Below are 60,948 nucleotides of genomic sequence, written 5' to 3'. Positions count from 1 at the left end.
TGGTGGTATTTCTTTTGCCCTGCCTTACATTAATCACCTTCTCAAGGTACTGGAAAAGCCTCAGCTTCCTATATCTCAACCCTGTTGAGATATACAAGTCTATCCAAGAAACAGAGCCACTGAGTTACGAAAGACATTTTGAAGGTTGGAAATAGAAGATTCTGTCTTGAAGACACAGCTTCACATGACCACAGCTGTCACAGGTGTCATAGGTGTAGTATATGGGAATATAATCAGCACTCTGGTAAGTTTTGTAAAATCTTCTTACACTTACATTTATCTCTATTTCCTTGCCTGGTTTGTTAAGGCTGAGATCAACTGTTCTCTCTTTTAAATTGATGGAGTAATTTTATTCCTAGCAGTAAAACTTCTTTCCAAATACAAACCAGAGAAGTTTAGTGTTTCTGTGGTATGCATATTAGCAGTAGTTTATTATTAATAATGTAAATATCTGCTCTCAATCATAGAGCGCTTTTAGGATTTTTGATGTTCTTCAGTTGTTTGTAATGGACATAGATTTAGGGTTATCTTTCTGAATAATAAAAGAAAATAGTCACCTTAGCCTTTTTGTCTTGCTACACAAATAAAAAAAAATGTGCAAAGGCTTGTAAGTCTTGTCGGCAAAATTCTGTGAGTGAGTTTATTTTGGAAAATATATGCTTCCTGGTGAATAGTGATTTGCTGAAAAAGACAGATTCAGGCAAGTCAAAAGTATTGGAAAATTTGATTCAGCAAATTCTATTTGGCCAAAGGAATGAAGTAATCTGTGAATGGTTCTATGTATGTTTTGTGTTATATGTATGTGTGTTATATGTATGTTTTGTATACATGTAGATTTGTCTATAAATAAGTACTTTTGGAAATGCTTGTCAATTTCTTTTTGTAATTGCCAAGTTATTTAGGCTGTGTCTGTTGGCACAATATAACTTATTCTTTGCTGCACTGTATTCAGATATAAGAGACAGGTAAAGCAGATTTTAAATCTGTTCATCAGTAGGTTACTATCAGCTTACAAGGCCATGCCCAGGTGCCTGGTTATGCTTACAGGCTGGGAATGCCCTTGGGGTTGGAGCATTCCTCTGAGACTGAGGCAAGTGCCAAAACTTTTTACATATTACAAAGAAATTTGGCCTTTGAAGATAATCATCCCTGAACTAAGGAAAATAGGAGGAAGGATTAGATACAAAGGAAGACATCGATTTATTCCTCCTACTCAGTTCTGCATATGTTCCTATGCTGTTTGAGAATTTAAACATTGCTTTTTAATCCCTTATTAAAAATAAATTAGTATGTGTGAGCTCAAATATTGGATAGTATATAAACCACCCTGCTTTACACAAGATATGCATGTGTTTTTATATATACACATTGTCTTAAGTTTTTTAAGAGTGGGGGTGAATAAGTATGAAAACAGAAGTAAATCCATTCAGATCTAGGTGTGAGACTACTTTTATGTAGGGGAATAATAATTCACTGCTTGAGGAGATGAAAATAAATAGATGATTTCCCAGCCTACTTGCATCTTTTAGAGATGTACTTTGGTCAATTAAACTAGAAGAGAAGCCAATGACAGTTGCTACAAAGAACAAAAGGGAGGCTTTTTGAATCAGAAAGTTCTCCCAGAAAATGATAATGTAACCAGCATCAGCAGATTTATTTGTATAAATAAATATTTATATATTGAGAGCAAGGAAAAGTGATGAAGAAAACAAGGAATATTTAGCCTGTGATGAGTGTAGCTAATACTGCTAAAGAAGGTGAATCTTTTGAATGTTAGGTCAGTTACCATTACTTTCAGCTCCTGTTTGGAGCACAGAGAGGGCTGCACATGTTGTTGCACATTGTTCTAAAGCAGTGTGATGATATAAACAAATTTTTTTTAATGTAGTCCAATTAATGCTGTTAGGAAGGGGAGAATTCAGAGAGAGAGCCCTTTTGTCATCCTAAATTCAGTGATCTTGGTCAGAGAAAACACGATATCAAGGAGTCTCTCTACGTCCAAGTCTTGCAAAAGAGTGCAAATTAGTGTTGTGATAACCACAGAGCTAGTGGGACATGCTATGACAGGCATCTCCAAAAGTTTTCTAGCAGTAAGAATGAAGAGTTGAAGGCTACAAAGAGTGCTCTGAAGGTGCCTTTGCACATGGTTGCTTGGAATTAAACTGGGCAGGACAGCTTCTGAACCCAGTTGGCTTTGAAAGACGGTGAGAAGTGGAAGGGCTGAACTTTGGTTCTTGCTATGAAGAACCACATCAAATAATTCAAGGCCGGCATTCAGGGCCATGGAAGGTAACAAGTATAGGTAATGAGTATAGGTAAATAGAGACAGATATTCAAGTATTTATGTGTAGTTGTACATTCAGGCCTGTGTTTCAGATGTGGGATCACTTTCTGAGCTGGTCCATCACCAGAGGTCAGTGCAAACATTCTCTTAGAAGAGATTGTGTCCATTATCACCTTATTTGGAGTAGACACCCACAATTTAGGAAAATATCCATAATATCACCAAAGATTATTAAAAAAAAATCTTCCTGAAAATTGATTCAGTATTAATTGGTGATAGAATGAGATGTTATACAGGCTCACCGTTATAAATTAGGAGATCAGAATAAACATACGTTATATTATTGTGGACAAAATTCTGTTTGTAGAAGGATGAATTGGATGTGCACTTTTCAAAATTTTGAACCTCAAAATATTCCAGCAAGTCCTTGTGTCCTTAAAAAAAGAGAAAAATAATCAATCAAGAAAAAAAAAACCCCAAAGCCCAAATCAACAACCCAATATGGACGTTACTCTTTAGTATTTAGCCTTTTGCTTTCAGAACTCGTCCTTTGCAGGCTGTTTCAACATAATCTAAACAGCTGTGCCTATGAAGACAAGTTGAAAAGAACAAGGCTTCAGAAGTCCTGTAGTATCTGTGGTCTAGAAGAAACGCATTTATTAATATATGGTGAATAGTTCTTCACATGAGCATTTGCTTTGAACAGACTGGAGCGTGCTCTCTAAGTACTGTCAGTGTCAGAAAATGTGTCTTGCTTTGTCCTCTCCTTTCTGTAATGCAGCAAAGACACCTTATAAATGGGGAGCAAAGCGACCCTGCGGATGGCCGTTTATAGTTTTCCCTGTCAATCAAATGCATTTGTGTTGCCCTGCGATAGCACTGAATCCTTCATGGAGCACTCTGTTACTTTACGTCTGTGGCAGCGCGCTAACCCGCTGGGACCGCACAGACTGATGAGGCGGTGGGGAAAACGCGCGCCCGGATTCTCGCAGCGTTTTTACCGCAGCAGCTCCATGACAGCAGCTTGAGCGCCTTTCGCCCGCACCGCGCGGCCGCGGCGCCCGCCCGCCCTCCGCGGGAGCGCTCGGGGCGCGGATGGGGGCGGAGCGCCCGCTCCCGCCCCGCCCCGCTCACCGCCCCCCGGCTCCCTCCCGTTCCCCGCTTCCCTCCCTCGCTCGCTGGGTGCCGCCGGCGCTGGCGGAGCAGCAGGCGGGCGGGATGGCGGCGCGGGTGCTGCTGCTGCTGCTGGCGCTGTCCTGTGCGGTGCTCGCTGCCCGCGGGGCCGCGGCGGAGCCGGCGGCGGGGGCCGCCAGCCGGCGGCGGCGGCTGAGCTCCGAGGAGGGCATCTCCTTCGAGTACCACCGCTACGCCGAGCTGCGGGAGGCGCTGGTGGCCGTGTGGCTGCAGTGCCCCGCCATCAGCAGGATCTACACGGTGGGGCGCAGCGCCGAGGGCCGGGAGCTCCTGGTCATCGAGATCTCGGACCGCCCCGGCGAGCACGAGCCCGGTAAGGGGGGCGCGGCCGGTGCCGCCCGCACCTGTGCGCCCGTAACGGCGGCGGGCGCTGTCCCCGGAGCGCTCGCTGCGGCAGCGGCACCGCTGTGAGCCGCAGCCGGCGCGGAGCGGCTTTGTGCCGCTGCCTTTAGCGCCCGTTGCGGCGAGAAACGCCCGGATTCCCCCAAATGCCCGGCGGCCCTGGCCGCCCTTCCCCGCCCGAACCGCAGCGCCCGCGGAGCGACGGTGGCGGCCAGGCTGTCCCCGGGGATGTGTCACCCACCGCGGCACGCTGCGGGAGCCGGCACGCGTGCCTCGGCATTCGTGGGTGCGCGGACTTAGAGTTTGGGACGCCTCGATCAAAGGGAATGGGACCGATGCCCTGCGCTTGTGCTCCACCTACGACTGTGTCAATTTCATTGTTTCCGCTTTTAGAATCGATAGTGTCCTAATGTCAGTCTGTGACAGGGCTTATCCGTGAGGGCTGCTCGCTACCTTTGGCCCAGCCATCAGCCCTCTGCAGTCATGTCCTCACATTTCCCTCTCTGGGTTACAGCACAGGTCTGGAAGTCCGTGACTTTTAGGCGGAGGTGTGGCTTCTGTGGCTCTCCAGGGATTTGGCCAATACAATTAGTGTTTAATATTCTGCTTTATGGCCTGAATATAACCTTGCTTTGTGTCCTCATGAGACTTAATGTTAGAGCTATAGTTAGAGGTTATAGGATATTGGACATAAGCGGGTTGTAAGAGGAAGGCAGGGTAGTAAAGCATTGTCTTGGAATGAAAAATGTAGGGAATGCAGTGAAATTTGGAAAATTTCTTTGTGATGTGTTGCCATCTTGATAAGAGGGTGTGAGGATCCCGAAGCTAAGAATGAATCTATTGCTGCTGTGTAATTTGTACGCTAGAGTGATAACAGTAATTCTGGGATTTTGCATTGCTGCCGGGGAACAGCGGCTATAGCTCATTTGTGTGGCTGTTGTGTCAAGCCAGCTGAAAGGGACAAAAAGAGCAGCACACCGTGCAGCTGAGATGGGGCTATGCCTCTTCTTGGAGACACACTTCTCTTGGTGTCAGTGATGTGAGAAAGGGCTTGTCATTGAGCCCAAGCTAAAGGGAGTCCAGCAGTATATGAACAACAAACTGCAAAAAAAGAAAAATTCCTATGGATTGCATCTACATACAAGCTGTAGACAGTGTCAAACATTTCCTGGAATGTGCTGGGCGCCTTACTAAGGGAGCCCTATAGACAAAAATGCCACATGTTGCAATGTCCAAATCACATGTCAGGGAATGTGATGAGGCCTGGCAGTCTTTAGTAGTGGATGCTGAAAATGCTGGTTTTGAAGGGGATTATCTAGGGTTTGAACCACAGCAAATTCATTGTTTTATGTCAATCCTCACTTTCATTCTGTGAGGTTCTGAACATTTCTCAAAAAGTGGAGCACTACTCCTCTCTGCAATGGTGCTTGGGAGAATCTTGGGATCTTTTTGGGAAGGGCAGCAAGACAGACCTCATGCATAGTTACCCTTGCACTCCTTAGAAAGAATTGTAAAAGCATTGATACCACCCCTGCTTCTTTATTACAGAACCTAAGCACCTATATGTTGTGCCAATGGTTGAATTAGAGGTGTTTTCTTCTTAAAAATGTGCCCTTTCTTCTACTGTGCAGTAAAAGGCAGCACTGTTTATTTTTCTATGGGAGCTTTTTTAAGCTGTGCAGTAAAAGAAGTGGAGCCTTGTACCAGCCTTGGCAGGAAATGTGAGACTGATTCTGCTCATACCTGAAGGGGGGACCCTGCTTGCTCTCAGCATCCATGCTTGATTCCCAGGGCAACAACCAGAGTAAGGATATTTTGTGTGGCAAAGCTTGCAGGATCAGAATCTGATTTATCATCTATTATTATTAAAAAATCATGGAATGAAAGACATGCATATACATACCGATAGTTACTTTTCGTTTTTCCCAGACAGCCAAAAAGTTCTGAACATAATCTATTCCTGCAGGGCATCCTGAGTGTCACAGGGCTTATTTTTTAAATATAGGGAAGTATGAACAAAATATATGCTGTGGTTCATAGATTTTTAGTCTATAGAGAGCTCATGGTTCTAGAAGGCTGATGAGTTCACAGGGATGATACCTGAATCACCTAGTGAACAGCTGTGAAACAAAAAAAATGTTTGTGTTCACTTAGTGAGCAAGTTGATGACAAAATAGATCAGGAAAGTGTCAGCAGAGCATCAGTAAAGACTCTTTGTACTGAGTAAAGAGGCTTTGTACTGAGTAAATCAAATACTGCATATACATGCAACCATTGCATAATCACATGTATTGCATGGCTGTGTAGCCTTGTGTGAATGCATTAGATCATATGAAGTATATAAATCAACTTCCACTTTTGAGTATCAGCTATTTTTGAAAATTAATTTGTAATATATGTGCAATGTTTGAAAAAAAATGCTGGAGAGAAATAGGAAGACTTCAGAAATGTGCTTTAGACCTCCAAGGCAACTGGAAAAAATCCTCAGTGAATGAAGAAACTGGAACAAATCATAAAGGCCTCGTTTTTTCCTGGGGTAAATACTCATTAGGAGGGTTTTTTTTTAAAGTCCTGATACTGCATTGGAAGTCAGAATGACTTCATGTGAGCCACTCTGGTTTCTTGCACAGTCATACCACTTGTCTTTGCAAATCTTGGGAACCTGAATTAGTCACTTGCAGACCGTGAGCTGAGCCTTCACTGAGCTCCTCCCAGGGACACGATAAATGCCAGGAGCGTGAGGCTGCCTGAAGGTTCTGATGCTGCATTAAACATGAGAGAATGTGCCGCCTTTCTGCAAACTTGAGCACCACACTACCTGTGCTTCAACTGTGCTTCCTGCCAAACAGTGTTTGGACTAATATTTGTAATTTTGTGCATTTTGTGGGGTTTTTTGTTGTTCGGTTTTTTTATAAAATGTTTGTTTGGGTGTTTATTGTGGCAAAAATTTCTTTAGTGTGAAACTGCATTTGTATGGGGGATTAGAGCCTGCAGTCACTGATGGAAAAGAAGCTCTTGAATAAGGAAAAGCACAACCCAGAGATGACGGTGTTTGAACTTGATCAAGTTTTATACCAAGACAGAAAACATCACTTTAAGTCACTGAGGACAAGGCATGAAGGCAGAGAAGACTTGAATGAGTCTGTGTCAATGGTTATGTGAAGAAGGTGTTGCATGAACGTAGACTGGAAGGAATCAAAATATTTTGGAGTAGCTTTGATTGCATGAGAAAATACAGTTTCATCCCTGTGCCCACCAAAAATTGGCCAAGTTGACAGAAGCCTGTGGACAGCAAGGTCAGATAAAATGAGGAGAAAGAAATTGTGAGAAGTTGATGGTGGACCAGGGGAAAACAGAACATTTGATGGTAAAGCACATATTTATTTTTGTTTTTTCTGGGACAATACTTTGCCTTAGTTCACATGCAGGAGAATACCGACTACTCCTGAGAGAGGAAATAGGCTCTTGCTGTGGATGTCTGATGTTCTGTTGAACAGAATGTTAATGATTGTATTGTTCATCCTTTTCCCCACAAGCATCTTTAAAAATACTTCAAATGGAAGGAAACCACTACTAATTTTTAGTAGCGTGAGACAACTGGTTTTCTAGAAAATGACATAGTTTGCAGTTTCAAGCAAGGCATCCTGAAGTGGTGAGGCAGGAGCACACGGTGTGTGAATTGAGCAGTGCAGCTGTGCCTTGGAACGTTCACAGGGCCCTTTGGGTGTGACTTCAGTCAATTTTATGAGGTGCAACTCAGCTACAATAATTCTTAGACCCATCACTTTATCAAAGACTCCACTTGGCAGGGTGAGGAAATGAGCTGGGTTGGTCACTGCTGGCACTGAGCCTAAATAAGCTTCTAGGCTTCCCAAATTGCAGCTCCTGTACTAGCCCCTCCAGAGCCCCCAGATGTGAGGCTCTCAGTTTTCTCACACCCAGGCCATGCAGTGCTAGAACCATTTCCTCCTGCAAAAAAATAATTAGAGGGTGACTAAGAGAGAAGTGAAAATCATGGCTCTATATTGATGAGTGGAGAAATCCAAGATCTGTCTGCTAATACAAACAGGTTTTCATTCTGCCACTGAAGTGCTCCTGTAGTCAGCTGTGGCACCAGCCATGCAAACTGGTGCTTTCAGTGGTAAGAAGTTACAAAAAGTAAAGCTGATGAATTTACATGGAGAAAAATTGTTTCTCATAATGCCTTTGTCACTGTTGCACAAAATCCATTTAAAAATATTTCTTGTTTTATTGTAATCCGAGTGACTCTGCAGCTGTCTAAGACAACCATGAGCAAGTGCTGCTCTTTTTCAAAAAGAGAGCAGGGAGAAGAAGGAGCACACGTGTAGGAGGCTGCTGAGGTTTCAGGCCAGCATGGGCAGGAATCAGCTGTGCCACTGTAGGTGGCAGCCAGAGTGGGGAGACCACTGGATGTCACCTGTGAGTATTATGGGCTGTCCTGCTTCAGAGGAGTGGGTGCAGTGCTGGGGTTGGTGGCAGGGTGTTGCATCCCTGGTGATGTCAGAAAGCACACGGCCTGTCTCTTGGTTATGGAGGTGTCATCAGACACAGCTCTCCTAACCTCGTTAGCTACAGCTAATTGCACTTGATTTTCTAAAGGTCTTTCTTTTCCTTGTGCCCCAAATCTGCACATAAAAGTCTTATGAGCTCTTTGATTGGACCTGTTGATATTTCCCATATTTGAAAAGCAATAATGCAAATTGCGCATGGCAAGAGCTTGCTATTAAATCTCGATATTAGAGAGCAAGCCCAATTTGTGTGCTGGAGGTTTAAGCAAATACCAGTTTTTAGCAAGGGCCACTCATGTAGTGGTCCCTTTTTGAAGGGAGATGTTGCAGGGCTGGTTGCTGGTGAATGTGTGTGCACTTTGCTGATACTCACCCGGCTGCACTGCAGAAAGGCAGGGGCTGTAAATAGGTCGGTGTCAGCAGAGCACTTTGTATCAGGAGCACGGGAGATGCTGTGCGGACCGTGTTGTGCTTTCACCCTTTGTGTCAGCTGTGGTTTAGCTGCTCTCCTGGCTTAGGTTTGCAATCCTCTTTAGAGGTGCGCTGCTGCCTGGGCACCTGCAGCCCCAAACGAGCGACAGCAGGGCAGCTGCTGGTGTCTGTAGGGATGGATAGAAAATGCAGAGTAAAACATGGTTGAACTCATTCCTCGTGTAGCCTTCTGCATTTGGAATTTTTCTTTCCTTTGAGCCTCAGGGAACAGATTTCTTTCAGAGCTTGTGAGGATGTTCTGGCTTTCTCATCAAAAACTGTCAGGGATCTGCTACTGCCTCCCCTGCTGGGAGTGCAGATCTGGGGCGGGCTGTACCTCCTGCGTTCTACAGAAGGCTGGGAAGCTGTAATTACCTTTCCAGCAAAATCCCTTACGGGTTTTTGTGCCGGTTAGGGTATCCCTCTGAAGTCACCCAGCCAGGGTGTGGCCTGGGGTAGTTTCTGGCAGGACGATTTTAGTGCTGCCTGCATTCAGAACGGGATGCTCAGTGTCCTTCGCAGACTGTGCAGGTTGGGCAGGTCTCGGGAGGGCTGTGGAGCAGCACGAAGATGGCTGCATGTGCGTGCTGAGTGAATTCTTCAGACTTTTAGATTCTTCTTCCTTCATTTTGTCTTTCTTAAATAATATTTCCTTAATAGTTCTGATTTCATCCTATCTCAGTCCTCGTGTTCACCCAAAAATAGAGGTGTAGAATACAAAGCGAGAAGCGTCTCACAGAACTGGTGCAAATCAAGGCGAGGCAGACACATTTACAGATCTCATTCGCAGCTCGTTGTTAATGCCATTCACGTTCCCATTGAATCAATGGAAATTCCCAGGGAGTGTGGCTAGGCAGCTGTGCTAGGCAGCCTGCAGTGTTCCCGACACATGCAATGCTCTCACTCCAAATCGCTTCACTGACAGGTATTTAAAGGCTTCCCTTTTTTTAGAACATTTAAGAAAGGGTTAATAGAGGCTGTGTGCTACCTGCGGAAACACAGTGCATCCCAGCTACTGCATCCCAGCAGTTATCTTGTATTTACTGGAATAACACAAATGGCAAACAAACCGGGGTAAAAAGGTCTGTAATCATTAAGAATAAACATGGCTCTACAGAAGGCAGTTGTTCTACTTTTCAGACTTGAAATGAGTCTGAGTATGCAGACTATTCAGGGTTTGTTGATCTGACCCCGACTGTTCTTGACAGACCCACTCCTTTTGAAAGAGTGGATTACTTCAATTTCTTTCAAAGAGAAGAGTTGTCATCACCTCCCACACCTTCAGACTGCCTTATCAGTTCCCAAAGAAAGCAGAAGGGGGGCCTGTTTTGTTATTGTCTCGGCTTAAAATGATGTTTTATTAGGGTGGCAATAATGTAAACTCCAAGATTTTGTGACGTGTATTGTCAAAGCCAGTAAGTTGGAGTCATGTGATTTATCAAAAGTGATCTCGTTATTAAAATATGTTAAAAGTTTTTTCAGGAAAAATTGTTTGTTATTCTGTAATTTAGTAATCAATATCTCACGCCTTTAAATAACTTAGAGGGTGAAAAACAGAAGACAGATGTTCTGATTTCAGAATAAACACAAATTTTTGCTTGTAACAGTGGAGTTGCTGCTAGACACAGCTGATAATTTAGTATTCAAACTTGTTTGGAATTAGTTCTCTGCTCATTACATCTAATTTCCGTTTTCAAAGATGGCATGTGATTTAGAAGCCTACATCCTGGGCATGCATATTCAGGCTGTAATCTCCCTTTTCCTGGTCGGCAGGAACACCTCTTGGCCAGGCTGCAGACCCTCTGAAAGCATCTGTTTTCTCTACTGACTGTCTAACAGGAGCTAACATTGGATAGGATTCTGACTTAGGAATGTGTGCAAGAGCTTATGGTTAAGTTCTGGTGAATCCCAGCCTTCATGTATCATCATCTAATCTACCTTGTTGTGCTTCATGTGCTATTTTTGCAAAACATACAGTGTATGAACCCTGTCTGAGCTTTTTTCAGAAGATTAATTTATTTTTTTAAGTCCTCATATCTATTTTAATTCATGTTCCTCCTAAGAAAAAAAAAAAACCCAAAACATCACGTCACATAATTTTTTGATCTACTCTTAGTCTTTAAACAAAAGTCTCATGCATGTATTACCATGGAGCCTTGCTGTTTTGTTTTCTTGGTTTTTTTTTTCCCTCCAATTGGATAGGGAATTAAACTGTGAGGACTAGTAACTCAATTCTCTTAAAATTTTGTGGAACTAAAAAAAGTGAAAACCACAGCATGTACTTAAAGGCTTCTGGGCTAGGTAATTGAAATGACTGCTAGGGTTACAAGGAACAGAGTAAAGGCTGTAAACATCATTTTGGAGTGAGATGCACATCAAAAGCCAGCATTCAGTGATTTCAGTGGGAATGAGGTGTTATATATTATTATTTTCTAGTGTGCTGGGGCTAAATGAAGACATCAAGGGTCTATGTAGTAAAAAGGTTGGGAAAAAAATCCTTATCAGTAAAACGGAGTAGGCTTTGATCTGCTGTGGGACAGAAAATGGAGCTCTTTTGTCTGCCATACATCTGCTTGTATGATCTCAGGATAAGGGTGAAAGCTGGTGGTGTTCTGGGAGCTCTGCAGAACAACAGTGCTGAAACCGAGCTAGTCCCATTTTCACGTGCTGGGCTTTTGGGTTTGGGAACAGAAGTTCTGCCACACTGTGAAGAAATGACTGTGTGTGCCAAGGTGCAGTAGCTGCCCATGGCAGTGAAGTTGTTGGCTCTCTTGCTGCTTTCAGGGGCACTGCTGGGGGAAAGGACACTGGACTAAAAGTGAGGTGTTGGTCCATGGTGCCCTTCCCTTTGAAATGGAGGTTTCCTGCAGGGTGCCAACTCTCTGCTAGCTGAATTGGCACTGGTCACATCTTCCTGTCTCAGCAGCAGGTATTGTCAAAGAGCTGTGAGGTTTGGGTCAATATGAAGCCATATGTTAGAGATGTTTCTATGTACTCTGTACATAGGGCCAGGTAAGAGAGGATCTTGAGTCATGAACCTGTGGCTGGCAGTTCAAAGGCAGTAAACATTTATTTTTAATTAATGTCCAAAGAGACATTTATAACTGCATAAGCTGGTAGCTGCATCCTGGTAGTTGTTCATACTGAATTGTGAGGGGAACCTCACATCCTTGTTTGCTTGCAAGTGAAGTCCCATGGAGACAGGTGTTCTTTGCATGGAGCTGCACGTGGCCTTGGAGTGTGAGCTGCCTGATTTATGATCCAAGATACTGTTCTGGCTGCAGAGCCTGCCCAAAGCAAGAACAACCTGATATAAAATTTCGGTAGCCAAACTGAATTTAATTTTTATATCTTTTATTTTAAAGCAAGCAAGCAGTGCTGGGTGGCTGGGGAGTCACTGCTCCACTCACGGCACACACCACTACAAGTTCACCAGAGCATATTTACTGTTTCTAAGCCTACAAAGCATTTTCCAGTGTGCTTGTGTTAGTCCAAATCAGCAAATATCAACAAGCTGGGATCAGCAATTTCATAATCTTTCCAGGTGGCCGTTGGCTTCCTGTCCCTCTTGTGGTCATCTGGAGGGAGGCCTTTCACTGGTGTCTGCTGTATCTTGTACAAGTTCATCAAGGTTTTTATTACACATAAGCATTTTATTACGCATTAGTTGCTTTGTTGCAATATCCTTTAGCTTTACCTCAACTTCCTCTATTTTATTCTAAGCATCAGTTGGTTTTGCCATCTCATCTCTCTTACTTTACTATACTTCTATTTTTTTTTATTCGAATCTTTATTTGGCAGTTTGGTCAAAAAGTTTCAGAACTGTTATTTGTAGTTATCCCAGGGAACATATCCACTTTCAACACAGCAGATGCAAGCATTTGCTGATGCCATTGCTGATTGACATGAATCACAAAAGCATTTTTCACACAACCTGAATGCCATTTTGAGTACTTATGCTTAGGGATGCACTTGCCTTAAAGCCAAATGAAAGGAGTTGTTTGATCAGGGGAGACTGTCAGCCTGGCCAAAGTTTATTGAGCTCTTCTCTTGGCATCCTTGCTAGGCTAATGATCTGCTAGGTGTCTAGAAAGTATGGCACAGACATTTGCCATATTAGCTCTCCAAACAAAAGAGAAGTCACATAGTACATTGCTATGAGAAATGCAGCTAAGAGTTCAAAGATACAAAGAAAATGGAAGGAGAATGAGACATGTCAAAGGTTAAAACTTTCTGCATAGTTGTGTTTCCTGTACCATCACATTAGAGATATGTGGATAATACATGTGTGAATTACCAGATGCTCATCTCCTGACTTTTTTTGGCTGCAAAACATTAATCTGAATTCAAAATGAAACATTTTTCCTGTGCTAAACCAAATACTTTGCTGTTTTGGCAGCATTTTGGCTTGTTGCACAGAAACACGATTCTAGAACTATAAGCAAAATTGGGGTGCGTCTAAGGCATAAATAGACACTTTTTACCCACCTGAAAAATGGTGCTTCAAAGGAAGCCTTGTGACTATGGTAAGCTGACTCTCCATGTCAGATCTGCCCCTGGTAAGAATAGACCATACTTAAATTTTTCCTCCTACCCAGCTGCTGACCATCCATAAATCAAACTGAAGTCAGTGGGAGCTATTCATCTGAATTTAAGCAGGAGGCTTACAAATCCTGATAACAGTGAATCCTAAATGTTTAAGCCAACTTGCATGTGTATTCTAAAAAAAGAAAGCTAAATGTGACTCTAATTCTGTAATAGGCTGCACTTACGGAATGAGGGATCCAAGTTTATGCTGCTCTTGATGAAATGTCTTCCTTCTCTTTGGTGACATCAGTACATAGAGGGATGGAGAGGAAAAAAAGCTGTGTGGTTGGGAGCTGGGCTTTCACATGCTTAAATTTTAAACATTGTAAGACGACGTTTCACAGAGAGGAAAATCTGTTTTGTGGTAAAGGATGGCTGGCTGCCTTCCTGGCTCTGCTGGGATTTTTTTGTGGTTTTGGGTAAGAGCACCCTCTCCCTGTGACTCAGGTTCTCCTCTCCATGCCTGTGTTCTCAGCCTCCATGCTGGGTTTACGTGTGGCTGTGCAGGGTACCAGGTGTAGAGGTACTTGAGAGCTAGCATGTGGCTCAGCGTTTGATCTGCCTTGAACAGGCAGTTCCTACCTGCTTCCTGTCAGACTTTTCCTAGTAGCAAGTAGCCCCAATATTTGTGTTGACTTAGCTGTGCTAATGGACATATGGTGAGGAGTCTCTCCAAGAGCTTCTCTCCCTGTTTTCCTGCTGCAGATATACAGTTTTTTGTTTGGTTTAAAAATCTGCCTTCATAGCAGATAAATATAAAGAAGGAAACAAATCCTTTTCTTCTGGTGCTGATAGGGAGAGTCACAACAGAGACATCAATATTTGCAGGGTTTCCACGTGTTGCAGATATGGCAAAAAATCCATAGTCAAAATAAATACTGCTAACCTTCAGTGGAAATCTTTCAGAACAAATCTTTAGTGGAAAAGCCTATAAATAAACAGAAACAGAGGAACATCTGTTCCTGATACTCCATGAAGCAGCTGATAAAAATAAAATCTATTATAACAGTAGCCAATACAAGATGAAAAAGTACCTGACAATGGCACACCTCCTGAATAGAGAAGTTTAGGAGCCAAGAAGCTCATCTGACTTGAAAATTGAAGAATTGTCTGAAATAGATGTTGCCATGGAGACAGATAGGATTAGCAGCCTGAGACTGATTTCATTGGTCTGCTGCTAGCACAAGTTGCTTGTTTGAGTAGCATTAATATGTTGTCTCATGCTGCTTTATATGCTGAGACCATCTGGCATTAGTGGTATTTAAAGGTGCAGTCCTGTTACGGAAGGAGTTGGCCAACATAGCTTGATTTATGTTTGTAAGACAAGCTAAAAGAGTTACAGGGACTTTGAAAAGCTGTCTTGTGCACAAAAATATTCTGAAAAATCACAGCTTGTGCAGAGATGAAGTGGGGCTTTGGGAAGCAGCATGAGGAATTTCAGAAGTCTGCTTTATACTCAGTCAGCACATATTTGAAATATTCTCTGCACGAATACACACTTCTGCATGTTTCTTCAGGTGTGAGTGTGAAGGCAGCCACATGTTTTCAAAAATAAGCCTTTTCACTGCAAAGCTGCTCAGGAACTACAACTCCACCACCTTGAACCAACACAAGATCATATTGTGTATTGAGGAAAAATATGTTGTAATGTTGCAGTGTTAAATGAAGAAATTAAGGTCCAACCAAACAAGAGTTCCTTTAGTTTACTTCAGAGTCCATGATTTCAAGAAAAGCATATCTTCTTTTAGTTTGACTGTATACCTTAAAAACGTATTTTTTAGCAAAGGATTTGGTAAGAAAGGCAGTTTGTAGAGACTAAGATAAACCTTCTCTTTGATCTATTTATATCAATGAGTCTTCATCTGCTTTCCTTAATACCACTCTGGAGTGGGAGTTATCTTCCAAAGGAGCTTATATGTCACTGCAGACATTCCTCAGATGCTTATAAATTTTCACTATTTTTTCTTCTATAAATATTATCTTGGTACTTAATTATTTTCAGGACTTTTTCCCCAGACAGAGATGAATGGTTAGAATGACCAAATAAGAGCCAGAAGATATTGCTGTCTGAGTTCAAGTTCCAATGTGGAGGTTTTTCTGGAGGCTGGGCATGGTAAGGAAAGTGGCTAGAAGGAAAACTAACTGGAGGCTTTGTTCTCCTGGATAGACTTAAAACTGGATGGAATTTGAAGTCAAGTCTCAATAATTATCCCTAAGCTTGATAGGCGTTTTTACATTTACATTACATTTTTAGAGCTTACTGATGTTCTGAAAGTACTGATGGGGAAAGCATTTCTAGCAGTGCTCTGCAGCAGTGTAACATTTGTCCTCAGGTATTGACGTGATTGATATTTCTTGGATATTGGTGTGAAGTGTGTAGTACAGTAATAAAATGAAACAAGGACATGGGGGTCTGTTCCACAAATCTTTAGGTTTTAAGCTTTTATTCTGGAGCTCTGACTTTGGTGCCAAAACAAATTCTTTATATAATTTTGCTTCAAGTGCAGGACCCAAGAAATACATAGCTGTGAATGTCCTCACTCCTTCAAATAGCTTTAGAATGATTATGTTTGGTGCTTAATGTTTTTACAGCTTAGTTCTGTTTTAACAAAATGAATATAGGGCACAGGAAGAAAGCCAAATAACTTGTATTCCCAGCCTGCTCCCAACCCCCAATTCCTAGTTTGCAAATCAGTTTGCTCCCTGTTTTGTTTGCTTGTTTCTAATGCTGCCGTTCAGTTCTGTGTGAAACAAAGCTTGGGTGCAGTTTTGGGTGTCAGTGCCCCCCAAGACCCCCCTCATGGTGATACAGATGTTGCTGCCACAGAGCTGTTTGCTGCTGTTACCCCTGAGCAGCCTTCCAGCATTACCTTGTCATGTCTTGTAGCCTCCCGTGCATCTTCCTGCTCTCACGACACATCGCACTTCCATGGTGTGCAAAAGAATTAAAATCACCCTGAGAGGCTGTGATGGTATCCCTGCATGGTTGTGGGCCCTTTGGTTTAGATAAATCCACAAGTATTTCCTAAAGGCCCTGTGGGGCCAGGAGTATCCTCCTCCTTCTGTGGGGGAGGATCAGGAGGGATCCTGGCCTGAGGAGATGGGGTGCAACCACCTACACTGCTTGGTCTTCTGGGTGCTTGTTGATTTTCAGTTTTATTATTTGTACTTAAACACTTAATTTCTGAAGCTGCTGGTTTTGGCCAGATGCTACTTCATTCCTTCACATTATTTCATTTGTTTCAGTTCTCCAGATACTGACATTTGACTTACCAGTATTTATAGTCTAGGAATGAACTTTTGGTTTTTCTCCATTCCATTCATTTCCAGGGATAGAATGCTGCTTCAATTCTTGCTGCATTTCCATAGCATTTAAATGAGCTGACTGCAGCTGATCAAGCTATTCACTGAATATTTCAGTGTGAGAAAAGGTGATAGAATTGAGAAACAATAGCATCTGAAATAGCACCAGTTGTGCTACATAACATTCTGCTGAGTTGCAAAGTCTGGTGACTTGACTGTCTGAAATTGAAATAGTTGCAGTCAGGCTTTCTTGTCGGGAGTGTCCAACACAATTCTTTAAGTTTACTATTAATGTGAAGTGGAATGAATACAGATTAATGTTTCCAAAGTCTGTGATATATTTTGCCAGTAGCCCTGAAAGTGAATGATATGGCAATGTGCTTTTGAAACAACCAGCCATAGATGGCTAATGACACATTGTTCCCAAAATACCACTGCAATAGCACTGTAGATACAGCAGATTTATTTTAACAATAGATTTTCTATGTTCAGTGGGTTACTAAAATATGATTCCATATGATGGGGGCAATTTCAGAAACTTGTAGTTAAAAGCAGCTGAATCATCAGAAGATGGAATGTGTCCTGTATGAAGAATCAACAAAAGGCTCCAAAAATGCTTTGTTTAAATATAAACAGAGCTGTTATTAGATTTATGCTTCTTAAGGTTTGTCCCAGGAAAATTGCTCCTTTGGATATCATTCCAGTGCTGCTCCTGCAATCCCAGTGAAATCACAATATGAGGTCAATCTGGAGTGCTCAGTTATTTGATGTGAAGGCCAGAAGAAGATTTGGTGCCCATGAATACCTCTGACTTCCCCTCAGAGCTGCAGAGTATTTTTGTGCCTGTGCTGCAGCTCACCCTCTGGGACCCTGGGGCAGCAGGGCTTGCACAGCTTGTGGCAGCCTGTGGTAGGGAATCATTTGGTGTCTGAGATGGCCAGGCACCACAGAAACTGGAGATACTGTCTGGTGCAGTCCAGTCCATTCTCCATTTTCTCTTCCCTAGGAGCTGAAAGGATTAGGATGATCTGAACAAGAAAAAGGGTTCTTTAGTGTCCTCTCTAATGACTTAGTGGCATTTTCTGCTTAATACTCATCCACTCTGTACAGACTTGGTAGCACCTAATATAGTGTCTCTAGGAGTTCCTTATTCACTTGGTATCAAAATTTACTTTGTGTAGCTTTAAATATAAATTACAGATCTCATGTTGGTTTTATTACTTTTTTTCTCCAGCATAAAACTCATTGATGTGAGGCAGGACATTGAGCATCATGCTACTAACTAAAGTCAGGGAGAGTGCTGCATGTTGCAATGGAAAAATGATCATCCTCAGCTGAACAAATTTAAATTTACTTATTGTTAGTGCCTGTATCTAGGAGCACTTCCCAGATTATTGGTATTAAATATATGAACATTGAGCTAGATAGATTGTACCCCATTGCTGGTATAAAACATGTAGGTCAAAACCTCTGCAAGCTTCCAGTTGTGGTTCAGATTCATTGCACCCTAGAAAGTGGGGAATTTTTCTATATATTCATTTTTTCTATACAAAGATTCATCCTTTCTTTTTGCTGCTATTTCTATCCTTTTTACCCAGCTTTTTTTTAGTCACTGCAGTTGCCTTTTAAAAACAGGCTCTCAAAATACAGCAAGGGTGAAATAGAGGTGAGGAAACAGAGAAGACTAAAAAAATATGGCTTTGCTGCAGATTTTGTAGACTTTCTGTTTTCTCCAGCCTTAAAGGCTTCATTATAGGGTGTATCAAGATTGTACTGTCTAGAAGGAAGCTGTAGTTGTAATGTACAATAAGAGCATGGCACATTAGTCAGCAATCTGTTTATAGCATTGTGGTTTTGAGCAGAAATCCTTTCTGTAGGAGATTCTCCAGCAGAATCTCAGGAAAATTGAAGCAGCTGCAGCTGTAAAAGGAAATGTACATTAAAAAGGCCAGGGAGAAACCACAGATAGAGATCCTCCTCTGTTATTTATAGCTGTTTCATTAATTGCCCCTTTCAAAGCTTTGAACAGAGATAGAAATCACATTTACATTTAGATACGTAAAAGGAATACACAAATGATGACATCAGTGGCTCAGCAGATGGCGAGATGATTGCTGCAGTCCCTTATGGACTGGGATCTGTCATTGCAAGTGGAAACCTCTGAGCAAAAGAGCATGGGGTTACAAGAGGTAGTAACTGTACAGGGTCTAACCTAGTGTCTAGGAATAGAAGCAAGCAAAAAGAATATTGTAATAATTTCACCATTCAGAAAACAGGACTGTGGATCAAACTCTTCCCTGTGATTGCTTTAGGCTAGAAAACAAGTCCAATTCATTTCAGACATCCTACTTTTCTCTTATTTTCCCTTTGGTTACCCTTATTACTCTTTGTTGTTTAAAAATACATTGAAATTAATGCAGAATTTCTCATTTTATTTACTTGGCAAATTGGGCAGTCCTTGCTTAATTTTTGAAGCAGTTTACAAGACATGCATAAGTGCATTTCAAGAAATGTATGTCAGGAGTTGCTTCTTCCAGCTTTCCCATTAACTGCTTCACACTGTATCTTCCAGGAAAGCAGTCAAAATTATAAAGTGTGAAAATCTATATGGGATTCGGTTCTGCATGCAGTGAAGTCAGTTGAAGCTTTGCCAGTGACATTAAGGGATCCAGAGTTCGATATATTGCTTAAACTATTAAGTACTATAAAAGCAAGACTCAAGGGTGAGCTATATGTGTCTTCATAAGCCATTATTAATAATATGAAATAACATCCCATAAATTAGAATAATGTGATTGTGTGTACATATTCATGTCTATGTGCACACTTTGTATCAGAAATCTTCTGAAAGGTCCTCATAGAAAGGGAAGATCCAATCCCTCAGCTATTGGCTGTAGAGAATCTGGGTTTTGGGCTCCGTAACAGAAATTTATCAATCTGGATATGAAGATGCACCAATCTGATCTTTAAAGATGCACCAGCTGATCTTTAAAGCTCCTGGAATACTCAGTAAGAAAAAGTAAAATTTAAAAACTGGAAATACTTAACTCTAGTCCTTGTCTTAGATAGGAGGCTACAATAAAACAGATACCTGGTAAGCTTTCCAGCCCTTCATATTCATGTTGCAAATACCTTTTCATAAAGCAGTGATATGAAAATCTGAAAAGAAGCACAACACCAATGGCAGTGAGATTTTGTCAATTCTTCTGTTTGATAAGCAAATGAATCCCAGATCATCTGAATATTATATGGAGATACAAATTAGCACATCATTATACCTGATCTGTTGGAAGCTGCTTTGAAGTAAGTATGCACAGTGAAAGCTTTAATGGCAGATACAGTATGTGAAGCCCATGCTTTTCCATTTCTAGTCATCCACAGGAAATTGTGACCATTGTCACATACACAATAAATTGGGACATTTTGCTTTTACTGGTGTTATTAGCAAAACTTCCATGATCTTCAGCATGTGTGAAATCGATCCTTTGGTTGTTTTTCTTTCCTATTTGCTTGGCTATCACTAGCAGCAATTAAAATTTCAGACTACTTCAAAGACCAGGCTTTTTTGCTAAGCTCTTGGGGAAATCAAAAAAACCCCAACAACTGAAAACCAAACACCAAAATCAAATGAGAAACTCTTTTGAAACTGCTTTTGATTTTTAATGCTTTGAAAAGCAGAAATATATTTTAAAAATTTATTTGGATATTGTTCTGTGTAAAATTTCCAAAAGAGAAAAGAGGAAAAATATCAATCTGAAAAACATTGCAGTCTTGGTGGTTAAAAAAAAAAAAAAGACTTGAATTGTTGAAAATCAAAAGTCTGCTGCTTTGTGTTTGTATTCCTTGTTTTCCTTGTTCAGTCAAGATTCTGGGGAGTGGTCTTTCCTGCAATGGTCGGAATTCTCCAAGGGCAGTATTTCACTTGAACAAAGATTTTTTTTCCCCTAATACAATTTGATTAAATAAATTTTAATAAAAATGAATGAACTCATAAAGTTATCCAATTATGAATCAGTTTGAAACATGAAGGTATAGTTGAAATTCAAGTTTCAGTTTGCCATTCTTACATGGTGCATTGAAATTCACCAATTTTTTACCAAGTCTTTTTAGGTGATTTCTTGGCATAAATTGACCCATTTTTCAAAACATGAAGCATTATTACATGTTATAGAAAAAGATCTTTTGAAATTTTTATCAGCTGTAAGAAATTTACAGTGCACTCAGGGAAGGTTTCTCAGGCCAGCCTGTTTGTTTGACTTGTAAGAGTGAGGTCAGTATCTGTAACACTGTGGACACAGTGATCCCGTCTCACCAGAGGATCAAGGCAAACCAGAATACCTTTGGTAGGGGGCCAAATGAAAGATACCCCAGAAAACAGTGTTTCAAATGTTCACATTAGGCTCAAAAGCTTCAAAGGTCTGCTTCGCTTAAACTGTGTTCAAGTCAAGAGCTTGCTTTGTCTGCAATTCAGTAATTTCAAAGGGGAAAAACATAAATAACTTTAAAAAGGAAGTGGTCTTAAAGAATGGGAACAAAAATACCAAAGGTAACTTTCTAAAACTTTCTCATGTATTGAAGGGGTTAGAGCAGATAGGTTAGAGGGATATGGTGCATCTTGAATAACTGTTTCATTTAGTTCTCTGCAAATGGAGAAAAGACATGAAAGAATCTAGCTAATGTTAAAGTCTGTGAAAGTTCTTTAGATAAAAAGCAACAGAATTCTCCCAAGAGTGCTGATGTGTTGCTATGTGAACAATTATAGTGTGGTAGCAGAAAATGTTTACTGAGTGCCCACTATTCTAGGAAGGATTTTCTGTAGGCTATATCAAAAGAGAAAGAAGTGTTTTGATGCCAGTTAAAAAGATCTGTCTGTTTTGAGATCTTTTCAGTTGTATTTACTCTGAAGAATCATGGCAAGCCTATTTACCAAGACTCAAACGGACTCTGAAATTGCACGAGAGTTAACAAGATGTTCAAGGAAAGTTTCGTTCTTTTAAGTTACTGTTATGTGGGTAACTGTATCTGTGGAGGACAAAGTTATTCAGAAGAGAGAGACACAAACCATCCCTTCATAGAGTATCCACTAAATAACTAAAACTGCAGTCGTACCAGAAAGTAGAAATGAAAATATGTTACCAGAGGTCCTGCCTCTCTGTTAAAAGAGCCTGAGGGTGTTGTAGCTGGAATTTTTTGGTGTTTATTTGTAGTGCTAGCCTGTGCTTAAACCTGCATTTTCATCACTGCTGTCACCCACTTAAATAGTTGTACCCACTTGTCCATGCTGCTTTCACACTTCCATCAACAAGATTTTCTTGTGTGGTGGGGCTCTTCAAATCAAAAGTTAAAGGAAGGTCCAGGATAAACAACCCACTCATTAAAGGAAACATCACAGAATTTTTAATGAAGATAGATACGAATTATATTTCCTAATAATCTGGAGCTTGGCACCCTCAGGAAGAAATGATTTTCAGCAGTGTGAGACATTAATTCCCACCGGGATTGGAGGTATTGTAATATCAGGTATTCTGTGAAAAGAGGTAAGGAAAGAAATTTATGTTAAAATGATTATGACATTATTATTATTAGGTTTTCCTTGATATTTTTGTGTGAAATAGTGTCTCTAGCTGATATCACAAAGATGAAGTTGATTGTTCTCATTCTTTTTGATACCACTGTGTTAATAAATTTCATAAAATGGATTCTTTTTCTTCACATTTCCATAGCAAAATAAATATAATTTTTTAAAAGTAGTCAAATTGAATAAAGCTATTACGATTTCTTTCAAAAAATTCTCTCTTTGAGGAACACTTTGGAAATTAGTTATAAAACTTAATTATGATTTTAAAATTCTTTCTCTGTTCTTTATTTCTTTACATTGTTTTTATGTTGTTTTTTTTTGTTTTGTTTTTTTTAATCACAACTCTGGAGGGAAATTCCTGACCTTTTTGATTTTTCCCATGGAAATGCTGGACTGTGTTTGACATGTCAACTCATAAAGTTGACATAACGTCATAATTATGGTTTCAGACCTGTGTCTGTTTCCTCAGGAACCATGAATCATAAGTAATGTTTGTAGAAAGACTCTGGAATTACATTTCACTGATAAGTGGAATGCAAACAATGAATTAAGAAGCGTCCTTTGTTAATTATCAAGTGTTAACCATTTTTAGAATGATCAGAAGAGAAAGAACTGGGCAAAACTCTTCATAATTCTAGTAAGAGTAAAATCACAGTATATATAATTTTTGTATTAATTGGACTTTTGAGAATAATCTGTAGTTAAAATGTAATTTTGGTCCGTATCATGGACCAAAACAACACTGTTAAGGATACTTCTTACTTAAATTAAAGTTTATTTCATTTACAAGAAAGATGAATGTTTTCTTCCCTAATAGCAAAGTCAGCACAGCAGTGGAAGCAACGAGCTGGCTTTTCTATGAGCAGTTACACAGTGCACTTCTTTTCACTGATCTAAGTGAGGGTAGAAATTGGTCGCAAGATGTTTTCCAGAGGTAAGAATACTGTGATGATGGATATAATGGAAAAAATTAAGAGAGGAAGGCTGAAAAATATCTCAGAGAGAGCACCGAGTTTTGAAGTACTGAGCCTGTAGAGGCAGCAGCTAAAATAATGTCACCTTTTGACACAAAAACTGGGACAGTGCATGTCCCAGCACTGTTCCAATGCATGTGGTGTTCCATCAGTTCCAGTCACTTGAATAAACAACCCCACTGTTATGGTGGGGGCTCTAGGAGGCCAAGCACTGGCTTTACTTGAGTGCTTGTCAAGGCCATCAAGAATATAAAAGCAAATACATTAATCTGGCAGTAGCCCAGGACACATAGCTGCTGCTGCTGCTGCTTTGGGTGTCCAACAGGTCTCCAGTGAATTGATGCTGTTACTGTGCCAAATGGAATATTTTTCAGGACAGATGGACAGAAAGCAAAGGGTAAGGATTAAGCAGTGGTGAGGTCACATATGGAAACACTATTCAGTGTGGAATACTTGATCAGAGATGTTATAAATGAACAAATCGATAGCCAAATTTATGAAAAATTTAACAACAATTTATTGGGTCAATTACAAAAAATAGAATTTTGAGCAACCACCACAGCCAAGACAGCGTCTGTCCCGGGAACAGGTGCTGGGTGAAACCAGAGGTTTGTCCAACAGAGTGATGGTTTCCCCTCAAAGGTTCACCCTGAGTGTGTCCAGTGTCCAGCTTATAGACAGTTTTTTCTGCCTGAGGCAGAAGTGACTGCATAGTTCTTTTGTGTCCCTTTGCATGTAAAGCTGGATCCATACATGTGTAGAAACAGACAAAGAACTGTCCATAGCCTAGAGGAATGTCTGATTGCTCAGGAAGAGGAGTCTTTTCAAATGTAGTAGATGATACCATCTTCTGAATGTCCAAGACTTGATTAGTCCAGGTGCAGGATCTCATGAGCTGCATGGTGATGTCCCGGTGATCATCACTCAGGCAATTCCTGATACTATCTTCAGGGGCTGGTGCCAGGAGAAACCCTCTCTGATGGCTCCAGCCTGTCTTCTTCATATGGTAACAGGTCTTGGTATTGTCCCAGAGCTGGTCCGGGAATTGATTAACTCTATTCCCGTCAGACATCCTGGCTCAGGCTGCTCCATTGCTCCATTCACATGGAGAAAAGGTCTGGTTTTATCTCAACTCTGCCCGAAATTAGTTACAATTTGAATAGAACTCTGCTCCTGGCTGGGGAGGTTAAAACATAACTTCTACAATATTTTATACCTACACATCACTACTTATACAGCATGAATTAACTCTATTGCATATCGCAAGAGAGAAAGTAATTAATTGTTTAAACTTAGTAGTGAGGAGATGGTTTAAAAGAAAAAGGCGAGTGAAGACATGAAGTAAGAAAACTATTAAAAAAACCCCAAAACCCACAGGAAAAAATCTAGTAGGACTGAAGCAAGAAAGTTAAATTAAGAAAAAAGTATGAGCAGATACCCAGAAGTGTTCATTCTCTGCTTGTTCTTAGTCCAATGCTAGATGGTGTGGTCAGTGGCATGAGAAGTCAATGAAGATGTCCCACCTCCTCCCCTTGTTGTCCTTCTTGTTGCCAGTGTGGCAGCTCTTTGCAATATTCAATGGTGTGAAAACAGCTGGATGCTGTGGCTGATTGTTCTGGGCTCTTGGTCTCCCAGGAGGAATGATGATGAAAAGCTGCTTGTTACCTTTGGCAAGGCCATGGAAAGGTGGTGTCCCAGTGCTGCCTGTCTTTGTGTGGGTGTGAGCCCAACGCCTGGGTGAGCTGCTCCGTGCTCCATCTCCAGGAGCACACAGCACTGAGGCACTGCCTGGCTGGGGGCTGTGGGCTGGTGGCTCCACATCTGGCACCTCTGCTTCTCAGGCTGCAGGGAATAGCACTGTTTGAGCTCAGGCTGCCAGTTTGCACCTTTTTCCTGTTGCCCTCTTTCTTTCCGGTCCCTTGTAATGAAAATTTCTTCTCCCTCACCCTTTACTTTAGAGGACCTTCAATTTCTTCAAAGTATTTCTCTGCTGTTCTCAAAAACATTACCTTGAATCATGGACTAGCCTTCTGGGCAAGTGACTGAATTTCCAAGTGCTGTTTTCCAGTCACTGCAATGCTGTGAAGCTGCTGCCTTTGTTCACTTACAAGCCTTGCAGCAGAACTGAGCTTGTTCCTTTCAGAGCCTGACATGGTATGTTATTTCATATTTCATCTTATTGTCTGCTTAGAGTAGCTTACACTGGTCTTGTATTCTTCTCTATAATTGCCTTTATTGTTTGACCTCTTATGGCAGCTTAGCTCTTAACTCACCCTAAAATCCACAATGGACTTTGGAAATATTTTGATTTGGTGGAAAAATTCAAGAGTAATTATCCTCTGTATTGAATTTTAACCTCAGGAAATCCTGACCTCCTGTTCCCCAGAATGAAAGATGTGTAAGTGCTACAGGAGCACAGCATCATTTGTATTTCCACAGTGATTTGCAGAGGAAATCTTAGCACATACTAAGTATTTTCTCCATTTTTTAAAAGAAACCCTTCTCTTTAAGTAGTTTTAATAAGCCTCTCTGTCTCCCCTTTTTAACATTCTGTAAATGGTAAGGTAAATTAAAAATGCACAAGTGTTTTGAAATGAAGATAAGTTCTAGGAAAAAAGACACTTTGTCTTAATGCTATATTTTGTGTATAGGATATAGGTTTATGAAGATAATTACAATTCTATAACCTTAAAATTTTTAAAGGAGATAAAGTGTAGTTTTTTATCCCCTCTTCAAGCCCGTATGAAGAGAAATGAAGCTTTTGTGCACTGTGATGTAAAGCAGGATTTATAGCTTTGCTATGTAGACATTGATTGGATGCTTTTGGCTTGCTTCATCGCTTTTTTGGATAATTTTTGAAGTGTGCAGATCTAGTGGAGAGATTTGAACTTAGAAAGATGTGGAGTTTAACTTGGTCTGCTACCCAGGATTCTGCTTCCAGAACAATTCTTTAAAATTGCCTACATCAGAGTTTCTGTGAGAAAAAAAGTAACACTAGGAATTTGTGCCAGCAAAATGTGTCAGGTTCAGTACCCAGTATCTCCAGGCAGAGAGTATCGATGCCAAAGTAAAATCTCAATTTCCTATATTTGGCAGAAAAAATACATCTAACAGAAAATGTGCTCTGGGGGGGGATCTGTCACGTCTTTTCAGACCTCTGAAATGCACAGTGTCACCGAAAGCAGTGCATCTTCAGAATGCATTATTCATGGAATGCACATGTGTTTTACCTGGTGCTCATTAGAGCAGGTAGTGGGGCTGCTTCTGGGGTTTGCTGCCACCCAAACTTGGCTGTGCCCATCTCTTTACATCTGTTATTCCTTTAGAACTAATCACAGTCAAATCTAGGAGAGAGAGAGCAGTCCCATTCCACAGAACTGAATGAGGAAACCCACCAAACTAAACTAAATAAATCCAACACAGAATAATTTTAAAGATCAAAACTCTTTTTCTGTATGAAACAATATATATAGCTAGGATCATGTGTAATGGAAAATAAGAAACAATAAAAACCAGAAAATGTTACTTATCCAAATCTTAACACTTGTTTCTTTGAGATGTCCTTATGCTTTTGAAGTGTGGAGATTTTGCACTTTCAAACATCTGGGTTTTAACCTTTTATTAAAATGTGGGTACTGAAGTTAGAATAAATGGACAAATAAATAAATCATGTTATGAATGGGTATGGTGATCTTTATGCCAGCTCTTCAAACTTACTTCAGGCTACTTTTCTGCTCACCAGTGACTTGTTTAAGTGCAGTATTGTAGTCTGATCACTTCAGAATTAAAGCTTCTTCAACTGGTAGGCAATTTGGCACAGGATTTGGAGCAACGTGGTTTGACATTGTTTTGTCAAATCTCAGAAGTGCTACATTATTTCTGTATTCTGTAGAGCTTTGGATTTTTATGAATGAATATTTCCAGCCCTTCACAAAAGCCAAAAGTGCTTTTTGAGTTTGCATGCTCACAGAGGAACCATAACACTCTGAGCTCTGTATCAATAAAGGTGAGAATCTGAACTGTCACAATACGTTTGAATATCTTTACTCCCTTACTGATGAATTTAACAGCCAGATTCATTTTAAAAATAAAATTATTGTGTCATGGACCATTGCCTTTGACAGGTGCTTGGATGGTGGCTCTCCAGGATGCTTGCAGTCTCTTACATCATTCACTTGTGGGGAAAAAAAAATAAAAATTGTCTAGTTCTGCTTCAGAGCAAAATTTTCTGGCAGAAGGAGGAGACAAAATTTCCATGCAGACATTGTCAGCTTCTTTGTCTTTCTCAATTAACTGGTTAAAAATATAGCTGTCTTTCACTCTTGTAAATTGATTTAGAACATTCATGGGATTTAAATGGGCCTACACAGGAAGGGCACAATAAAAATGCTGCTTTAGTTTTGTGTAATTTACCTGAAAAATGTTACGTTCACCAGTTGTGACATCATTTTCACATTTTGTGTTCTTCTTTGTAGATGTATTTGTGTGACTGTAATCCCAATTCAGCAAGCCTAAAATAAAGCCATAAGATAGGACATTTCCTTCCTTCATGTAAATAGAAACATGTAGCTATAAAGCCAAATGATAAGCAAATAGCAGCTGAACATCACGTGTCATCCTGCTTTCCCTTGTATGCATCGATGTGATACCAAAATTGCATCTGTTAGGATATTTCTGTAGCGAAAATCCATGAAGAAAAAGCTCTGCTGTACTGCTGCCTAGACTTTCAAAAATATCATAAGGCTCTTATTTTGTTTTTTTTTTTAGTGGAACCATATTAACAATATACTCAAGAAAAATTTCAGTGTAATGAGAAGCGAGTGCTGTGTATTTTTTTCTCTGCCATTATTCACTTGCTTTTATACTAACTGTTCAGTGAAGTGATTTCATTTTGCTCACTCTTGCTTTTCTTACACCATCCTGTCTACTACTTCATTTTGAGCTGTTCCTATAAAAAAAAATTGCACTCATATTCAATTGTCTGTTTGAGCTAATATTGCTTCTTCTGCCTGTTTTGGGAGTTTCTCTGAGTCCAAAGGCTTGGAGTATAATTTAGGATTGGTACTTGATTTTGTTGCTCTTGAAACATTAACAAAATATTAGTATATGTTAAAACCTCAGTGTAAGGTAATACAATTAGTAGATGTTAAAACCTCAGTGTTAAAATATTAATTTGTACTTCTCATCTGTTAATGATCACTTCTATTGTCCACTGAGCAAATTTTCAAACCACCTTTCTTGCACTCACTCTTGTGACAGGTAGCAAACAAATTCCCCACGCAGGGTCAGAGGCCATGCTTGATATTTGTCCTCAGATCTCTCCTTAGTGCTTACTTTTGTCACTGCAGTTCTTAAAGGTAAGGGAGGAAAAAGGGTTAATGAGGTCTGTGGTAAGATCACGGCCTGCCCTGTGCTGGCCATTTGCTTCTATTCTCTTTTATTTTTCTTTTTTTTTGCCTCCACAGGAGATGCTCCCAGAGCAGGAACATTCATTGTTCAGTGGTGGCACAGTGGTGCCTGTCCCTTCCTGGGAGTGATACAGGCTTTGTGACAATGGCATTAATGCTTGTTTGGCAGGTCTTGCTCTGCTGCAGTGGTAGCTTGGAGTAAGCCATGGTTAAAATCCCAGGATGGCTTTCTGCACTGTGACCACCCCTTATAATTATGCTTGTGTGCATGTTGGCAAGGAGGGACTATCAGCTCTTACTGATGTGTTGGGTGTTTTGGTGTGTGTTTTTGGGAAGCGTTTGGTTTTTTTTAAATGTCTATTGTTTAGTGATCAGCATAGTAAAGTGATTTTTTTTGTATTTCTTTATCAGACTCAAGCAACTTTCCATTAACAAGCAATCTTAAATAGGAACCTTTCTTTTTCTGGGGAAAAACATAATTTTTGCCTATTTGAAAAAGCTGTAAGCTAAAGCATGAGATTCCCATAGAAGATGTGTGCAATGCATAGGTCAGAAACCCTGATAAAGTCTGGCTTCCTATGTTGCAGTGTTATCTTTTAGCTTGGTAGTTTGTAAGTTGTGAAGCTGTGAAAGAACAACATTTCCTAGTCAGGAAACTCACAGTTCCTGAAATTATCTCTTGGACTCTTTTTTTTTTTTTTCCTTAGGTTTGCCCTCATATCCTGCTTCCTTTGACATGTTGAGTTGATTATTTAGATCTAATGGGGCCTTCTGAGTAGTGTAAGATGTGAAAACAGCATTGTTCCCATTGTGAAATCTTTTATGAGCAGACCTTGGTTTTGAGTTTGTCATTTTCATGGGGTTGCAGTACTGACCTTCCAGGTCCAATGGGGGACAAAAAGCTTATCCTGGGATCCTGGGATGTGTTTGGTCCCAGCATAGCCTGCTATGTGCTGCTTTGGTTTCCCTCTGTGAAAAAAGGGTAATTCTCTAACAGGGGAGAGTTTGAAGTAGTTGTCTTAGCATAGCAATAGTGGAACATGGATTTTACCTTCTGTCTTCCTTTTTAAGCAAAATCAGGCAGTTAGACATTGACACCCCACCACACGTGTCTGCCCTTCTGTGCACTTTTTCTAGTAGCTTTTCAAATAGTGTCAAGATTCTAAATCTCATCTTCAACATGGTGTTGTCAAGCTTTGTATAATCTTTTGGTTTCATACCTGGTTTGAAGAGAAGGTTTCAGTGAAAACAAGCCACCTGGAGAATTCTAGTGTAAAAAATTAATTTTTCTAGGTACATACCTGGAAGGAAAACATCTTTGAAAATAAAGGAGTTGTTGAATTGGGCCTATATTTTTCTACCCTTGGAGGACTTATAAATAGGTGAAAAGCTTTTGCTTAAAAAAATTGTTAAATGTGGATAGAAAAATTGCATCTGGAGAGGGACTTTTTTTCAAGAAATAAAAACTTGATTGAGAGTTTACAGGAGTCAGTGGAAAATCTTTTCTCAAAGTTGCTTTTGCTTGAGTCTAATACCTTGTTCTGTCAAACTCCTGAGTATATGCTTGACTTGACGTTCCAGATGAACTCATCCAGTGCTAACATGCTGAAGGTACGTGTATGCTTAATGGTTCAAGTCCTACATAAAGGGAAAAAAGACAAAACTGAGCTCCCAGTGCAATTTCAGTGGTAATTTTGGCTACAGGTAAAAGGGAAAATGTCCTTGTTGTACACATAGAAGAAGAATGGTTCTATGGTTACAATCAGGTCAAATATCACTTTGTTGTTTGGGGAGAAAAGCATAGTTCCTTCATGTAGGGTTAGTAGTTGTCTTGTAAGTTATGGGTTGGCTGCTCTTTGCCAAATTTGTTGCCTTTTATTAGGTTCAGTTTTTAGTGTTCAGTGTGGTAACCTTCAGTCCCTTTGCCTTCCTGTGTTCCTAAAATCTGAACACATTTTTTTAAGATTACTTACATTTTGTAACTATTTCTTTTTTCTTTATGGTTTAGCAGACTGCTGGAAAAAAATATCCCGAAGCATGCTTTTGGCAGTCATCACAGTGTGATCATTAAAGTTAAGACCAGGTTGAAAGAAAAAGTGACATACATATTAAAAAAAAGTAGAAAATGTGTCAAATACTGGAAAGCTAATATTTTATGAAACAATCCAAACAACTTTGTCTTTTAGCACAAAAATATAATCATTGCATTAAAAATATTTTCTTTCAGATCTTTTAGTTAAATAAGAATGATCTACTGAATCATAAGGTGTAACAGGGTTAATAAAAACATGGAATACTAGGTCACTTCCCAAAAGGTTTTTTCTCTGTCTTGTAATCATGTGGTTTTGATTTTGTTTGTGAGCTGTGCCAAATCTGTCTTTTCATATGATTTTGAGTACCTGCAAATGCAATTTCTTTAGTTAAAATTAGAAATGTGCTTTAGATCAAAGACGATGTTAGCAAAAAGAAACACAAAAATAATTTTCATGACCTGGGAATGACCTCCTTGTTGCTGGAGTCTCTCAGTGAGGGATGTTCCTGCTTTTTTGTGAGATGCATGTGTCCACAGACAAACACAAAGGTAGAGAAGTGCTTGTATAGCTAGAAAAGATTTTGCAGCCACACTACTCAGTACTGTTCCTCTGTTTGTTGTATCACTGTTCTTGAATTAAGAGCTTGAGAGATGTGTTTTGGATCAGGCATCACATCACCTTCCTATTTGATTGGCATTATTATTTCCTAGGTTCCCTTTTTTCTTCATTTAGAGAAGTCTTCCTTCTCAAAGTGCCCCAAATGCCTCAAGTGGGAATATTGCTCTAGGGCTTCTCAGGAGATGCTTTTTGGCTGTGTTATGCTCTCTTCCGTAGACTGGCTAACCATATTTCAAATATTATTCATGGCTAACTTGATGCCATGAATAATGGCAGTATGTGTGAGAAAAGCAGTTTCACAAATCTCAGAATATTCTGAATAAATGTACAAAATGTATGAATCCAGCTTTTAAACACGCCAGATTTAATTATGCCTCTTTACTGTACTTTGCCAGCTTTCTACACCTGCATAAAATGGAAATAAAATGCAATAAATCTGAAAGGTAGGTCGTTGTTTTCCTCTTGGTTTCAGTGCTTTAATATTGTTCTGAATTTCAGAAGCGTGGCAAAATCTCAGCTCCCAGTATTTTATTGCACTTACTAAAAAATGTAAGTGACAACACAGGAATTGTGGTGAAAATGCTCAGACTGACGTCAGATACCACTGACAGAAGTAACAAAAGCCCTTGGACTTTTACTAGTGAACAAAATTGTCCTTGGATAAGATGTGCTTTTTCACTAACATGATGTTTCCTCTGCATTGTCAAAAAGGAGTTTGTCTGATCTACTGCTAGTAACATGAAAGAGAAAGGAAGTTTCAAGTGAGATGAAAGGGACCACAAAAGATGGATTTTCTGTAGCTGCTTTGTATTGCTCAGAGGAAACAGTAATTGGACAGTGCTAGGAATTACTCCTTGGTCACTGACCTGCTGGTCATTGCCCTTTAATGCCCTTGGCATATTGGGCATAATGGTAGAACATGGCTATTCTTTGCCCTTTTGAGAGGAACGTGCCTTGTTACTTGGAAGTAGCCTTTCTATGTGTAATTAGAATAAACCCTAGCTAGGTTCATTGTGTACCAAATCTCTCAGAGCTCCATTGCCATACATAGAGTTCATTATGAAGTAGGTGGGTGCTCAGCTGCTGAGTGACTTTCTGCACTTACAGAGTGCTCTTCAAGGTCAGGATTGCAATTTCTGTTGTTCTTGACTGAGACCATGCGCACAGTGCATATTGTAAATGTAAATGCAGAAATATCTTACTGCTCTTTGGAGGGAAAACCCAGTGGAAGCCCTGACGAAAACTGAGAAAATAGAAAGCATTACGTTTGTTCCCTATATGAGGAAAAACACCTGCTTTTAGGACACTGCAGTGTGTGCTCTGAGCAGACCTAAAAGCCATTACAGATTTTTTTTGTTAACCATTTCTATCTTATGAAGACTCTTCTGTGTCTCAGTTATACAGCTGTACTGTGCTTTGCAGTGTCAGGGTCAATGTCCATATGTGATTTTTTTTGTCTGGAGCTCCCTTATTTAAAGGCAAAACATCTCCTGAAAGCCTTCTGGATCCACTCACATCTGCTGTGGGGACATAGGATTTGTCTGGTTCAGTTATCTCCATCATTACTATTGAGTCATGAATCTGTTGTGTGATTCACTTCTTCCTCTTACGCAGGAAGGTTGATTTTATTAGCCTCTGCACCAGTTTAGCTTCCTCTCCTTAAACTATTATACTGTCCTGCTAGGAGTAATAATAGCTTGTTTGCTTTGCTTTCATTGTGTAAGATGATGTGAGGGGCGTTTTTTAAAGAGTATGCATATTTCAAACATATGTGAGTGTGAACAGACAGACCTTCTCCAAGCATACAGGTCTGCATTTCTACTGACTGACTATAAATAAATTATTAAAGTACTATACCAACTTTTCTTTAAAATTTTCACATAACATTGAAAATTCCTGGAGCCAATATTGCAATGTTTGGATATGTAGTGTTGCTCTACCAGTGTTGATCACTCTCTACCCATTTAACCTTCATTTTCTTCTGCTTTATACTAACATGATTTAACCACTCCTGTCTGAAGCACAAGTACAATTGTGATTTACTGCTGGTTATCATATAGGCTTCTTACCTTAAATGCAGAAACCTGAGAGAGCATTAGCTGCTAAAATCAGGCACTTTCCTATCAGGGTTTCACAGAGTTTGCCAGGTTTTTAAGGCTACAATGCAGATGTATTTTTTCTGTAATCCACTCCCCCCCTCTCCCTTTCCAGCATTTGAAATGACAGAATTCTGTTAGAAATTATTTATATCAAAAGTATGACAGTAAAATAATTTTTAAGACTAAAAGAAGCTACCTGAGTATCTATTGGTTTCTGAGAATATTGATATAAATCAGGTTGGCTGTGTTCTGGTGTAAATGATGTCCCTATTAGTCAAAGACTTCTCACAAGTCAATTTTTCATTTTTTTTCCCCACAAAGGAGCAAATTAACAGCATAATTAACTTGTGCGCTTTGCCTCTGTCCTTCTGTCATTTTTATAAAAGGTCACTTTATAACACTTTCTGTAACTTCCATGGCCAATAATCAAAGAAGATAAGATCAGTAAATATTCAGGCTCATCTGAACAAGGGAAGCTGAATAAATATGCTAGTGCAAAAGGAACTGTTATTTTGTAATGTGGTGTCTACACAAGAAACTTGTTGGAGGGGTACATTTTTGGGGAAATTTTATCCCTTTCCCTCTGTTAGCAATGACCAATGCACTTCAGCATCATCAGCCTGAATCACAGCTCTGCAGCCCACAGGTTTTTTCACACAGTGTCAGATTGTGACAAAATAGCAGTGAAATAAAAGAATGTTCCAGTTACCAATCAAGAAGGAACGTCCAGTACCAGGAGCCTTGGTGGAGTAACAAGTGCCACTGTGATGCCTCAGGAAGGCTCCTGGAAATCCAGGAAACAAGGCTGGAGGCTTGCCACTAGTTATTTCTTACTCCTCTCAAGCCGAGAAAATATATTTCCCAAGGACTCAGAACATCCTTGTGACAGAAACTGTGGTACTTTTCAGTCAGAAATAGCTCTCCTCTATGGAGAGAGCAATGCAGGGAGTTTTGCTGGGTGAGGATGGGCTCTGTGCTTCCCTCTCACATGCTGGTGCAGCGTAGGGCCCAGGGCAGTGCAGCCCTGAATGCTGCCCAAGCTTGCTTTCCTCCTGGAAAATGGCCTTGCAGTGAGTTCTGGGGAATGATGCTGCAGAGGAGGAGCCCTGGCCTGACTTTACTCCCTCAGCTCTTTTCAGATTTGCTATATGCTCTGGGCACTGCTGGGAAAATCACAATATTCATCATTTCCAGCTTGGAAGTTGCTGCTGCACAAGCTCCTGGCTGCACTTCTGTGTTTTTGGCCACCTCTGTGGCAGGGGAATCACAGGATGGTTTGGGTTTCAAGGAGCCTTAAAGATCATCTAGTTCCAGCTCCCCTGATGTGGGCATGGATCCTTACACTGGAAAGGTTGCTCACAGCTCCATCCAACCTGGCCTTGAGCACTTGCAGGGATTGGGCATCCACAACTTCCATGGGCAACCTGTGCCAGTGCCTCACTACCCTCACAGAAAATAATTTCTTCTAATCCAAACCTACATAGCAATGTTTAATTTGGCCTATATCATTTACTGAAGAAGAATTATTTACATGTTTTCATTGACTTTTCCCTTGTTTGTTTCCAGTAATAAGGGAGACCTTACTTTCATTTTTTCAATTTTATTTGTCCAGCATTCTTGCCTAGTTCTTTGACTTTAGAGCCTGGAATCTACATATAAAGGCTGTGAGTTTTTTCTGATTTTTATTTCTTCTCTTCATGAAATGAGGATGAGGAAAAGCAGAGCCCAAATGTGTCTCCTGCTGGCAGCAGGCGTTTGAACTAGTTTAGCTTTGAAATTCCCCACATAGTTGTTACATGCAAAAGGAATGAGATAGTTGAGCTTGGTCCTTTTGAAGTGCTGTGATAACTTGCAAGCACCTTTGTAGCTGAAGTGAAAAAGCTGATTTTAGTGAAAAATGCTGAAGAGTGAGAGCTTGTTAAAGTGAACTTGATGAGGAACCGTCATGAATACATGTCTAAATTATGTGTCAACTTGCTCATAACTGGGTTTATTTCAATGATAAAATGATAGACTGAAAATAAAAAAAAATTGCTCTGTCTGCCAACTAAAACTTGCAGGATATAGTGAGTGTTTTTGAAATGAAAATTCACTTGTTATAAATGGAAAATCCTCCTCTCCTACTGAGCACAATGGAAGAGATGAATCTGTTACATCCCAGAGGCAGCACCACTGCGGACAGTTACTCATGGCATCTTTGTAGTGCCAGTGTCCTTTACAAAGAATGCCAGGGTCTGTGTTGGTCTGTGTTTTTTCCTGGCAGTGAGAGCAGAAACTGGTAGGCAAAACCCCCTGTTTTGTGCTCTGCCACAGACTGGTAAGGGTGGTTCACAGATTGGTAGGGGTGAAAACCAATTTCATGTTTGGTTTTTTAGGAGCTTCGTCTTCAGTGCTGAGCTAACAATACTTGCTGCTGTAACACCAAGGAATTCTGTAAATGCAAACTCCTATTTAGTTTTCTTAGGGCAGAAGAAATGCAATCTGTTATAAAAAGAACTTGGTTAATCCAGATGTAGAAGGTTATTTATAGCTTCTAAAGTTCTGATGATTTTTAAAATCTGCTTTGAACTTGAGAGGCCTTTTTAACACATTTACACAAAATGAGGGGGTTTTGTATATCACATTTCAGTGCTTCTTACTAAGTTAAAAGTGTTTGATTAAATAAATAAACTTGTTTTCCTTTACAAGCAGTTTGTTATGATTTAAAGAATCATCGCCACCTGTATTGGATGGAACCACCAGTTTGTGAGCAGTAACACCAACCTAGTTGGCAAAAATTGTTGTATTCTGTGGTAATGCAGGTGGGCTTTTCCCACAAGGCTGGATGCAGTGCTGCATTGTGCAACACTTGAGTGCAAGTGCAGCATATTGTGGAAAGATCACAGGGATGTGCCAGCAAAGAGCTGTAGGTGGGGACTGCAGGAGCTGAGCAGATGCTTTGCCCACTTTTTGTGGGAGGCTGTGCCAAGTCCTGTAGCTGCCGGGGTGAGAGTGGGATGTTGGAAACCTGGGGAAAGCACTGAGTCATCCAGAACTTTTGTGGTGGAAATAGCTGTCTTGGGCATGAGGTAATCTGTCTGGAGAATTTAATTTCCAATGCAAGGGCACGTAAGATCCTAGTTTGAAGCCCAGCTCACAAGCTTTGTACTCAGTAGAATGGAGATTGCGTCTTAATTTTTATGTCAAGGCCAGCAGAAACAGCTGCTGCTTGTGAGCTTTCACTCCAAGTTTAATCTGTTGTACAGAATTTATTGTTAACTTTGATTTTAAGCAGTAGTGTTCAAGTAATTATGAAAATTTCCAGAAAGAGCTTGAAACTGATTTTAAATCATAGCTGTTAAAAGTACATGTGGTTTTTTTAATACAAGAGGTTGCCAAGAGATCCTTCTTTTCATCTTGTTTTCTTCCAGTGTGTTTTCCAGCAGCTAGTGGCAAGAAAGGGAAATACTATTTTTTTCAAAAATCTTTGGTGTTGACTATTGACCTGTTTCTGCTTCCGTGTAAGCCACCCATGAAACTTCCAGTAGTTTCTTGTTCAGCAAGGTTAGGCCAATGCTCCATCTTAGTAAATGTTGTCCTAAATTTACGTAAGGCCGATCCAGTGATTTAGAAACTAATACTGCATTGTGGCTCTGTCTTTCAATGCCATTTTCTCCACAAACTGGGGAGATCAGCATTTACATTGAAATGCTGTTATGAGGCAGATTCAAGACATTTATTTTACAGGGTATTCGAAATATAAATTTTCTAATTTGTTCACTTTTCTATCTTGCATCTTCATTTATTTTACTCGCTTTTTTCATATTTGAAGGAGAAACTAATTTTATAATCTTTGGTTTTCCATGTAGTTGATCTCCAGATAATTTCTTTCTCTTTGAAATGCTAATAAAAATTTAGAGTGTAAAAAAGTCTTCAATAACATTTAATGAATGCATTTCTTGCCAATGAGGTTCTGAGATTTCTTCTGCCAGTTATCTACAAGAGAAGTTTGCTGGTTGCCATATTAAAAATGACAAGCAACTGTAAGTAATCAGAAACACTAAATTTGTTATTTCAGGAATGTTTTTGGCTTTTCTGTAATAAATACAGGACAGCAGAAGGACTCAAATTTTTAAGGATATTTGAGGCTGGTTTGCAAAATAGTTCGTAAGCACTTAAACTTCCTGGGACTTAATTGTTTTTCTCCCATATGGCTTTCAGTTCCACAAGTGAAATACTGTACATTTTCAGGCTAACTGCTTGACATTAGACTATGGCTGGCAGCATGACGTTGCCTTGACTCGTAGGGTATATAATTAGAAGGTGGTAAACTTTTTGTCCCTATGTTTTAGAAAATTACTGTCTTTACTGTACAAATACAGCCCGACCTGAAAATGGCAGTGGTTAGTCACTGTTAATTGGATGACCTGTCTAGCATTAACGATGTACAAGCTGTTCCTAGGAAACTGTGGAAGACCTTTGCTGACAGTCACTGCAGAAGGGAATGGTGACATTCCCAATGTTTGCCAGGCACCAGAAAAGCACGACATTTTAAAATACTTTTACCCTCAATTGTTCATCAGGTTGTAATGAGTATACCACATATAGTCTAAGAAGGATGTAAAAGCCTTCTAAGAGCCATAATGGTGTGATGGCTAAGGCTTCACCAATGACTAAGATATTTACAAACTTGATTGCTGCATTTCATTTCTTATGTTAGAATTCACTCATTATCACAAATCTCTGTATCTGAAATTAGCTCTGAGCTGAAATGAGGTGTAAGCATTTATAAATGCCATACATCGTTTGCAAGACATACTTTTTCTGCTGGGAATGACAGGCTATCATTTGTCAAGATGTATTGCCAGAAAATTAATAAAATTCATTAAAGAAGAATTTTAAATATTCAGACAATGTAAATGTTCCTTTGTGTTTATTTTATCTTAGACCCTGGGAATCCATGAAAACAATCTCTTTTCTGTGGGGGTCAAAGAAATGAGAAAAGGCAGCTATTATTTCTTCAAGTTTCTTCTTTTTCTTCTTTAAAGCCACTTCCACTTCTGCAGTGGCCAAGTTTTTCTACTGGTTGAAGACACCATTTAAAATTTCTTTGTCAAATTGACACTTACAGAATCTTTTAATTTAAAAAAAAAATCTTTGAGGCAATTGCAGTTATGGAACCTTACAAAGGGTGATTAAGGTCTGCATTAAATGGCTCATGAAGGATTAATGGCAAGAGCAGCTCTTCCTCTGGCTAAGCAGCGTGCTGGCAACAGGTGACCCAGAGGCTGTTTTCTCCATGGGCTGGGCTGTTTTCCAGAGAAGGCTGAACCTTGTGGAAATGGTGTGGCAGGACATATTCTGTGACTGGACCAGGGAAACCATGAAGTGCTAAGGTTGAATGAGCTGATTGCTGGTACCATTTTGAGGTGTCTGTTAGCACATGCAGTGGAGGAGCAGCAGCAGCAGCTGGTTCTTTCTGGTGCAGCAGTGGATGTGGAATGCTGGCAGCATTGCACTGGTGAAACAAATGAGTTTTCCTAAGGTTTTTGGATACAGTATGACATTTAGTACTTATATTGAGCAGAAACACAGTGTTTATTTTGTTCCTGTGCCTAGAATTAAGAAAGTGCTTGGGCTGGGAGCTGAAGGAGGTGTGAACAGGTATGGACCAGGCATCCTTGTCTTCTGCAGCCAGAGGATGGATGGGAGGTGGGTTTCTTGGCTTCAGAGACAGGGATAAGAAAATGCCCAAGGGAGATAAAATATAAATACAGAATTTCCATTTTGAAGCAGGGTTTCAAATGTTATTCAGTTTTCTGTTATCTTTTCCTTTTCATTCTTTTTACATTTGCTTTTTGATACTTTAGCTCTTGATTTGCTAGCAGAACTAATGAATTGTGCTGACACCTCATTGCTAAGAGGATTCTTTGAATACTGGTTTCACATTTTGTGTTATGAGTTGTGTAATTTTTCTTTATCACCCCAGAAGCTGTCATTGCTTCCTTTCACTGAAAATCAGTCCCCTGTTTGTGGTGTTGGGAAGTACTGTTCTCCTGACCGAGCCCTCTGTGACATGATGATTGGTATGTTTGACCTAAGGAAAATGGGGCTGATCTCTTCAATCGCTTTTCATAGGAAACATTTTCTATATTTCCAGTGACTCAGTAGCTCTTCCTGGCTTATTTGGGATGGGTCATTACTACTGAAGATCCAAAGCTGTACTCTTGGCTCACTGTGGACCCTGTGTGACTGTGTCCATGAGCCCTTACAAACACTGTTAATGATTGCTTTGGGGTAAGGCCAAGTAATACCCTATGGGAAACATATGTTTCTCTTTACTCATTTGAACCAGGCCTGTAAAATTCAAGTGGGTGACAAAGTGGGAGATAAATGCACAGGTCTGGCAATCAGAAGAAAAAGTTTCTCCTTCAGGCTTCCTTAGGTATGTCCTAGGGAAAAGCCCAGGTGCAAAATGCAGCTGTGGTGGTATTTAGGGGAGTAACAATTTTGCCTGTTAGCTTGTGAAGCATTTTCCCCATAACTAACAAGCCAGTGTACATGTGTGTGAGTATTCTGAGTTCATGTGATGTGCAGTGCTGCATATTTCATTATACAGATCCATCTGTTTTATGGGATCAGGTTGATTGCGTGGTCTGATTACTGTTGTTGATTAAAGCTCTTGCATTCCCTGGTATTAGCAGATAGAAAGAAACAGTAAATAGGATCTCAATGCCAAAAGAGGAAATGGAGGGGTTTAGTCACAGTAATGGCGTTCTGTCTGTCAGATAAAGTGAAACTGTTTCACACAAATTAGGGAAACTTTTAAACCTGTCTAGCAAAACATTTCAGAGATGAATCCATATTTATAATACAAATTTAGCTGGAAGGAAAGCCATGGTATTAATAGCACTGTATGTGCTAGCATCTTATCACTGGATTAAGGTTAATGAACACAGACTGAAGGGTTGTAAGTAGATATGGCTGCATGCTTGATTAGCAATTACTTAGGTGTTGTTTGTGTAACATTTTTCCTGCCTTGAATTTGCCCCTTTAATAGTGCTAAAGGCTATCACAAAGTGTGGTGGAAGACTATCCATAGCCTACAATTAACTGAATGTTTGATTAAAGCAGTTACAACAGGACTACATTTCCAAATGAAAAGCATAAGGGAAAAGGAGCTTCAGTCTAGAAGATAGCATATTCCCCAGTTTAGTTCCTCTTGATCTTGTTTAGCTTTTTATATGTACACTAAAAACTCTCTGGAATGAGAGCCCAAAATGTAGTCTTTTAATAGGCAAATTCTTCACTGCTCCAAAAGACGTACATTGTGTGGTTTTCATGTCCATGGTCATAAGAATGATAATATTTAGCAATTGGGAATATTGGATGGTTTTTTTATACAGAGAATATCTATTTGTTACACATTCTATATGTTCTACAACATATGTGTAGAATATGTGTATTGCATGGTTATGTAATATGTACAAAATTTACATTAAATATACAATAAGCATTAAATATAGATTATATGTATGGAATATTTAAGCATTGTATTTAATTCTCTTTATTAGAATGTTAAATGGAAATTGTTGATTTTATGAGTTAGGTTTTGCACTTGGCCCACAAAGTCTGAGTGAATATCCAAAACACCTGCTAAGATTTTTAAATCACTGTGATCAACAGCTGGTTGTGGCCTTGCTTTCATGAAAGAATTGCAGTGTAGGAGAATAAACTTTACCTAATCTTGGAGAGAACAGTTAAGATAAGAAGCCCTGCTAGTGTCAGTTTATATATTTTAAAACTAACTAATCAAGACATGTTTTTGTAGTATTGATGCATCAACTGCATTAGATCTCCACAGTAGTAATATTAATGTTGGTGCTTAGCATTTATTTTGGCACACTGTGTTGTCCTCTGTTGCTCTCACTCTGCCTTTGGCAAACAGCTGAATATTAATTAGCATTTGTTAAGCCAGGGTTTACAAGGAGTTTTGAAGCTTCCTGGGGATGCCATGCCCAGCTGTAGTAATAGTCATACCCACATCTCAGGGGCGCTGTGTGATCCAGTCCATGGGTGATTTTTATATGTTGTTCTAAGACGTGTTCTTCTTTTTCTTGCAGGAGAGCCAGAATTTAAATATGTTGGGAATATGCATGGGAATGAAGCTGTTGGAAGGGAGTTGCTCATCTTCTTGGCACAGTACCTGTGTAATGAATACCAGAAAGGGAATGATACCATTATCAACTTGATCCATAGCACACGTATCCATATCATGCCATCTTTGAACCCAGATGGCTTTGAGAAGGCAGCATCCCAGGTTTGTAAGGCTCTGTGTGTAAGAATACCTATCAGTGTCTGCCAGCTTTATCATAATGGCTCTTGGACTAACAGTTTTACAGATACATGGACTCCTGGTGGCAGTTGTTGGATGGAACAACAAAACCAAAGTATTTCCCAATAGTACAGTAGGCTTGTTATGTTTAACAAGGAGCTTTTATGCTTGACTTTTCAACAAGTAGCCTTCTCTCCTGTGATTTAAAAATATAATTATGCTTATGTTTAATGCATGTTCTGTCACTGAGTTCACTGATTGAACTGCTTCTTAAAGACTTAACTTCCTAAATAATAAAGAAATGATTCCTAGTAATAAATGATGTTTCAAAAGTTCTAGAAAAGTGAAAGTTTGTTTTCTTTTAGGATACTCCCATGCAAATACACCTAAAAAAATTATTCATGTTCACCAGAGCTTAGTCCCCAAACAACAAACATTATGAGCCATCTTATTAACATTAATTACTTTTGATTCTTAATTTCATGCATGAAATACTTTAATTAAGGTATTAGTCAAGAAAATGTAGTATGCATTTTAGGGCGATGACTCAGTCAAGAAACATATAATGTATTAATGTATAATTAGCAAATGAAAGTCAAATACTAACCCTGTTATACAGATTCTGGTCAAAATACAGATTTTGTATTTTGTTATAAACAAAAATAAGAATTTCCTTGCTTACAAGGTATATTTATTTTTTAAATTAATATTGAAATGTTGAAAGTTCTCAAGTTTTCTGTTTATGATTAAGTAAGTCAAACCTTATTAAGATCTTTATTAAACTGATTGTCATGAAGTCTTTAAAAATACGCACAGACTCTTTATATTTGGTCATACATCTCCCTCTCGTGGCAGTGAAGCAGAAGCTGTCCTCAGATTGGTGTGGCATTTTACTAATTTGAAATGTCTCTCTCTCTAGAGGTTCACAATCTCTCCTTAGCCAAAGTACATCTGCTTTTATATGGTTGTCTAAGATTTAAATATGCTAAGACTTGATTTAGAACTGCTGTTCTAATTTAGAATATCTTGATCCTGTACACAGAGTGTTACAGTATATTCACTATACCCCAAATTAAAATCAGTAACCAAACTTAACCTACCTTAAAGAGTACTGACAGCTTACAGAGAGAAGCTAGGGAAAACTATGCATTCTGAAGGCATTTCCTTAATGAAATCCAAAACTTGTTGTAGAGAATCAGTTTAAAGAAATAATTTTGCAAAAATTCTAATGGCTACCATTTCAGTGAACAAGGCTGTCAGACACAATAAAAGATTCAAGTAAAGTTTGAGGTCTTTCTTTACCCTGGAAGTTATTTAGAGGAGCTTGAAACAATGCAAACATTCCTTTGGCTTCCAGATAAGCCTACAGGTGTTGTGACTCTCACTACAATGAGATCAGTAATTCACAGTCAGGGCATGTGGCAATGGGGAAAAGCCAAATCTTGGGGGGAGACACCCCTGGCGCTGAAAAATCTGATACTGCTGGTAATTTTACTCATCCTTAGTCCAAGTGTGCCATTCTCCTGAATCTACTCATCTCCCTTCTCTTTGTGTTCCCTTTCTTCATTTAGCCTGGTGAGCTGAAAGACTGGTTTGTTGGTCGAAGCAATGCCCAGGGGATAGATCTGAACCGAAATTTCCCCGACCTTGATAGAATAGTTTATATTAATGAGAAAGAAGGTGGCCCAAACAACCATCTTCTGAAGAACATGAAAAAAGCTGTGGACCAGAATCCCAAGGTAAGTAGGGGCTGAATGTTGGGTCACTGACATGCCCATCTCTTTCTTTTATGTAAGCAAAAAGTAGTGACCCCTAAGAGCTCTGTGTATGGTCTTTATTGTTCATGTTGTTCTGAGTATTTTGTTCATTTAGTTAAATTTATCCATCTGATGCTTCTTGATTTGTTTCCTCAAAATGGATTGCTGTAGTGTACTCTTTTGATCCGTCTTAATCCTTAGACAATTCCTCAGTCAAAAGGTATCTTATAATTTTTTTGTATTGCCTTCTCTCTTGATTTTAAGCTGATTTTCCAAATATTCTGCATTTTTACTATTGCTAGAAATTCACTTGTGTATTGTGCTTAATTATATTGCTAGCCAGATAGCTATTCCCACATATAACACATGCATTTTTGTTAAGTTTAGGCCTTGAATATGCAGCTGTATATCTGGAGGGATTTTTATCTTCTTGTGTTTACCCCCAGAGGAAGTTCTAGAAAACTGACTGTTGTGACTGCAGTCCCATAGGACTGTGGCCTTAATAGCTGTGTTCTGGCTTAAAATTCAAAATATTAATAAAGTAATTTTACTTTCTATGCAGAGAAAAAACTGCACCAACATTTAAAAAAAATATTTTTTATTCCTTTGTTTAAAATTGAGTAGGCTTTTTTATCCATAATGGGAAGAAGTAAAAGATCGAGATTGCTTTTTTTGTAGTCTCATTCTGAGATAGCTGACACCAGTTTTGGACTTATATTAATCCAATTAGTGTAATTATAAATCTAATGTAAGGACTGACTTAATTTTCTCTGGAGCCAGAATAAAATTGCTGTTCACTTAACTGTCTTGCAGAGTTTATGTGGTAATAATTAAGCCCACTGTATTTAATTGAATGTTTCTACATTGGATTATCGATTTGTAACTGCTGGTAATGCTATTCTGTTGTAGCTTGCTCCTGAAACAAAGGGTGTCATTCACTGGATTATGGATATTCCCTTTGTGCTCTCTGCCAATCTTCATGGAGGAGACCTTGTTGCAAACTATCCTTATGATGAGACTCGGAGTGGTATGTAAATACAGGTTAACATGAAATAGTAGGAGATAGAAATTTCGTTCTATACTTATTTCACTGGTAGCTAAGATCCACTTTATAAACTGTGCAAGCGAATCCATAAAACACTGCAAAACCATATAAAAATTGAAAAAAATTATAAATGTTATTTATAGCCATTGTTTTGTAATGACTTATTTTATCATGCTAATCATGTGATTAAAGCTAGTCACTGTATGACGTATTTTCTAGTTTTGAAGATAATAGTTTGTTTCAGTACAGAAATTATGTAATGCCTGAGGGAATCATAGTTCCTCAGATATATTAATCAAGGCAACTTAGCTCTTAAATTACCTGGGGCTGTTTGCACCATGTTTAAATGAAGTGAGAAAGATGTATCTGGGTTAAGGTTTCTTGCACCTGTAAAAAATGAATTTCTGAAAGCAGTAGTGTGCTGACAGAAACAATTATTACTGTTGCTGTTTTCAGTATTGATCTCTTGTAAAAAGGATCACATTGTGGCATAGATGTAATCATAAAGTATACAGCAATATTAGTTTGGTTTTTTATGCTACTATGGGATGAACGCCTGACTAAAGTTTCATGAAATTATATTATTTGTGATTCTCTTCTTTCAGTTGACTGTATCGCGTTTTAATTGCAAATCCTTCTAATATCCAACTATAGAACTCTTTAGGGAAATCTATGTTTTTGAACTATGTGTTCTTCTAAAAAAATATCTAAAGCCTAGAGTAGCTTAGGTTTTGTGGTGCATTTTTAAAGTAATATTTTCGTAAATATTGAGACTCTTGTGATGAGCCATTTTAATGATAGGGCAACAATTGCTGAAGTAATGGGGAAATGTTAACATTATAAAGATAATGCACTATTAACTTGTGATGCTGTAGGACACTTCCCTGTGTACATAGTGTTTTCAAGCACAATTCTGCTGTGCAGTGCTGATGATCTAAATTGTGAGCCTAGTCACTATGACTGCCCTTTAAATAATTCTTGTTCCTGGGATTTTTCTCCTCCTTAGGCAGCGCTCATGAATACAGCTCCTGCCCTGATGATGCTATTTTTCAAAGCCTGGCTCGCAGTTATTCTTCCTTTAACCCTGCCATGTCTGACCCGAACAGACCACCGTGCCGTAAAAATGATGATGACAGCAGCTTTGTGGATGGAACAACTAATGGTGGCGCGTGGTACAGCGTCCCAGGAGGTGAGCCCACCTACAGCAGTCCGTGTCACTGCTTATTCTGGCCTTGAGTTATGTTCTCCACAACTTTTGGTCTGGTTGAGGCTAAATCAAAGGCTGATCACTCACCACACCTATAAAGTCTGATAAAGCTCACAGTGATAACTATTAAAATACTCCTTTTTATGGCTTTTTCTACAGCGTTTCTTCAGGCTCCAGGTCATTGCAAATTTAATAGTTCTACAGTGGGCAAGTGATGGCTCTGCTATCATGAAATATTAGGAGAGTTTTTTTGGGGGGGGAGGGGTTAAGAAGAAAAGAGTGAAAAATCCCCTGACAAACCCTTAACAGAGCAGGCTCATTTGAACCTCAATAATGAAAGCATCCAAGCTGAAGGAAGCAGGGGAGCCTGGTTGCCTGATTTTGGAATGTCATAGGAAATGGGAGTTTGGCCTTGGATTTTAATGGCAACAAAACCAGCCATGAAGATGCTTGCATTTGCATCTCCATTCTTTGTGGGTTGATTAGTGTCTGATTCTGCCCAGTTGCTGTTTTCCAAGGCTTTGGTAGAACCTTCTGTGCTCAGAGGAGCAGCAGAGCTACTGCAGGCATGTCTAGACTAATTTTCCAGAAGTCCAGAAGAGAAGCATGAAATGAGACATTTAATTCAAATGAGACATTTTATTCCTTTCTATTAAGAATTTTGATATCTTTGTAAACTGAGCCAAACAGGTCTTGGGATATCTAAATCTTGGAGTGTTCTTCCTCTGCTCAACTTGGAATGAAAACTGAGCTGAAGATTTCTGAGCCAGCTTGTGTTGGAGTGATTTGCCTGTTATTTGGCTTTGTTGATTTATGCTGGATAACTTTGAACACACATAACTGTTTAATTCTTTGCTTTTTTCTTGATATTCAATCACAGTCTCTGAATGAATTTTAAATTTTTACGTGAAGTGAATAGGAATCTCTCAAAGCATTAGACAGCCTAAGTGGTAGCCTAACTCTGCTTGTCTTACAGTAAAGGTGGTACTAAAAGAAGAAAATATTTAAGCTCCTCTGAAGAAATTAGAAACAGAACAACTGCTAGTGCTCACACAGCCAGTGATCACCAGGGGCTGAGTATGAAGTAAAATATTGACATTTCTGAATGTAACTAAAACCTCAAAATATCTCTTTGTGTGAGGCTTTTCAGACTTTGAATTGGAACCATTAAAATTCTTGAAAAAGTTCTTGGAACCATTAAAACTTGAAAACTAAAGTTTGCAAAAGCTGAAAAATATTAATATAAACAGTTAAAATATAAAATATAAAAATAGTTAAAGTTTGTTTAAATTTAGCTTAATGAAATATTAAATATTATATATAAAAATGTAGATATATTTAACTTATTTTTCCTTAAGAAAATGCTATGAAAAGCAGTTTTTCCATTGTTTTGATGAAATACTTTGATTCTGATTAAATGGCATATGGCAAAGACACATTTTTCCATTGGAAAAAGTCTTTGGAAATTTCATTTCCTCTTTTTGGAACTTATTGTAAGCTAGATTGCTAATTTCCCAAGTGAGGCCTTTCTTTTTCTCATATTTGTTAATAGGCAGGAATGCAAGTTCTAAGCAGGATCTCTCATCCTAATATGGTGCAACTAATAAAAAATAGAGAGACAACAATATACTTTGGACCATACAGATTGAATCTGTTATTGGTTTGGGGTTTTTTTTCAAGTGCAGAAATCAGCTGGCAAGCTGTGACTTTTGAACAAAACCTCTGTGGTGGTGTTTGCTGACTTAAAAAACAAATGTAATTCAGTGAGAACAGTTCTGCTCTTTCTATGTCTAGTGCTAAGGAAAATGACTAAACACTGCTCAGTTCACGTGAAAATTTTCTGGGAAGTTTTAATATTAAAAGTTCCATCTAAAGCACAAAATGTGGCAATTCAGTTATTGATGGTATCCGAGATCTTTTGCTGTCCATATGGCAATGAACTCCAAGTAAGCAGCAGCATAAACTGTTGAAAAGCCATTTATGTTGTTTTAGGGCAAGTATTCCACTGTACATCCTTACCAGAGTTAGGAATATAAGAAATGAAACTCTGAAGCCTTGTCTCCATTGCATCTGCTCCTGTTGGAGCTAAGCTGGTACTTCTCTACCTTTGCACCCTTGGGTTCCTTTGGGCTTTTGTACTCCACTTTCCCCTTTTCCCTTCCTTTCTCACTCTTCTACTGAAGATTCCTTTCTGCACCAAACACAGCTCCAGTATCCACTCCTGCCCATTTTCTGTCTCTATCCCTGGCCATCTCCTAGGTTCTGCCTTTGACAGTAGGAAAAGATGATTTTTCATTTGAATTAATTACTATAGATGCTGTTGCCCTACAGAGCTCATTATGATGCCCCAGTTGTGGAACATCAATTCTTTGCCATATAATTGATCCTCAGGGCCTTGTACCTTTTATAAAAGACAGGTGGGCCAGCAGCCATCTCCACTGGTTCTTCAGTCTGCAGGGGTGGTGGATGGCTCTCATGTGACTGTGGCCTGCTTTTCATAGCTTTCTGCATTGAATACCTGGATTCTTTCAGTAGGAAGGCTGAACATCTGTGGCAGAGACATCTGGTGATAGTCCTTTGCTCTAACTGGAAGTAAGGAGGAGCCCTCCATTGCATTCATGCTCTGCCCTTCCCTTTTGTCTGACCTCAGGATTTCCTCACCAACCTCATGCAAGGTGGCAATTCCCCTTTCTGGCTTTTTGGGTGGAGAGGGTGGATGATGTAGAGGAATATTTGACTTTTTCTTCTCTCTCTTAATTACACTTTTTGTTAGGTTTTTCTCAACATTACTGTTTGGCAGTTACTTCCGTCTGCAGAGCAGGGGTACAGAGAAAATTTTCCCCCAAGAGCACCTTTGTGCCAGGTCTGAGGCCATGATGCTATTACCCTTGTAGTAGTTGTTATCTGTAATGAGCTGATCCCTGTAGGTTTTTCAGAGGCAGCAAGCCAAGGCAAAAAGGTCATTCTTCTGTGCTCAGGAATGGATCTTTTAGCCATCAGACTCTGGGGAGAAAGAAGTTTATACACAAAAACCACTATGTTTTTAATGGAGGCCTTCTCTGTATCAGCATGTAATTAATGATTTCACTCATGCGCAGGAAAGCCAAACTAAATTTGCAGAAACAGCTTTAATTTTTGGCATTTCCTTAGCTGCTGACTGTATAACTTTTCAACATCCTTAATGACTTTTTAACGTATCCTTTGTGTAGACTACCTATCTGGAAGCAAAAATGAGAAGAACAAATAGTAATCAATTACTACCTAGCCACATGCCTGCTCTGCTTTTTCTGTCATTACAGAGTCACCTGAGTCTAATCAGATTTGTGTCATTACAAAAATAACTTTTCAAAGCAGCTTACTTTGCTGTACCATTAGGCTATTGTTTAAGTGTCTTTTTTTTAATTTTCAGATACTCTCAAATCACCCTTGGCACTCAGCTAATTCTTGGATTGCCAGTTTTGCCAGCAGTGTTAGGGTTTTTTAGGATTTTGCTAAACACTAATGTAGGAAGCATTCGTGTTCTCCCCATTCAAGTACATCCTGTCCTCCTAAAGGTCTTTTCTATGTGAAGAAGCTGATCTAACTTAGTGCTGTAACTTGCAGCTCAAAGTCTTAAGTAATTTTGATGCCTGGATGCCAGGGGCACACCCTGCATTCCACTTTATTCACAAAGCTTGGTCTTCCTTTATTAAAACCTGAAGAAATAGTTTTTTCCCCATATTCTAAGCTTACTTTTGTAAGCAGTAACATAAAGATACTATAGTCTCTCAGCCACTGGAGCAGTGCAACAGAGAACTTTTTGTGTTCTCAGTTTCAAAGTCCTACTGGTGGTCAGCAATAAAGGGCATTCATTGTTGAATCTCAGTTATATCTGATGTATCTAAGCCTTTCTGATCTTCAGAGGGCAGTTCCTGTTAAAGTGTGAGAAAGTCAGTGCTACGCTTGGTCACAGTGAGAGGCTTTGGGAGCGTGATGATGTACATGCATGTGATTCATGTCATGGATAGGGCACTTCAGGGACTTGACCAGGGACAGTGAAGTTGCTGCAATATTTGATAAAATCATTAGAAATGTTTTGGTTTCTTGGATATTGCACCCAATCACCATTGTGAACAAGGAGGTAAAGAGTGCACAGCCCAATGCACTCCAGATTGCACATGTGGGAGGCTGTAGTTTAGATCTTGGCCAGCTTCATCCCATTCATCCCATTGTCCCAGAGATACAAAAGATTAATTTTTTCAGGAGCCGCACATAAACCTTGGACAAGGCCAGGCCCTGGGAAATAAACTCTGTATGGACATTGTGCACAAAACTGGAAAATATATTGCTTTTTTGTGATTTTGAGAAACTAGGGCATCCTCCCTGAGTAATACTTTGGGAAGAAAGAGAAATTTTCTGAGAATTGGAACAGTAATGGTCTAGAATTACTGTCACTACAGTAAAATTACATTGTGCCCTTTGGCTCCCTGTTCTCCTCTTCATGCATTCTTTCTGTCTTTTAGAAGAAGTACAAAAATCAGAAAAAGCAGCATTATCCAGTGTCCAGAACAGATGTATGATAGTCAGCCCTGCTGTCAGGATTTTACTCATGACTCCACTGCTCTCTTGCTGTGTATTGCTGAATGGACCATCTAAGAGTTCTGCCTGCTGGAACATCAGAGCCATGCCTCCCAGGAGCCTTTGCCTTCTGTGTCCTCATTCTTCTAAAAAAAAAAAAAAAGAAAAAGTGTTAGAAAGAAAAAGATTCTTTTAGCAGTCAGAAAAATCCCTGTGCCTGTCAGTAGTTGGGAGTCTTGTTGCCTGGTTGGCAGAAAAGAGGAGTCTCTTCACCTTAGTGAGCTGGCTAAATCCCACCTGACTCAGTGTGTTTGCCATCCTTGGGTTCTCTTTGGGATGTGACACCAGCACTCTGGGCAGTTGTGGACCCATGAGCAGCTCTGGTGCTCAGTGAAGTGCCTCAGGTCTCATGTGCAGCTTGCATGGGGGAACGCAGAGCTGCATGAACAAGCTGTGCTAGGAACACTTCTGAATCCCTCAGTGACCTCCATGGGGCTGCTCAAAAGGCATGATGGCTGCTTCCTTTTCAGGCCTTCATTTGAGAATCCACTGACTCTGCTAGCTAGACAGACTGGGGAGGGGAGGGATGGTCCTTCATCAGCCTCTGCAAAAACATTTATTTATAACCCTCCTGGGGATGGCCACTGTCCCTTTCCACTTGGTTGATCCAGCTACAAAAACCTGGAAACCTCCTTCTATTTTGGTTGACCAATTAAAGCAAATAGCCAATATACCCATGTAGTAGGATGGGTGGCTCAGAAATATAAAAGAATGAATATTTTCCATAAAGTTTTTATTCTTAGTGATGATGCCACTATACTACTTATGTTTTAAAATTTCAATTATTAAAGTTGCATTTATAGTGATGCTTCTCCTCTCTTTCAAAGGCTAGCTAATATTGATTTTGCAGAGGCATTGAGTTGGAGAAACCCTATCCATAGAAAAATTTTAGTATAAATACATTTTATAGGAAGTTTTATTTTGTGTTTTTTTGGTGGAGAATATTTGAAATCTATGCAGATGATTGAATCTATGCAGCAAATCTTGACAAGGAAATGTTTTCCATGTAAAATGTTAGTTACATGAAATGTTATAATTTCAGAAAAAAACTCAACACATTTTTGACCCATCTTTATAAATCTCTTTTTCAATGTCACTTTATTATGTTTAATTTGCTTTATAATTAATTGTCATTCTTCTAGGCTTACAAGATGAGCATCTTTTTTGTTTGTTTTTTTTTTTTTAATATGGAAATATTTTAGCCATAACCTAAAATAATTTTATTTCCCAATGAGAAAAAATGTCATTTATATATTAACTATCAAAAAATGTGTGAGCTAAAATATATGGGTCATGTGCAGCATCAAGTAGAAGTATACAGCCTATTTATGAAGGCTTTATAAACTTTCTCTGGGAAGAAAATATATTTTGGAATTATTTGTTCTATGGTTTCTCTGATTTACAGCTTCTGAATTCAAAATTAAGCAGATGGAGTGGAGCTGCATCAATTGTATTTATAAACTGTTCTTTTCTTAGTAGTCCCAGCATTTCATGTGTCCCCCCTTGCTTACTTCAGAGTAACACAAAATGCATCACTGCCTCTCTTTTCTGGCATTGCAGGAATGCAGGATTTCAATTACCTCAGCAGCAACTGCTTTGAAATCACAGTGGAGCTGAGCTGTGAAAAATTCCCACCTGAAGAAACTCTGAAGGGCTACTGGGAGGACAACAAGAACTCTCTTATAAATTACATTGAGCAGGTAACAGAGAAGAGGATGGCAAAACCAGCTATTGTGCATAAAGTTTCTAAACTTTGTGCTTTGTGAATATCTAATTCAAAATACCATATTAATCCAGATGTTGCTTTAATTCTTATTTGTCTCTGTGGTAGTAAATCCTGTGTGATATTTCTAAATAAGTGGAAGAAGAGTGGAAAAGAGGGATGCATTTGCAGTATGGAATCCTTCTCACCCTACTTAAACTGTTGCAGACATTTGATTTAAATTATTTGTGTTGGGTTCCTCAATGGAAAAAAATACAAATCTCCACAGTCTATGACTGACTGCCCCCGTGCTGGTGTGTGTGCTCAGAGAGATGGATTGCCCTCTGCAGATATTCCAGTGTGCTTGCAGATGTGGGAAGGATCATTCTGTGGATGTTCAGGAACCTGGGCATCTGGATTAGACCATAGAGAATTTCTGAAATCTGAAAATTGTAGTTAAAAATTACAAATAAATCTGATATCATTAGTGGTTGCACACCTGAGATTGTGAAATGAGGAACACACTTTATTAGCACAGCCCATCAATTAATACATTCATTTCTTTAAGGACTTAATTATGCAGAAATGCTTCAGTTAGCCAGAAACCTGAAATATTTGAATATTTGAAGTGTTATACTTTTCTGTTAAAACATTATCTGTAGGCTAAGGGAAAAGCTGTACTTGTCCTGCAGGTTTTTACCCATTATTTATGGAATCCATCTCAAATTGTTCAGCTCCCCTGCCTAGGGGTTAATTTTCTCTGACTCATGGAAAGCTGTGTTGTCACTGCATTTTCTAAATTGCTCATGTATAAGATACTATTTTGCCAACTTCCTTTGCTCCTGCAGAGCTGCCAGCTTTATCCTTGAAGTTCAGATGGTCTGTTTGGCATTGGTTCTTATCTTCTTGCAGGATAAGATGACCAGGTCTATGCTCCAGCTCCCCTGGGAGTGCTGGGGACAGTGCAAATATGTAATTTCTGCTTTTCTGAGGCTTCTCCCAGAGTGTATGTTACAGGAATCTGAACTGAGTCTGTCAGCTGAATTATGGTGCTGCTGAATGCACCATATAGGTTCATAAAGAGGAACATCAGTATCTCAAAATAAAACTTGGGATCCACAAGTCTTTTCAAAGGACGTGGAATCAGAGAGAAGCCTGAACTTCACAGCACTTTGCTGCTTTGTTTCCAGGCTCACAGTGAGGTGCATCTCCAGAGATTCCCAACATCCCCTCATCCCCAGCACCAAGAGCTCCCTATTTCTGCAGAATAAAAGGCAGTTGATCCTCAGTCTCTTGCTTCTGAGGAGTTTGCTTTCAGGCTGTGCTTAAGATGCACTGGTCCCTCTGCACGCTGAGATCACATTTTAATTTCATATATAGTGGGAGCAGATGGATTAGCTGCTGCTGGGGCTGTTACCTGGAGCACGAAGGAGAAGGACATGACCCACCAGTGCCCTTCTCCCACAGCCCAGGAGGGAATGTTTGACTCTCTGTGGTCCCAGCTCACAGAACTGCATGTTTGGGGTGTGTAATAGAAAGCTCAAGCACCTCACAGAGGGATTGCCCACTGAAGTCCAAGTGAGTTCAAGGTGCATTTACTTTGCTAATGCTTCACCTTTAAGAAATAATGTCATTAGCTCTGCATTCTTACAGTTTATGAAACTTTTAAAAAAATATTTCTGTAGGCTGTTCTTTCAAAGCTTTTCTGTTCATTCATTAATCCCTAATATGACACAGATTTGCAAGTAAATGTTTACATGTATTATTACTTGCTGTGTATTTCTGAGAATTACTTGCATTGAATAGATATAATTATTATAATTACTTGCTGAATTATTTTCCTTTTCATTCCCTGTTCCATTATGATATTTAGTATTTATCACTGATAGTGGTCAGTCTGTAAACTGTGGGATTCATAGCATGCTTTGTTAGATATATCAATAGATATTCCATTGCCAAATAACACCAACTTTTCTTAAGAATTTTTTATTTACTATTTGTGGATGACCTTATTTATTTTAGATTCATCGAGGAGTGAAGGGGTTTGTTAAAGATCTTCAGGGCAATCCAATAGCAAATGCTACAATTTCTGTGGAGGGGATAAGCCATGATGTTACATCAGGTGAGTGTGGTACCTCAGCAGTGCTTCTCTTTGGCTTAGCAACCTGGAGCCAGTTCACATCTTTTTAACTGCAGCTTTAAAGAGCAAAAGCTTGAAACCAGCACGGTACATTGTGCCTCAAGAAGTTTGTTGCCCAAGGATTTTACGAATCTTTCACTTGTATTTTGCTCTCAGAGTAGCTGAGACTTTGTCCGGTTTTCGGCTGTTTGGAGGGCCTGGAAAGGCCCGGAGTGGCCTTGGGGCAGCCCGCGTATCAAAGGACGAGAAGAGGCTTCAGTTCTTCTTTCAGTCTCTATGTTTATTAATTGTTTATCTAAAAGATTTTCTTTCGGCCCGACAGAGGTCTGCTCAGCAGCCAGCCATGAGCACACTGTCTCGCCCTCCGGACAGTCACCTATCTTTATACCCAAAGTTACGTGTACAATATTTATCATTTTTCCCCAATACCTTTTATTCTTATTGTCCGGTGCACTTTTAGTAATGACCAATCCCAAAGTGCCACCATCACCACAGAAGATGGAGGAGAAGAAGAAGAAGAAGAAGGACAGGACACGCCCCAATTCCTCCATCTTACTTCTCTAAACCCCCCTGTACAGAAATCTTAAACCCTGTGTCTCACCCTCTAATTAACTAATCCCTTCACCATTCACCCCGGTGAAATCCTCCTATCCTCATACAGGTGTCGTCTCCTGTGTAGGACCAAAGTCCAGCCACCAGACACTTCTGGCAACATTCCAGGACTCCCGAGCCCCCCAAGGGTGGTCTCGGTGGCTCAGCACCTCAGTCCTGAGGTGCTGAGATCCCACAAGACTTTTTTTTTTACTTCATGGGTCTCTAGTGTAAATTGGTTTGGGTGGCTCTTGGTTATTAATGCTCTAATCTGTCTTCTAATTTGTGAAGCAAATAGTGTTTCACAGCCCTGATGGGATTTAAAGCTCTGTCAACAGTGCTGCCTTCAGTTTGAAGGCTAAATTTTAGTCCAAAAGTGTTATATTTTTCACAATGCAGTCATACCTTTTGGTATGTAAATTCTTGACAGATTTCCAATTTACATAACCTCCTTCAGCAAAGATAAATTCTCTCTGCTGTTTACAATTACGTGATGTGCTTTCAGAAGGATGATTCTAAAAGATGAAAGCATTGTGTTGGTTGGTGTTGACAGAAAATGATGTGTCAGCTCTTCAGTGATGATGTGCTTTGTTCTAGGGGTGAGTTCAGAAATAGCTTGCACAGTGTGCCAACTTTCAGCCTTCCCTTTACACCTGTGCTCTCCTATCCTGAGATTTGCAAAAGATACCAATTAGAGAAACAATAAATAAATGTCACTGCTTTATGTATGAGTTTATTTTATGTTCATTTTCTCAATGATATGTCTCACTATACTGTCACAGAAATGCAAAATATTATGGAGCAGGATTGGTAGAATATTTAGTCACCTCTGATTTGTGTTGGTACATCACCTGCAAAGAGACCAGCAGCTCTTCTGCCCAGCAGGAGAACAGTCTGTGAAAACATGAGTTACCTTCTGTCACTGTAAACAAGGAGGCAAAATGTATAGAGACTGGAAATAAATTGTCAGGCATAATAAAAAGGGAATAAACTGTGCAAAGAGGTATTTGAGAGAGAGGAGCTCATGCTTCTATGACACAAAAATTGCATCTAATTATAAATCTTTTCACATTATTGCGTGTGTATAAGACTTAAAGTCATGTATTGTCAAAACAGGGATGAAAACAAGTACTTGAATATTAGCACAGTCAAAATGAGGGAGAAATATTCTTTGGCTTTTCTCCTGCTCTTTATTCATGAGTTGAAATTCTGCTTTGTTCCAGTGACAGAAATTATAATAGATCATTGCTGTAGTTCTACAGCAATTTTTTTTCCCCCATTCTGTTTTATGTAGAGAAAAATCTGGGAACAACTGGACTGCCTACTGACGTTTTTTTTGACCATGCAAATAGCAGATATTTAAGTAATTTTTCCCTTTGTACACTGTGTAGCTGCAGATGTGGTGAAAAAGCATTTAAGGGGCTAGTACAAAGAGCATGGCCAAATCTTCTAAATGGCACTGCTAGCTGAATATTAGAATAGCTCTGCAATCTTTTCTGGAGGTCAAGAAATTCAAACTATTAGCCTGTGACAAATTAGATAATTGCCTACTGCTGGTGCAGGGAAGATCTGAGTCTTTGTGAAAATGCAATAGGGTCATTTCTAGAGAAGATGATGATGAGTTTTGATTCTGTGGCTGAAAAACATAAACTGTAGTAACAGTGTGGGAGGAGCCTTTCTTTGACCTGAGTGGATCAAGCTTCCATTTCTTTGTTTCTCTGAACCAAAGAAAAAACCCTTGACAATGCCTGGACACTGAAACATGTAGATAGTGATGCTTCAAGGGTGATACACATGTAATATTCTAGGAAATTATGATTTGTAGCTTTTTCTGAAAGATGAGAATGGTAGTCCCACTTATTTAAATGTGATGGGAATGAAATTTATTTACGCTTGGATTATCAGAATACTGATAATCAGAATCAGAATACTGAGGAACACTAAAAATCCGTATCACATTGCAAACAGAATCTCAGACATTTAGCAGGGACTTTACATTGTCTGGGGGGTGCTTCTAAAGTGGAGTAATGTCCCATAATGTCCTTTTCTTCAGTGTGATGGAGAGCCTTCAGCCTCAGTGGGCATAATATTTCATGGGGTCTCCAGCACAACTTCAAAATCTAAATTTTTTTTGATAACCTGAAAGGAAATATGATACATATGTATACACACACACACACACACACACACACACACACACACACACACATATATATGTGTGTGTGTGTCTGTGTGTGTGTGTGTACAGCTTTTACTGAAGGAAGAAAGAAGGAACTGCCTTTCAGGCAGTCAAAAAGAAAGCACTGACAGGAATATAAAAGATTGACTTATGAGCCTTGCTTCTTAGCTGTGTAATTAGTCTTATACATATTTATTTGGGTTCTTTTCTTCTTCTTTACAGCCAAGGATGGTGATTACTGGAGATTGCTTGTGCCTGGAAATTACAAAGTTACAGCCTCGGCACCAGGCTATCTAGCAATAACTAAAAAAGTGGCTGTGCCCTTCAGTCCTGCTGTTGTGGTAAGTGTTCACATGTGTTTATTTGTCCTCTATTATACATTTAAAAGGTTCCTTTTTCCTTCGTGGTATGCATCTAAGGAGGAGGTGATTTTTCAGAATATTCTAGAACATGTGAATTTAGAAAGTCTGGAAATGACTCTTCTAGCACTTGATGCACCAGCCACTGAGAGCACTCTCACTGTAAACTCATTTAATCTCTTGGTGTTCTTATTTATAACAAAAAGACACAGAGAAGGGAAATATTGAGATAACATGTTATTGGTACATGTTTGAATAGAATATTATGGAATATCTTTTAATAGCACAACATAAAAAGTAAGAGATGTTGAGCTTTTGATGTAGACATTTTTTAAATTAAATTTTGTCAAATGAGTACCTGCTTAGGTTAAAACCAGTGGCCAGCTCCGTGCAGAAAGGTAGCAATGAGCCACTGCTTTCCATGGATATCCAGTATGTGAGGATGATAAGATCTAGACTGCTTCTAGGGTTTCAGAAGCATTTTGAATTCACTCTCTGAACAGATGTGGAGGTATTTAAAATAAGTGCTATTTCAATAGTGTGAATCACATATGAAGAGATACTAAAGGAAGAAGTTTTTTTTATGGAGAGAGTGATAAAGTTCTGGAATGGTCTGCCCAGGGAGCTGGTGGAGTCACCATCCCTGGATGTGTTTAAGAAAAGACTGGATGTGGCACTCAGTGCCATGGTTTAGTTGAGGTGTTAGGGCTGGGTTGGATTTGATGATCTTTAAGGTCTCTTCCAACCTAGCCATTCTGTGAATTCTGTGAAACTAGTATTGGTACCTACATTAATGAGCCATGTGTTAGGAAAAGCTCCCTGGATTTTTTTGATGGCATAAAATTGAATACGTGTTTTGAAATGCTGGGGGTCTGCAGTGCTCGGCGTTAGCTGAGATTAGTTCAGACAATGGAGCTCATAAGAGTTGGACTTGATGATCCTTGTGGGTCCCTTCCAACTCACAATATTCTGTGATCTGTGTTGGCAATATGCTGATGATACCTTTTATAATATGCCACACGATTTATGTGGCTGGCTATTATTCGGTTTTAATTTCATTGGCTCATACTTTCTGAAATTTTTAGTCAAGTCAAATACAAGTGGACAGATACCTGGTTCTTTAGGGAATTTTGCTCACCTGTGTGAATTTTTGGATAAGTTACTGTACTGATATACTAGTATTGCATGTATTTTCATCAGCTTTGAGACACTTTGGAATAAACCCAGTCTGAACCAGAAGGTACCTCTCTAAGCCCTATGTTTGTGTTAAGCACCTTCTTTCAATAAATGACTCTTAAAAGCCTAACTATTCTCTGTCTGTAAGTCTTACTGATGTTTCTGATTGTTTCTCTTAATCAGGTTGATTTTGAGCTGGAGTCATTGTCTGAAAGAAAAGAAGAGGAAAAAGAAGAGTTGATGGAGTGGTGGAAGATGATGTCAGAAACACTAAATTTTTAAATGATGACTTTGGCTTTACAGCTTTTAATCTATTATATGTTGACTTAGTATAATGTACTGTGGAAAATCCCTATATTCTAGATTTTGTGCACTTCACAATAATTAACTTTGAATTTTTCAGTCATCTTTTGATTAATATGATTACAAATAACTACTAGCCTCCTAGATAGATAAATAAGTTATTAATTTTCTTTCATATTGTTATAGAAAATTTACTCTTCTATAAAAATCAGAAAAAATGAATGAATATGCAGCCTATATGACAGTAAAATCTGTTGTGTATTATTTGCAAGTTCAGAATATGTAGGTTAACACTTGATTTTAAAAAATAAATATGCTGTAGTTGATTACTGATACTACCAGAAATATTTGACAGTGCATAGTAGTAGACAGTGCTCTTTACTGAGTTCTATAATGGATGCTATTGAAAAGATTTATAATAACAGTGTGTGGTGAAATAATGTTTTGCAAGGATTAAAATTCAGTATAACACTTTGTATGTCTCTGGTGTTGGAGCTATTTAAATATGTAAGAAACACAAGCTGACTTCATTTTAGTAAGAAGAAAGAATCCGTATAAACTCTTTAATAAAAGATGGCATAGAATGAATTCAGGAAAAAGCAGAGCTTTATTCCTTAAACAGTTGATAATATTTGGAGATCAGGTTTTAATTACTTCTCATTTCTTGTTAAACAAATTAGAAATTCTGAGTGGAAGAACAAGATCTAGTGCATCTCATTTATAGGCTGCTTGTGTTTGTTCAACGGCAAGAAAAAATAATTTCAGGTGTAGTCTGTTTTAATTAAATAATTACCTTTTCAACAATCTTTACTTGTATCCATGATGTCTAGATAATCAGCTAAGAGTTCATCTTTTCAGTCAAGGCTATCAAAATATTACAGTTTAGACAATTAACTGGAAATCTACTGAGATTGTAATTTTAGTGTTGCAAGTCAATAATGGATTTGTTTCAAGCTCTGTTTCTTCTGCTGGCTAGTCTTATCTAAAACTAGAAACAAGACAGATAAGTGAAATTTTTTTCAGTGTGGTGAAATTTTCAGAAAAATGTTGAAGGTGATACAAAAGCAACTTTGATTTAAAGCAATTCTTTTTGGTCCCTTTTTGATTTTTTTAAAACTTTAATTAACATGCTATAGTATTTTGGCCAAGATGAGTGAAATTTGCAGAGCCAGAGAATACACATGGACCACAGCAGGTGCAAGTTTGGTGTAATTCTTCGGAAGTGACTCCTGGTATGCTACTTGAGATAAGCTAAGCATCTTGTCTGTTTGAAAGCTTACATAGGTTGCTAGTCTATTTTAATTCATGATCAGATATTTGATAGAGATTTCCTTCCTCTGTTTCTTTAATACCACTCTCTGTGTTTTGATTAGCATATTATTTTAGCTGGTGCTCGTTTGGAACCAATCAAGAGTGGACTATCACACTCCTGCTGTAAGTGAAAAATCACATATTCAGGTGCAGGATCCAAATTTACCTCCTTTGGGTATTAAAAAATTTACTGCAAGTACTGTTTTCTGAGAATTTTAAATTCTTTAATAAAAATAGCACTTGATCATTTTAAGGAACAGGCTTAAGGTTTGACACACAATGGTAAACTGAACAGCAATAAAAAAGCATAAACTTTCTCTCTCTGATGAAGAGTTTGTGATGCAACCTGCAGCTCATTGGGGTTGTAGATGTTTAACTCCAAATTTCAGAGGAAAGTTACTTACTCTACGTCATTATATAGTGATGAGCTTTGATTCTCCATTGCAAAGAAAAACCCCAGTGGCAAATAAAGAATCTTATCTGAATGTGTCTTAATAACACCTTGTAGCTAGCTGTGCACAAGAGCATGCATAAAGGATGCCTGGTTACTCCAACCTGGATGTCTATGACAATTTGAAAGGCCAAGATGTGGCACAGAACACATTCTATGTCTGTAAGTAATGACCTTGTTTTTAATTGAACCAGGTAAAATTGAAGGAAATGGTATGAAAATGAATTATAACAAGATGTTGCTGTCACATGGGCAAATGGCTACAGGAGTGTAAACTAATGTAATAAGGCAAGTGTATATTTGTACAGAACACCCTGGTCTGCCTCTTCCAAACCTAAGAATTTCAATCCAAATGACACTTCATGGTACAATGCCT

General features: G+C 39.2%; 1 protein-coding gene across 1 annotated transcript; it reads left to right on the top strand.

Annotated features, from left to right (window-relative positions):
* Window positions 1-3,174: 3,174 nt before the first annotated feature.
* Window positions 3,175-59,284, top strand: CPE (carboxypeptidase E). Its single transcript, XM_064710711.1, is given in 12 exon segments — window positions 3,175-3,283; window positions 3,286-3,347; window positions 3,349-3,417; window positions 3,419-3,791; window positions 41,523-41,719; window positions 43,306-43,473; window positions 44,401-44,518; window positions 45,543-45,725; window positions 51,921-52,060; window positions 54,085-54,184; window positions 57,195-57,313; window positions 58,691-59,284. Coding segments are annotated over 12 exon segments (1,737 nt in total). The 3' UTR covers window positions 58,790-59,284.
* Window positions 59,285-60,948: the final 1,664 nt, after the last annotated feature.

Source organism: Zonotrichia leucophrys, chromosome 4, assembly GCF_028769735.1.
Source record: "Zonotrichia leucophrys gambelii isolate GWCS_2022_RI chromosome 4, RI_Zleu_2.0, whole genome shotgun sequence".
NCBI classification, from domain to species: Eukaryota; Metazoa; Chordata; class Aves; order Passeriformes; family Passerellidae; genus Zonotrichia; species Zonotrichia leucophrys.
Note: the sequence above shows the minus strand (reverse complement) of the source record. Positions and strands in the feature narration are given on the sequence as shown.